This window comes from Salvelinus fontinalis, chromosome 10 (assembly GCF_029448725.1).
Source record: "Salvelinus fontinalis isolate EN_2023a chromosome 10, ASM2944872v1, whole genome shotgun sequence".
Lineage (NCBI taxonomy): Eukaryota > Metazoa > Chordata > Actinopteri > Salmoniformes > Salmonidae > Salvelinus > Salvelinus fontinalis.
In genome coordinates, this window is record NC_074674.1 from 19,868,438 (window position 1) to 19,929,385 (window position 60,948).

At 44.3% G+C, this 60,948-nt stretch overlaps 5 protein-coding genes and 1 pseudogene across 6 annotated transcripts in view; 3 read left to right on the plus strand and 3 right to left on the minus strand.

The window, feature by feature from the left end:
- xrcc4 (X-ray repair complementing defective repair in Chinese hamster cells 4) overlaps positions 1 to 9,160 on the minus strand; it is a 23,012-nt gene extending 13,852 nt beyond the window's left edge. Inside the window, exons 1-6 of one of the 2 annotated variants that reach the window (XM_055936027.1) lie at positions 9,072 to 9,160; positions 7,350 to 7,498; positions 7,041 to 7,228; positions 4,070 to 4,236; positions 3,266 to 3,397; positions 2,174 to 2,304 (exon numbers count right to left, since the gene is read on the minus strand). In XM_055936027.1, coding sequence (XP_055792002.1) covers positions 2,174 to 2,304; positions 3,266 to 3,397; positions 4,070 to 4,236; positions 7,041 to 7,228; positions 7,350 to 7,491 — 760 coding nt within the window. In that variant the 5' untranslated portion in view covers positions 7,492 to 7,498; positions 9,072 to 9,160. Of the gene's footprint in view, positions 1 to 2,173; positions 2,305 to 3,265; positions 3,398 to 4,069; positions 4,237 to 7,040; positions 7,229 to 7,349; positions 7,499 to 7,888; positions 7,979 to 9,071 lie in introns of those variants that run through there. The other variant, XM_055936026.1, reaches the window with a different exon arrangement.
- A 37-nt stretch (positions 9,161 to 9,197) lies between these two features.
- On the plus strand, positions 9,198 to 17,811 carry tmem167a (transmembrane protein 167A). Its single transcript, XM_055936028.1, has 4 exons — positions 9,198 to 9,301; positions 9,884 to 9,993; positions 16,988 to 17,022; positions 17,239 to 17,811. Exons 1-4 carry the CDS (start codon positions 9,299 to 9,301, stop codon positions 17,307 to 17,309), a joined length of 219 nt encoding a protein of 72 aa, XP_055792003.1. The 5' UTR covers positions 9,198 to 9,298; the 3' UTR covers positions 17,310 to 17,811.
- A 14,816-nt stretch (positions 17,812 to 32,627) lies between these two features.
- On the minus strand, positions 32,628 to 35,670 carry atg10 (ATG10 autophagy related 10 homolog (S. cerevisiae)). Its single transcript, XM_055936031.1, is given in 7 exon segments — positions 32,628 to 33,419; positions 33,422 to 33,516; positions 33,610 to 33,707; positions 33,862 to 33,959; positions 34,130 to 34,400; positions 35,092 to 35,198; positions 35,333 to 35,670. Coding segments are annotated over 6 exon segments (816 nt in total). The 5' UTR covers positions 35,197 to 35,198; positions 35,333 to 35,670; the 3' UTR covers positions 32,628 to 33,270.
- Positions 35,671 to 39,961: 4,291 nt separating this feature from the next.
- On the plus strand, positions 39,962 to 45,154 carry LOC129863775 (acetyl-coenzyme A thioesterase-like; annotated as a pseudogene).
- A 10-nt stretch (positions 45,155 to 45,164) lies between these two features.
- zcchc9 (zinc finger, CCHC domain containing 9) lies at positions 45,165 to 49,997 on the minus strand. Its single transcript, XM_055936030.1, has 6 exons — positions 49,897 to 49,997; positions 49,028 to 49,473; positions 48,728 to 48,878; positions 46,524 to 46,616; positions 46,366 to 46,434; positions 45,165 to 45,713 (listed from the first exon to the last, which is right to left on the minus strand). Exons 2-6 carry the CDS (start codon positions 49,460 to 49,462, stop codon positions 45,601 to 45,603), a joined length of 861 nt encoding a protein of 286 aa, XP_055792005.1. The 5' UTR covers positions 49,463 to 49,473; positions 49,897 to 49,997; the 3' UTR covers positions 45,165 to 45,600.
- Positions 49,998 to 54,760: 4,763 nt separating this feature from the next.
- On the plus strand, positions 54,761 to 56,015 carry LOC129863220 (astacin-like metalloendopeptidase). Its single transcript, XM_055935132.1, is given in 4 exon segments — positions 54,761 to 55,002; positions 55,187 to 55,206; positions 55,208 to 55,269; positions 55,592 to 56,015. Coding segments are annotated over 4 exon segments (303 nt in total). The 5' UTR covers positions 54,761 to 54,890; the 3' UTR covers positions 55,701 to 56,015.
- Positions 56,016 to 60,948: the final 4,933 nt, after the last annotated feature.

The following is a 60,948-nucleotide window of genomic DNA, read 5'->3' on the forward strand; positions in this document are numbered from 1 at the left end:
AATCGGACAGATTCCGTACACACACACACACACACACACACACACACACACACACACACACACACACACACACACACACACACACACACACACACACACACACACACACACACACACACACACACACACACACACACACACACACACACACACACACACAGCTACACCATGACTGCCCGTCGTGCCATGTGTAACGTACATCTACATGATTCTTGGAGTACCGCTGGTTTTTCCTTCTCAGCACACACTTCAAATCAAATTTTATTTGTCACATGCACCAAATACAACAGGTGTACTGTAGACCTTACCGTACAATGCTTACTTACAAGCCCTTAACCAACAATGGAGTTCAGAAAATATTCACTAAATAAACAAAAAAAATATAAGTTTAACAATAAAAATAACAAGGCTATATACAGGGGGTACTGGTACCAAGTCAATGTGCGGGGGTACAGGGTAGTCGAGGTAATTGAGGTAATATGTACATGTAGGCAGTGGTGTAAAGTACTATCTATACTTTACTATTTATATTTTTGGTAACTTTTACTTCACTATATTCCTAAAGAAAATAATGTACTTTCTACTACATACATTTTCCCTGACACTCAAAAGTACTCTTTTAGGTGTTGACAGGAAAATGGTCCAATTCCCACACTTATCAAGAGAACATCCCTGGTCATCCCCACTGACTCTGATCTGGCCGACTCACTAAACACACATGCTTCGTTTGTAAATTATGAGTGTCTGAGTGTGCCCCTGGCTATCAGTAAATAAAATAAAAAAATAAAATAAAATTGTGCCATCTGGTTAATACAAGGAAGTAGAAATGATTTATACTTTTACTTTTGATACTGAAGTATATTTTAGCAATTCCATTTACTTTTGATACTCAATAAATATATTTAAAACAAAATACTTTTAGACTTTTACTCAAGTAGTATTTTACTGGGTGACTTTCACTTAAGTCATTTTCTATTAAGGTATCTTCACTTTTACTCAAGTATGAAAATTGAGTACTTTTTCCACCACTGGGTATAGGTGGGGTAAATTGACTATGCATAGATAATAAACAGCTTAACCATAAGGTAATATAAGGTAAAATTTTAGACAGACAGAGTGTAGTGGGTTAATTTAGGGTATATGATGGGTATATGAGTCATACCAGTGCTATATGGTCTGATATACCACGGCTGTCAGACAATCAGCATTCAGGGCTCAAACCACCCAGTTTATAATTTAGGGTTAATGATGAGTCTGTACAGGATAAACACTTTCATACATTGGACTGGACACAAATAGGGGGGGGGGGGGGGGTCTTCTGAGCTCCATGATGGTACTTGAGGGGGCTATTATAATTGTTTGGGGGCTTCATCTCACATTTTGAATTTGGATAGACAAACTGCAGCGGGTTAAGTTCGCATGTATGGGTTAGGGTTAATGATGAGACTGTACATGATAAATGCACTGGACACAAAAAGGGGGGGGGGGGGGGCTGGGGGGGTCTTCTGAGCTCCATGATGGCAGTGTAGTGAGGTCTATTATCATTCCTAGTCAACCACCCCTTTCACCCTCCAACTCTTCCCTCAGGGCCACCTCCTCTGAGACAGTGCTTAGAGACTACAATCAGGGGGACCACACACAACTATCACACACACACACACACACACACACACACACACACACACACACACACACACACACACACACACACACACACACACACACACACACACACACACACACACACACACACACACCTCTAATGTAACTCAAAGTAAAATCTGACTGACTGACTGTAAATCTGCTCTAAACACTCTCTGCAGGATGGAGATCACACATGCTCTGATGTCATTACTACGAGACCACTAAGCAAACACACACTGCCAGTGACAAGTTTACTTTTAACAAGCTTTTACGACACTTGAACGTTTGTTTCTTCTTTACACAAGTTAATATTTGTAGAATTCCCTTTGGGTTAACTTGAGGGGGCACCTGAGGGGTCGACCCCAACTCATTCACACACACTCCATCTCCTTCAGATCTTTCTCAATGTTTTCCCTTCCATCCATTACCTACAGATAAAACCCACTCAGCTGCTCCATATAACTGCAAGTAAGTGTGTGTGTGTGTATGTGTGTGTGTGTGTGTGTGTGTGGAGGGGGTTATACCCTACCCTGGGTGGGTTCTATAGAGGCAGGCTGTAACTGCTCTTCATCAGTGCTCGCTTCATATTCATCCCCCTCTCTCGTCTGTCCTGTCGTCTTTTTCGTTCCCTTCCCTGGACTGCTGCTCTCTCCCTCTTCCCTGTTAGAGAGAGACGAGAGGTATACAGACGCACACGCACGTGTTAAAGATCACAACTTGGGAAGGTTGTGTATACTGTGAGTACAGGTAACTGGCAAAATAATGGAAACCCTTGGGTAAATGAGGGACACAGAGTATATTGAAAGCAGGTGCTTCCACACAGGTGTGGTTCCTGAGTTAATTAAGCAATTAAAACCCCATTATGCTAATGTTCATGTATGCATAAAAATGCTGGGCATGCCATTATTTTGGCCATTATTCTGGCTACCATGGTTATGCCCCCATCCACATGGCACGAGTGGTCACTGAATGGTTTGATGAGCATGAAAACGATGTAAAGCATATGCCATGGCCGTCTCAGTCACCAGATCTCAACCCAATTTAACACTTATGGAATATTCTAGAGCGGCGCCCGAGTTAGCGTTTCCCACCACCATCGACAAAACACCAAATTATAGAACTTCTCATTGGAAGAATGATGTCGCATCCCTCCAATAGAGTTCCAGACACTTGCAGAACCTATGCCAAGGTGCACTGAAGCTGTTGTGGTGGCCCAACGCCCTATTAAGACACTTTATGTCGGCAGCTACCTGTATATTTGCCTGGTAATCAGTTTATATTGAACAGTATGGGATTAAATGTGGTACCGATAGGTTGTATATTTTCTCATCACCTAAATAACACCTTTCATCACTTCCATACTGGCATGTTCCATCAGATGACCAAATCACCAACACCAAACCATAAGGACATATCAGAAGGGGTTATCACATAGATGATGAATGTATCAAAGGAAGCTACCTTGATAAATCAAACCCTCTTGGTCATACCCTTTATTACAGAGGAGGGTGGAAATATTATGAGTGATATCCTGTGAGCTTGAGGGGTTCCTCACGGTCAGACCCCCCGTGGGGTAACGTTTAGTTAGTTCATAGATGGGGGACGTGTGTGTTCTATGTACCTGGTCTCCTGCAGGTGTGTGAGATTCTTCTGTAGACTGCGTATCTTGGCCTTCTTCTCATTCAGCACCAGGGTGAAGCGAGAGTACAGCTCTGACTCGAGTGTCTCCTTCCCACTGACAAACCGCTGCAACCTACACACACGCACGCACACACAGGTCGTGTTAGAGCTTATAGAAAGCAGGGTTAGAGTGAGTTAGAAGGGGATGGAAGAAAATGCATTTACAGCAACAATCCCTGGCTTGGTATGGATAGAAATGTGACTGTGCCATTTATAGGACATTTATGTCGTAACATAACCTAAGGGGACATAATCGAATTCTCCAGCCCTGATGCAGCCAACAGCCACTCCTTCCCTCTGAATCAAGTCAGGGTTAAGGTTTGTTGCGTCTGGTGTTGGTTGCCAGGGAACCTCGACACATTTTTCCTCCCCCCCCTGCAACCCAATACCGCTATATTCCATTTCAGAATCAGAGAAACTACAGCAGTGAGATGATCAGAAACACATGGACTCAGTCTAGGTGATGGGAACTGCCCTCAACACTCACTTGCGAAGGTTTCCCTCATCCTTTGTGTGTGTGTTCGATCTTGACCTCTGTGTTGAGCTCTCAGGTCTGTGCGTCATTAAGGCCCACTTGCAGAGCTATTTTCCATCCTCAGCAGCCACTCACACACTCATAAAATCAGCTCCTAGACAATGTAACATACAGTGGCGGTCCTACCCTGTAGAGAGTTTTGAGGATTGGGTAATGACTCTTAGAGAGGAGGGAAGTGAGCTCTCTCTCTGTGTGTGTGTGTGGTCTTACTCTGCATTGATGTGTTGTAGCTCCTGTTTGAGTCGGTGGTTCTCCTCCTTTAGTAAGTGGTTGTGGTTCTGCAGTGCGGTTCCACGTTCTAGACCGTGAGTCAGTAACGCTCTAACCTCCTCCACTGGCTCTGGAATCTTACCCAGCAACACAGAGCCCAGGCAGAACTGGAAGGGGAGAGGGATGGGAGAGACAGGGGTGGGTTTGAGGAAGGGAGAGTTAATATATGCACCTGTAACATACACATATACTCGTGCCCACCTTAACGAGATGGACAGTTACTTGATTGGCCGGTAAAGACATGGGCAGTAAAACGATTGGTCAATAATGATTTGGCCCCAAACACTATTGGCCGGTATTATGATGGACCAAGTTGGCTCTGGAATGTTGACTCGAGCAGAGCTTCCATTAGATGTCGTAGAAAAACGACCGGTTCATAATCTCTCTGTATTGGCCTCTCTCTCAAACACAGACTCAGTGACTAACTACTAGAGAGAATAAGAACCTATTCGGGTAGAGACTGTCGCTACTACATCGCTGTGGTGTCTGGGTGGCTTCTAAAGTAACCACAACCGCGGCTGCTTCTGCTGTGAGGGATTCAGTGGTAGTGTATTGGTGGTGAGATCACTGGCCAGCAGATAATGGTGTTGTTGTGAACCTTGGTTTGTGCCCCAGGTTGTCATTACAGGGACTCTCTTTACACTGGTCCATCTACTGGTGATGAAAACAATTAACCTCCACACATTTAAACACACATAGACCAGCCACACACACACACACACATTCAAACACAGTCCTGGTGTAAATCAAATCAAATTTCATTTGTCACATGCGGCGAATACAACAGGTATAGACCTTACAGTGAAATGCTTACTTTCAAGCCCTTAACCAACAATGTCTTTAAATAAGTGTTTATTTAAATAGTTTAAATAGAAAATAAAAGTAACACATAATTAAACGGCAGCAGTAAAATAACAAGTGAGGCTATATACAGGGGGGTACCGGTACAGAGTCAATGTGCGGGCGCGCCGGTTAGTCGAAGTAATATGGACATGTAGGTAGAGTTAAAGTGACTATGCATAGATTATAAACAAGGAGTAGCAGCAGCGAAAAAGAGGGGTCTAGGTAGCTCTTTGATTAGCTGTTCAGGAGTCTTATGGCTTGGGGGTAGAAGCTGTTAAGAAGCCTTTTGGACCTTGACTTGGCTCTCCGGTACCGCTTGCCGTGCGGTAGCAGAGAGAACAATCTATGACTAGGGTGGCTGGAGAGGATGAGAAGTCAACAACATTCAGTTATTCACATTCTATAAAAATGCTTAAAATGTAAAGTTGCACAATATCATTGATCTGAGGAAACCCACTGACTAGTTGAAAATGGCTGCCCCGTGGGCCATAATATGACTGTTTATTGTCAAATACATGTTGCTGTTTGAGATTACACTGATCACTGCTGGTATGGTAATGGTGATAATACCCTCCAGCGATGTGGGAGCCTTCCTGGGGCTGTTGCTATGGGCCAGTGACGTGCAGTAAAAAGAGAAGGGTCACATTCCCATCTTTACATCTACCAAACAACAACCACCCCGATGTTCCTAATTCTCCTTATCCAGGACTGTTTTACAGGGTTCTATATGGTTCTACAGTATACGGTTCTACAAGGGTATTGTAAGGTTCTCCCTTTTCTTACAGCTGGTGTCAATAAACGCTCACTCTCTGCAGAAATTACATAACATGCACACACACACTGCTGTTGCAAGAACAGCCATTAGACTTGGATCATTTGATAATGAGTCATATCTCTATGATGAATGAATTCATATTTTTATAAACTGTTGAGCAACAGAAAACAGTTGAGACTTTTCCATCTGGGATGATGCATCACAGACACTTCTATAAACGTCCTGGTCCAACACTCTCGTTTCTGAAGCAGTCAATCCTATTCATTTCCCTTTTCTACTGAAACACATGCACTAGGATTTCCATTCCGTCATTACCCCATTACTATGGCAACAAAGCACAAAGTGTATATGTGTGTGTGTGTGTGTGTGTGTGTGTGTGTGTGTGTGTGTGTGTGTGTGTGTGTGTGTGTGTGTGTGTGGTTGACCTCTGAGCACACTGACTGTCACTAAGTTGGCTATGTGTGTGTTTTACCTCCATAGTGATAGTATTGTACAGTACAATTTTCCTGTCAAAGCAGGGAGTCGGAGGAAGACAATATCTTAGGATAACATCATCACTGGTCAACAACAACACACTCCTGAACGATCCAATACAACCCTGCTGTTGACTGCCTGACTGACTTGTGTGTTTTAATTGACTGTGAAGCTGATAGCAGAATATCCCACTGTTGGAATAATAATAACTACCTGTATTTCATCACACCACTGGCCTCCATTTTCTTTGTTTTTACAGTTATATGACACTAATCCTATAGGAGGGCTTAATACCACTAGCCTATAACAGCTACGGGAAGGGAAGACTACAGTTACTAATAATATAAACAACACTTCTACGGCATGGTAACTTCCTACAGCGGCGCTTCACTACATTAATGTCTTCCGGGGTTCATTAGCTCAATTAGTGGTAGTTAGAGGGTCCTGCGAGGAAATGGGGACATGAGATATGATACGAGATACGACATGAGGTTATGGGAGACACAGTTCACTCTCACTTCCATGAACAACTCTTAAGGATGAGATCATATACAAACATCATCAGTGTTAATTCTAGTGACGACATCACATGGACCTCAAAGTGCATGTGACACTGTACACAGATCAGATATCACATGATGGATGGCTAACTTGCTCAAATAAATTCTACAAGTTAAACATTTGATAGGGTTAAGGGCCATGGTACAGGTTAAGGTTCAGGATAGTCGTTAAACTTGTTGTAGTAGTTAAACTTGTTGTAGTCGTTAAACTTGTTGGGGCCAAAAAACACACCCTGTTATGATTCGTCACGCCACTCACCGAGATGTCCCTCTGCACCTTCTCGTAGGCCAGGGTCATGTTGGCCATTGGGCCGGGGTTATAGGTCAAGGTGAAGCTGTAGTCAGTAGAGGGTCCGGTCCCAGTCAAGGCCTGCTGGAGGTCCTGGATGTAACGATCTGTCTGCATCTCCAACTCCTCAGCCTCCTCCCTCACTGCATCCTCTGATACTACAGACAGGGAGGGAGTGAGGGATGGAGTGAGAGATAGGAAGGAAGATTCCGGTGAGAGTTTAGACAGGTGTGTGGTCATGTTTGTGCGTGCGTGTTCGTCAGGTGTGTGTGTGTTTACCCTCTCCTCTCCATGCGTTCTGTCCATCAGTGAGCAGTAACAGGAAGCCAGAGCCTAAGTCTCGCCCCCTCCACTCCACTCGCAGGAAGTAGGAAGTCTCTGACTCCGAGGAGATACGGACCTCACGCACCGTCACATGCATCTCACACCTGCAGAAAAACAGCACAGGCACGTGAGGTCATTCCGTCTGTAAGTATTGGAATTAAAACAAAGTTGGGATATTTGTGACAATTGTGATCATTGTTTACCTTTACATTTAGCAGACGCTCTTTTCCAGAGCGACATACAGGAGCAATTAGGGTCAAGTGCCTTGCTCAAGGGCACATCAACATATATTTTTTAATTCACCTAGTCGGCTTGGGATTTGAACCAGTGACCTTTCGGTTAATGGCCCAAAGCTCTTAACCGCTAGGCTACCTGCCGCTAGTGGGTGGATGTGAAAATGACAGTGCAGTCCTGCTAATTAGCTCATGGACATTATTTCATCATTCTCTTGGTTAGATGCCAGCCAAACAGTAAAACGCTCTGCCTCCCCTCACCTTGGACCAGTCACTATACTCATCCACAGTGACAGTCAGCAACACCAAGTTGCACACATTAGAGCTCAGTGACCGTGATGCGAGTTCAGATGTGCAGCACTGTAAATGAGGAGAACCATGTTTAACCCATCCATCTAACACCCTGCTCAACTGTCATTCATTAATCCCTAGTAACACCTGTACCTACACACCAGCCAGCCAGCAATGACACATATTTCTGTCACTCCCCTTTCCAGTTCACACCTGTGCTGAAACCTCGGTCTCAGAATTTCCTCAATTCCTATCTTCTTACTTCTGGATTCAGTCACTAAAACATCACCATTAAAGTAGAGATGGAGAATGTAGATGCACTGATCTTGGCTTTGGGAATTATCTTCCCTATTAGGTTCTATTTTGTTTTGACAGACAGGCAATTGGCACCAGCATGTAGCCTACAGTAAGTGTCTGGGGTGGGATAAGGGTAGACTACACTAGAGTGGGGTCTAAGAGTTGATTTGGGACTGGGCCATGTTACATGGTGCGAGCAGAATGCATGACAAAGCTCCACTAACATGAGATGATCATAGTAACCTACTTCATTGGCCATCATTACTGAATGCCATGGTTGTAATGATTAATTCTGCCGATTATGTTGCTAAACGAGTCTTAATGGAACGGGGGGGGGGGGGGGGGGGGGGGGGGGCTTACCTGCATCTGTTCAATAGAAACTCTCGTTTAAATTGCAAAACGTGGTTTAGACTAATGATTACACACAATTTTATACCCAAGCCACCTTCTGTACTCTGACGTTGAACTACTCCCCTCTGGGCGCAGGTATAGGGCACCCCTCAGCAAGAAAAACAGAACTAGACAATCATTTGTGCCAGGTGTGATATCCCTCCTAAATAGCTCGGGCTAATGTTCCTATCGACCCAGTAAAGCCAGCAGGCTAGTCTCTTTTTATTGGTATGTAACTGTTATGAAAGTTGTATTGTCAATTTGTTTTGTATTTAAACGCCACTTTAAACGTGTACATGACACTGCAACACAATTTCCCAAGGGGGACAATAAAGTCAGTAAAGTTGATTGTTAGAGTTTTGAGTTTACATGCATCAGACTTGTTTGTAAACAAAGCTCGAGCAATGTAGCACAGCACACGTGTGGCCATTTGCACATGTATCAAGTACGTCAGTGTCCCACCTACCTCGAACTGCACCAGCCTTCGTTAGATAGTTGGTTGTGTCTTTAAATATCCAATGGTCGACTTCTGATATTTAAACCTACAACCGGTGTTAAATCTAGTTTAAATCGCCAGACGCTGCGGTTTCAGTTCGTCTCTTCCTTGTTCCGTACAACGTCATCTGTCTACGACGCTACGGAAGTGTGAGGTGGCACCGTAGCAGCTAGTTAGCTAGCATACCTAGCTCCGACATGGTAAGTTGTTTAATTAAATTCTTAAATATAACATTTGATTAAATATATTGGTGGCGGTGATGTAACATGTATTGGATGTCAACCGCTATTAAACCTTATCGAAGAAGAAGTAGATTAACTAACTTCACCCTCCAAATATATGTAAATACATGTTTTGTGTCTAATATGGAAGTGGTAACGTTATCCCTGTTTTACAAGACGTCTCTATCGCAAGCTACTGTGGATAGCAGGTAGTAGCCAGCATAGCTAGCTAGCTTCATCCATCCAGAATAGTGCATTCTGTTGTATTTTACAGCTATAAGACGAGATTTCCCTCATTCAGTCAGGAACATATCCAACTGAAAGAGAGCCTAATGTTTAACATAATAAACCTGGAAACTTGTGTTGACAACCTAAAAAGCCTTCAACTAATAGTCCTGAAGTAGCCTTTTTGTATTTAGCTGTGATCGAAACATATTTGATGGCTTTGCAATAGGTATTCCATAGAGTATGATTTAGCTACCCAGGTTATGTGGAGTCATAGATTCATCCTAGAGTGACGATGGATGTTGAACCAGTAATAACCTCTCATTCCCTCTCCAGTCTGCCATATTTAACTTCCAGAGCCTGTTGACAGTGATCCTACTGCTCATCTGTACCTGTGCCTACCTCAGAGCCATGGCCCCTAGTCTCCTGGACAAGAACAAGACCGGGTAGGTACAGACAGTGTTATTGCACTGAACTAAAGCTCTAGGTCATACCTCAGAACCATAGCTGGCCCCTAGCCAGCCAGAGAAGAATAAGACCGTATTATCCCGCTGAGTTAATGTCCTAGTTGGTAGCTACCCTTCCACAGCCCAGAGGGGTATACTGCGAAGGAAGCTAGATCTACTCTGGGTGTTCTAACGCTTCACATTGCAGCCCAGGCTTCATCCGTACTACGGCAGTGCATATTGCTCATCCGCCTGCCGCTAACTCTAGCAGGCTTGTAACTGCCCGTGCATGTCGCACACGGCTAGTCCGAAGCTTTTTTCTTCATTCAGACAATGCTGAAACATCAATCCATGAGCGAGTCAGTGCCACATTTCCATGTGCCGAAATCAATGCACAAGCATCCCCCCCCCCCCCCCACTCCTATCCATAAAATAATTGTATTAAGCCATACAAACGTTTTAATGTCCATGAAGTTTCAAATGCATTGTCATTACTACATTTGTAATGTGACTGGTATTTAAAAATGACTATTTTTAACACACAAAAAAACGTTGCTTAATAAAATATTTAATCAGTCGTCTTCCTCAAATTAAGGGGACAATGAGCAATCTTTGCGAGAAGGAGGGAATCTGATTTCATTGGTCCTCAACTCGCAGCTCAGACACTTCATTCATGATAAATGGGAGTTAGCCCCAAGTTAGCCTGCCCCGGAGCAGGTTAGTTCTGAAGGATCCGTTGCCATAGAAATGTACCTGGCTAAAAGGTGAGCCACTTTCGCGGTTCCGGTTATCCCGAGTTGACCAAAGTTACCTTGGTTACTCATCAAACCTGATTTGCAGAAGAATACTGAGTACACTAGCTCTATCACCCATAAAACCCCCTACACAGACAGTGTTGTTCATCCACTGAGCCGATGCCTAGATTTGTTAGCTCTGAAAGACAACATTCAAGGAAAGCGATGTTACCCCAACCGACAACTTCAACCCCAGCAGCAATCCAACTCTGATACACTATCATTGCTCAACCCATCATGCCTGTCCAAGCACTCTATCTCTATTCTCTGAACCCATAACCAAATCTCACACTTGGTAGCCAGCTAACTACCTCAAAAGATTACTCTTCAGATCTGTAGCTCTCTACTCAGATCCTCTGGCTTTGTTGACTGTATTCCACTTCATCTATGTAATGCACTGGGAAGGAGAATGGAACTTTGTGTGTTTGTTTTCCATTGAAGATGACAGGAATTGTTTGTGGCTACCAGCTGTAATGAACACGACTATCACTGTCACCAACTAGATAAGTGACTGTTTCTAAATCCTCTCAGCAGTGAGTGAATAAGAGCTGTGTGGTGTTTGGGACCACAGCGTATACACATCACATCGGTTCAATGCTGTTCTTGTTGGGGGGAAGCTAAGGGCTGATAAAACAACAGTTCAGTTTTTCTTCCTCAATTTTCCCAACTCTGTGTGGGTAAGGGAGGCTAATGCAACAAGCTGTGTGCCACATGTTGGGTTAGGGGGAAATTAGGGAATTATTGTGAGCCAGTCATCTGAGGTCGACACACACACACACACACACACACACACACACACACACACACACACACACACACACACACACACACACACACACACACACACACATACTCTCCAAGACAAATTAGGCTGACACACTGCCTGGGCATTACACTGCTGGTGTTAACATGCCACACACTCACACACTCACTCACTGCCCAATGCCTAGGAAAATGTAGGCCTGTCTGTTGTTGTTGGGGTGTGTGTGTCGGGGGGGACCCAGAATGGGGCCTTGGGGGAAATTGGAGCCCTAACCCTCCAATCTCTGACTGATGACTGACTGCTTAGTGTTTATAAACCAATGGCAGATTGGCTCAGCTGGATGACAGATAGTCTGTGGCCTGTTAGACCACCATATATTTACGCTAGTACTTAGGAGTCCCATTTCCCATTGGTCTCATTTCTCATGTTGGGAAATTGGATGTTATACATTTGTGGTGGATGGAATGCCCCCACGGAATGTAAGTACTTTGAAACCTAGGGAAAAGCACCATGATATGCTATCTGTCATTATGTGAAAGACAAAAAGCCAATCTGTCCAGCTTTCTAAATGTGTTCTACTAACCCAAACATTGGATATGTATTTTATTATTTTTATGAATCTCTATTTCTACGGGGACTGGTATCAGCAGTGATCTGGTGCTGAGTGTGTGTTTAGACAAGCCACTGATACTCTGTTGGCGAAAGAGAAGGAAGGATCTGGGGGGGGGGGGGGTGTATGAGTGCTGGCTGAACCACTGTGACGCTCTGTCTGCAGTAGCTGTTCTGGGGGGGCTAAACCCTTTCGACAGGCTGATAGACAACGATGAGGAATAGAGAGCTGGATAGTGTGTTCTGTTGTGGGTTTAAGCCTCCCCAGGGGAGACCGACTCCATGAGGAGCGCTTACATGCCGTCTAGACTCTGACCTCTAACACAGGGTTTCCCAAACTCGGTCCTGGGAAGCCCCCGGGTGCACGTTTTGGTTTTTGCCCTAACACTGCACAGCTGATTCAAATGATCAAAGCTTGATGATTATTTGGTGATCTGAATCAGCTGTGTAGTGCTAGGCCCACCCCAAAAAATGTGCATGGGGGGATAGGTCCATATCCTTACAGTATATGGACCTATCCACTGTCCAGTGCCCTCAGAACAGCCTCAATTCGTCTGGACATGGACTCCACAAGGTGTCGAAAGTGTTCCACAGGGATGCTTGGCCATGTTGACTCCAATGCTTCCCACAGTTGTGTCAAGTTGGCTGGATGTCCTTTGGATGGTGAACCATTCTTGATACACACGGGAAACTGTTGAGTGTAAAAAAAAAAAAAAAAAAAACAAGCAGCGTTGCAGTTCTTGACACAAACCGGTGCACCTGGCACCTACTACCATACTCCGTTCAAAGACACTTAAATCTTTTGACTTGCCCATTCACTCTATGAATGGCACACAATCTATGTCTCCATTGTAAAAAGGCTTAAAAATCCTTCTTTAACCTGTCTCTTCATCTACACTGACTAAAGTGGATTTAAAGGAAAAATCCACCCAAAACCACTCATTCCTTTAATTTACAGTGTTAAATAACACTAATATGTGATAACAATATTTTTTGTGAGGGGGGGATTTTTTTTAAAAATTCAAATGTTTCAATTTGGTGTTATAATAAGGTTGGTAGCGTCATGGGAAATCCGCAGTGCTCTCTCTGGGCTGGCTGGCTAGCTAAGCTACACACTCTGTGATATGGCCTAAAAATATTTTTTCAAACTTGTGTGATTCACGATATCCAGTGCATTCGGAATTGGCCCAATTTGTATTTTGGCCCCTTGACTTTCCCACATTTTGTTACGTTACAGCCTTATTTTAAAATCGGTTAAATATTTCCCCCCCCTCATCAATCTACACACAATAACCCGTAATGATAAAGTGAAAACAGGTTTTTAGAAATTTTGGCCAATGTATTACAAAAAAAACAAACAGATACCTTATTTACATACAGTACCAGTCAAAAGTTTGGACTTTTCAACAGTTTTTCTTTATTTTTACTATTTTCTACATTGTAGAATAACATTCAGACCTTTTGCTATGAGACTTGAAATTGAGCTCAGGTGCATCCTGTTTCCATTGATCATCCTGGAATATCGCGCAACAACATGTATTCGAATGAATAAAATGAATTTGATATATCGCCTAGCCCTAATGGGAGTCTATTGGGCACTAGATCAAAAACCCAATATTAGCACGAATTTCGTCAACAAGAAGTACAACATTACAAATCTTTTCTGAATGTGAGAGAATTCACTTGCTATCTGTAGCATCGTATAGCTTTAGAATTTTGACATGACTTACTTTAGAAGAAAATAAGCTTGTTTCTCGACATACACTGACTTTGTCTGAATAAAGGCTAATAAATCCATGTAATATAGCCTACACCTTCACAATGAGTCCATTATTTATTTTAGACAGGTCTAAAGAAACATGATATGAAGAAGAAAATGTAGTCTATTTCAGAAGAACATAATAGAAAACTCTGACTTGTCCTTTATGTTAGGTACTGATCTGACTATGCCATATGGCTGTGGGCAACACTAGTTCATTTAGCAGACAAGATTTGCTTCGAATTCTGTGGCATTATTTTATAGTATGAAGAATACGATTTGAATAAAATATAAATTATGTTTTCTCCAAACGATGTGAGGGAGTGCGCAAATGCGGCTATTCCGTGTTGAGTGGTTAACAAAGAAACAGTTCCTCCTATATGCTTAATTTAGAGTTATTAATGTAACTGTAGTTGTGATACAAACTTCGGGCTATATGTTTAGATTTCGAATACATTCTAAGGCTGCATGACGTGACTTTAATGATTTGAAAAAAGTAGCATGAAAGGCGTGAGCTCTGCTTTGTTTTTGTACAGGCTGTACACACTTCATCAGTTTCTCTTTCACAATTTGACAAGCACTTGCAAATGCCTCATTTCCATGCGGCATCCCCTTTGTGTGGCCGTAATGCCCCCTAAAAAAATCAATTTTGCGGTGGCTGTTGTGCCTTTTGCGGTAGATGTTGTGCGGTTGCTGTTGTCCCCTTGGGCTGAAATATAATAATTATAATTCCCTTCTCTCTGCTTGCTCCGAAGCACCTCTCACTCACATGGCTTTCGGTCACGTGATTGGGTGTTTCTCATAGGCTACAAGTGAAGACCGAAACATCAGGGACGCAACTGCGAGTGTCCTTATCCAATTCCGAGGCGTATGTTGAAGATATTGGAAGAACTGTCCACATTTGCTTATCGGCAGCCAACAAGATGAGTATGCCTAATGAACAGCAAAAGCACTAGCCTTGGTCAATCTACTATCCCCCATAGTACAAAAGTTGACCTATTCTGTGCGAGAAATAAATACTGGGACAGTTGTGGGATGAGATGGATCCCAAATGAATACAACCACACGCAGCAGATCAGAATGTTTAGCTTAATGTTGATCAACTATTAGGCTATTTCTTTACATTTTGAGCACAGCAATGCGCACACGGCAGTAGGCTAAAAGCGTGAATGTTCCATTAGCGAGCGGGAAAACACCATTATCAAAAGTGACTTCAAATACGATTATGCATTTAATGCTTTTTATTATAAAGGTGCATTTTCTTCAAACTCATGTGCTGCGTATGTATGCCAGGTACACTCTACACCCGTTGTGTTAATGTGCTTAATTTTAACAAGTTATTTGGCCACTTTAGTTGTAATACAAACATTATTAAAACATACAGTGCCTTCAAAGTATTCAGACCCCTTGAATTATTTCACATTTTGTTATTATTATTCTAAAACTGATTAAATAGTTTTTCCTCATCAATTACACACAATACCCCATAATGACAAAGCAAAACGTTTTTTTTTGGAATTTTTACAAATGTATAAAAAAAAAAACATATTACATAGGTATTCAGACCCTTTTAAGTACGTTGACGCACCTTTGGCAGCGATTACATCCTCGAGTCTTATTGGGTAGGGCGCTACAAGCTTGGCACCTGTATTTGGGGAGTTTCTCCCATTCTTCTCTGCAGATCCTCTCAAGCTCTGTCAGGTTATATGGGGAGCATCGCTGCACAGCTATTGTCAGGTTTCTCCAGAGATATTAGATCGGGTTCAAGTCCGGGCTCTGGCTGGGCCACTCAAGGACATTCGGAGACTTGTCCCAAAGCCACTCCTGCGTTGTCTTGGCTGTGTGTTTAGGGTCGTTGTCCTGTTGTAAGGTGAACCTTCGCCCCCAGTCTGAGGTCCTGAGCGCTCTGGACCAGGTTTTTAATAAGGATCTCTGTACTTTGCGCCATTCATCTTTCCCTCGTTCCTGACTAGTCTCCCAGTCCCTGGTGCTGAAAAAAATCCCCACATCATGATGTTGCCACCATGCTTCAAAAAATATGAATATATATTTTTAATACATATTAGAATAAGGCTAATGTAACAAAATGTATATAAAGTCAATGAGTCTGAATACTTTTCGAATGCACTGTATATGCCTATGGGCTAGGCTACATGAGGTGTGCAGCTATGATTTTGAAAAAGTCGCAAAAAATAGGGTATGCATTGTTTCTTGCCTTTTGCTGGGCATCATTCACAAGTGATAATATATCATTCACAAGTGATAGGCTAATGTTGTCACCCATCAGACTATTCTTGATTTAATCTTGTCTTTACATATACTAAATAAATGTGTGTGTTTTGATTTAGAATGGACCATTATCATGCACCTGTCTCAACAGGCAGGGGGAAAAAAATACATGCCATCTATGCACTTAAATAGCGAATGGAGAACGTTTTTCCTGTGGTTCATTTTCATGCTAGCCAGGTAGGCTATACTCCGGTTGTAAAGAGAAGCAATGTGCTTAATATTAGGGAAATTGACAAATAAATAGTAGGCGAAGCCTATAGAAAGCTGATGAGATCCTCCTCTTTTTAATAGAGGCCATCATTCTGTTTTCTCACGCAATTGCATAGCCTATAGAAATGTTTTGCAACTTGAGTTCATGGGCTCTCAGGAAGTGTTTGATTAGATTTTCGTTACATTTGCATTGATGTCAGAGTGACTAGAGGGACAATAGAGTGCTGAGTACCAGGCAGTTAGCAAGTTTGGTAGACTACTAATGAGCATCCGCGCTTGAAGAAGCCTAAATACCGTGACTAAACGGTCACGTGGAATTTGGCTGCCTTCATGACCTGTGACCACCGGTGTGGCAGTAATATGGTCACCATAACAGCCTTAGTCCTTGCATCCATATATCTGTCTATGAATTTGAGTGGTTACATTTCTCCAGGCCCATTCCTCAGCTTTTTACCGAAACAAGCGGGTAGAATGCTTTATTGTTTTAAACTGCTGATTGCCGCTTTAAAACATTGGTGGTTATGTAAAAACAGTATGTTGCTTATTATCATATCTTTCCCCTCTTTTCAGGTTCTTGGGTATCTTTTGGAAATGTTCCAGAATAGGTATGCTGTTTGTTATATAATCAATAGTTTGATCATCTAGAACACAGCTCTAGAAGACTTGTGATGGCCATGTATACGTTGCTTGTACTTTTATTAGTCACTCTTGGTTTAGTGTTGTCGTAGGGGTAATTCACAACACCTTGAAAGTATTGAGTATTTCCATGTTAACTTCTGAAGTCTCCCATCATCCCCTCTGTATCCCCCCCCCCCCCCCAGGTGAGAGGAAGAGTCCGTACGTCGCGGTTTGTTGTGTCATCATGGCCCTCTCCATCCTCTTCTCCGATTAGCAGCTCGCCCTTCCCCGCACTGTGGGATTCCGAGTGGAAGACTGAAGAAGATGGCAGCAGTATGAGACAGCGATCACAGAGGAGGCCTGCATGGGACACAGCTGCCCCCCCCCCCTCCCCCAGTTTCTTTTGGGTGGGGTGTCATGTGGGGTGCGGATAACGGACTGTAGTAACACATAAGGACCCTCTCTGGAGAACAATACACTTCCATCCCTCCTTTCTTCTCTTCTCCTGGTGGCCATTTCACAATTCAGTTGTTAAAATGGCCTCCTGGATCTCTCTGTAAACAGACAGTTGTTGTTTATTGATTTTTGTTGTCCTCTGTGTTATTATCCCGTAGGGATCGTCCCATGTCTTTCCCTCCACTCAGATCTGTAATGAGGGCCATGTGGTAGATGGCCAGAGGTTGGAGAGCAGTGTTTGATAGTTGACAGTGTTTTTTTTACTGTTGTGTTTTTCAGTACATTAAAGACCCGGTGGATGAGACTACTAGACAACTGTTGACGGTCCAACTTGTGCCTTTTTATAACACGGGAGTCTTTTTTTTTTTTTTTTTTTTTTGCATTGATCACGGGGTGTTTGTATGTTACCAAGCAGGATCAATGGGTTTGCCTAGCCAGTTCACTTTCCAAAATATTCTTTACGTATTAACTCTGTATTCAACTTATGTTCTCTTTCAAAATCAGAAAATAAGTATTTGATTAGTGTTACCTAGTTAGCTGATCGATCCTGCTTGGTGAAACAACCCTGTGGTTGCTGTCTTTTATTGCAGTCGTGATCAATCATCAATCAAGTTTATTTTATATAGCCCTTCGTACATCAGCTAATATCTCGAAGTGCTGTACAGAAACCCAGCCTAAAACCCCAAACAGCAAGCAATGCAGGTGTAGAAGCACGGTGGCTAGGAAAAACTCCCTAGAAAGGCCAAAACCTAGGAAGAAACCTAGAGAGGAACCAGGCTATGAGGGGTGGCCAGTCCTCTTCTGGCTGTGCCGGGTGGAGATTATAACAGAACATGGCCAAGATGTTCAAAATGTTCATAAATGACAAGCATGGTCAAATAATAATCAGGAATAAATGTCAGTTGGCTTTTCATAGCCGATCATTAAGAGTTGAAAACAGCAGGTCTGGGACAGGTAGGGGTTCCATAACTGCAGGCAGAACAGTTGAAACTGGAACAGCAGCAAGGCCAGGTGGACTGGGGACAGCAAGGAGTCATCATGACCAGTAGTCCTGACGTATGGTCCTAGGGCTCAGGTCCTCCGAGAGAGAGAAAGAAAGAGAGAGCATACTTAAATTCACACAGGACACTGGATAAGACAGGAGAAGTACTCCAGATATAACCAACAGGCCCTAGCCCCCCGACACAAACTACTGCAGCATAAATACTGGAGGCTGAGACAGGAGGGGTCAGGAGACACTGTGGCCCCATCCGATGATACCCCCGGACAGGGCCAAACAGGAAGGATATAACCCCACCTACTTTGCCAAAGCACAGCCCCCGCACCACTAGAGGGATATCTTCAACCACCAACTTACAATCCTGAGACAAGGCCGAGTATAGCCCACAAAGATCTCCACCACAGCACAAACCAAGGGGGGGGGGGGGGCAATCCAGACAGGAAGATCACGTCAGTAACTCAACCCATTCAAGTGACGCACCCCTCCTAGGGATGGCATGAAAGAGCACAAGTAAGCCAGTAACTCAGCCCCTGTAATAGGGTTAGAGGTAGAGAATCCCAGTGGAGGGGAACCGGCCAGGCAGAGACAGCAAGGGCGGTTCGTTGCTCCAGAGCCTTTCCGTTCACCTTCACACTCCTGGGCCAGACTACACTCAATCATATGACCTACTGAAGAGATAAGTCTTCAGTAAAGACTTAAAGGTTGAGACCGAGTCTGCGTCTCTCACATGGGTAGGCAGACCATTCCATAAAAATGTAGATCTATAGGAGAAAGCCCTGCCTCCAGCTGTTTGCTTACAAATTCTAGGGACAAGACAGTGATCAAATCAAATGTTATTTGATTTGTGTTATTATGCGCCGAATACAACAGGTGTCGGCCTTACAGTGAAATGCTTACTTACAAGCCCTTAACCAACAATGCTGTTTTAAGAAAAGAAAGTTACAAATAATTAAAGAGCAGCAGTAAAATAACAAGTGTGAGGCTATATACAGGGGGGTACCGGTACAGAGTCAATGTGCAGGGGCACCGGTTAGTTGAGGTAATATGTACATGTAGGTAGAATTATTAAGTGACTATGCATAGATACTAACAGAGAGTAGCAGCAGTGTAAAGGGGGGGGGGGGGCAATGCAGATAGTCTGGGGTAGCCATTTGATGTTCAGGAGTATTATGGCTTGGGGTAGAAGCTGTTTAGAAGCCTCTTGGACCTAGACTTGCCGCTCCGGTACCGCTTACCGTGCGGTAGCAGAGAGCACAGTCTATGACTAGGGTGGCTGGAGTCTTTGACAATTTTTGGGCCTTCCTCTGACACCGCCTCGTATAGAAGTCCTGGATGGCAGGAAGCTTGGCCCCAGTGATGTACTGGGCCGTACGCACTAACCTCTGTAGGGCCTTGTGGTCGGAGGCCGAGCAGTTGCCATACCAGGCAGTGATGCAACCCGTCAGGATGCTCTCGGTGGTGCAGCTGTGATATAAGAGATCTGATAATCTGTGCAATCAGTACGACCTGGAACGTGCCCATTTATCTCTGTAATGACACCACTACAGCCAAAATGTCATTAAATCTGAAGTAAAGACAACTGTTCTCATCTCCTGAGGGATTCTCTTTTTGACTTGTTGGCTGTATGTACAGCAGTAAAGCAATCTCCTAACACACATTAGAAGTTTGAACAACAGGCCAAATCCCCATTTTACTACTTAATGGCCACACACACACACACTGGAGCCCCAACCTTATCCAAAGCCCAGTAGCCTAGAATTATGGTTGTATTTACTGGTGTACGAGGAATTGTTGTCAGGGGGACAGGCATGGAGGGATTGACACTAGACTATGTTGCGTTGGAGTAGGTCAACAAATGATCTCTCTCCAGCCAAGGTCTGGATCATTTATTTAAATTGGCAGGTTAGAGATTGGACTCCCATTGATGCCTGGTCCAACAGCAGAGAGGGCGGGAGAGACGGTGAGGTAAACGGAGAGGGGTAAAAAATCTTCAATGAGAACATTTCTCCTTGCCCTTCCTCTCTCCCCCATTTTAAGTTGGTCGTTTGACTTCTTGTCAGTGTCACTGCTAACACAACCTACTGCTGATTTTGTTGAGTTCATAAGTTCTGCAGATGTGGTGATTGCTTGTGCAGAGAATCGGTTGCAGTTAGTTGACACAAATGGAACCCTTTGAATCCTGGGTCGACTCTGTGTGTCAGTGTACTGTAGGGGTCCTGCTGTATCCTGTAATGTCAGTGTACTGTAGGGGTCCTGCTATATCCTGTAATGTCAGTGTGTCAGTGTACTGTAGGGGTCCTGCTGTATCCTGTAATGTTAGTGGGTCAGTGTACTGTAGGGGTCCTGCTGTATCCTGTCATGTTAGTGTGTCGGTGCTATGACCCACCTAACCAAAATCCTGTTGAATATTATAATGCTGACCAAGCACGTCAACTAAAGCAGTGTTTCCCAACTCCAGTCCTTGGGTCCCCAAAAGTACACAATTTTGTTGTAGCTCCGGAAAAACGCCTGATTCAACTCACCGAGGGTTTGACGATTAGTTGACAAGTTGAATCAGGTGTGTTTGTCCGGGACTTCAATAAAAAATGTGTACTGAACTAAAGCATGCTTACCACTGTCCTACAGCAACACCTGAAGGACAAGGATAGGCTCGTTAACAGATACACACACACACACACACACACTCGTTGTGTCTGATCTTTCACATCTCCTTGACTCTGAACTCCCCACTTTCATCTGTCCTCCTCCTCTCTTCTCTCCTCATCCACCCGTCCTCTCCTTGGTTGCAAACGAACACTTCACTTTCATGTCTCCTCTCCTTCCATCTCTTTACCATCGCTCCACTCACAGGCCCTAAACTCCCCTTCTGCACCGGATGGCTACACACACACACACACACACATCCTAAACTCCAACAGCCTCAGTAGTTTTAGATGCAGATACACCGCACTGTCACCCAGGACCTAAACCCTGACTGATCCTAATGGCTTCCAGGTCGAGCTGGAGGTAATGAGGACTCCCTGACGTCTGCCCCAGGCAACTGGTCCCTCCTGTAGTTTTCACTATGACCATCTGGAATGGACAGTCACTATCTAGCCATTCTAGAAAGGGTAAACATGGCCATACGGGCCATATCAGAGCTGATAAACAAGTGTGGTAAGAGCTATCTGTTCTCAATTGAATTGCATTTTTGGTAAGAAGCTGCAGCAGCGATAATTATGTTCAGTGCCGTATGGCCTCCCTTTGGTGCACTGCCGACCCTGTTATTAGAACTGACTGGTTCTGGTCCACCTGGTAGCACACTGGTCCTTTTACTCCTTGGACTCAGAGGAAACCTACACTTCCATGGCTATTTACATTGATGGTGATAAGGACTGACTGACTAATGTACTTTTCCACATTGTTAATTCCAGGGGCCAGGGCTAATGTTTCTTGTTTTGGCTATACTGGTTGAAGTGGAAGAGTTCCCTGTGGTGAAACGGGACCGTGGCGGAGCTGGAGAGTTAGAACAACAGCTACTCGTTACTGTGATCAGAACCAACAGGGCAGAACTAGTGGGCCAGAACACGGCACACCACCTTGGCCACCACCACGCTGTGATGATAGATTCTGCTGCCATTTAACGGCCTTGTTTGTCCAGTGTCATTAGCCCTACTGTGCTGTGTGAGGGGTAGAGTGATGGGCACAGACAGCACTAGAGTCAGCTCTCTCTCTGTCTGTGTGTGCGTGCTCCTACTGTTTAGGGTTAGAGTGATTGGTCTCTTACGGTGACAGAACTGGCCTCTCAGACACCGCAGAGAGGGATCTGTAAAAAAAGAGAGCGGGGTTCTGTCCCAAATGGCATCCTATTCCCTATGTAGTACACTACTTCTGACCAGGCCCATAGAACTCTAGTCAAAATTATACAACGGGTGGGTCTTGTCGTGAATGCTGATTGGTTAAAACCACATTCCAGCCGGTGTCTATTCCACAGGTTACCAGTGGCTAAATCTATGATGTTAAAATGCCTATTTACTCTGTTCCATCTGACTGCCCTTGGTGACACAGCCGTGGAGTGTGGAATCTTACGTAAGCTCTGTAACCCAGATATAAACTCTAGGGTCTGACAGTAACTCTTTCCAGGGTCTGTTGTGTGTTTGCCTGTGTTTATTAATATGTGACCTAAAAGGGAGGGTAATGCCGAGGGAGCCAGGCCAGGCAGGGTTTTTAGGCAGCTGGGAGGAATGAAGCTGACCTAGCACCTCTGGCTGTCCCCGCTCTTGCAGACTCTGCAACTAAAAGGTTTCACAGAGACTCTATGGGACTTCATAAAAACCTTACTTCAGGAGAAGCCAGTCACTGTGTTTTATCTGCCCAGTTCGTTTCTCTAAGCAGCTCTGTCCACGTCCTTATTAAACCTGCTTTAACACAGAGAGAGGCCTGGGGCGGAGCCCCAGATGCCTTCTCTATCCCAGTGGTCTCTGCTGGCTAACACGCGCGCAGTAGAGGATGGCAGCGCTGAGAAGGGTGCGTGTCTTGCCGGTTTCTGCTCGACTTTGCTTTTTTTATGGCTAATTTTGCGTTAATTGTTACTTTGTTTGCTAAGAATGTTGCCGCAATAATTTCCTACGTATGACAAATAAGTTGCTCTGGATAAGAGCGTCTGCTAAATGACAAATACACTTATCGATCATGAATCGGAAGCTACTGTATGTCTCAGCGTCCCAGATCTAGAATACTACATATACAACTTTGTTCCCCACACAGCAGGTTTACCTATTGCTGCTGACCTAGATAACCAAAGGTAAGGCCGGCTACGAAGAACATTAACAAAAGGGGGACTCCAAACTAGGCTGGAAAGACGGGCTACACAGCCTCCTCTTCCTAGTGTCCATGTCCAATCCCTGGAAAATACCCTTTGAACTCTGAGTAAGGCTTTTATCGCAGTGTGACCTAATGCTGTCTCTTTTTGTTTTGACAGAGACACGGTTTACGGACGTTACACTCAACTCTAGTGTTTAACCAGACTGCTTTTCCATTTTCCGTATGGATTATTGTCCACGTGATTATGTTCTAATTATAACCACTTTTCCACACAGACAAACCTTGTATAAAATATGTTGCATTTGTACCTTGAAAACAACATTAGACCTTCAACGTTACATCCACGATCATTAAAACAAATGGCTACTGGACAGTTTACAACTATTGATTTGGTGTCCCATCCATGGTTTTAACCAAGCCCAGCTATGCTTGGCTTTTATATTTGTCACTGACTACTACCAATGTGCTATCGTGAGAATGATTATTGAGAGAACTCTTAATAACCAAATATATTCACTGTTACAATCCAAGTCATTCCAAAGGATAGATCTACCACAGCAAATTAAATGTAACCATACTTAAGTAATTTCATCAATGATACTATTTAGGGCTATATAGCAGTTGCAAAGTAATCAATGGCTATTGTTCAAACCAGGGTTCAACTAAAAATAGACACTACATATTGGCATAGGGTTTCTAGCTTTGGTTGATTTAAAATTGTATCTTCACGTTAATCAATAATACTGTATGTTGGTTTCACGTCTAAATCTCAACCAAAATGTATTTGAAGTTTGATTAAATTGGATTTCGGCCTATTCTTTAACTTAGATTTTTGGTTGAGATGGAGACGTGAATGCAATATATAAATTATTAATTTGTAGACCAACTGAATTGTGTTTGGTTGTCAACGCAACCAAATATCAACATATTGAAGGAGAACTTCTGCTTGGATAGTTCTATATGTGCCACTGACTTAGTCTGGCTTCATTGTGTTGATGATGATGTACCCACAATAAAAATCCGGACATACCCCAAGCAAAAACCCTGGATGAACAGAGATATCCGTACCATGCTGAGAGCCCCTACTGCATCATTCAATGTCCGCAGAACGAACCCCGATGTCTCAGTGGCGTGTGACGCGTACAAGGCAAGCAGGTTCGACAACTCAGACACCCGACACGTGGCAAGGACTACAGACTAGCATGGACTACAAAGGAAAATCCAGCTGTGGTGCCCACCGAAGCCTCCCTCCCAGACGAGCCTAACACATTCTATGCTTTCTTCGAGGCAGACAATACCGAGTCATCCAGGAAGACTGTCTGTTCCGGACGACCAGGTGCTTTCGCTTTCCTAGGCTGACATGAGGAAAACTCTCGAGTGAATACTCACAAACCCACTGGCCTAGATGGCATCCCTGGCCGCGTCCTCCGAGTGTGTGCTGACCAGCTGATGGGCAACTTCTCTGACATCTTCAACATTTCCCTGTCACAGGCTGGAGTCCCCCCTGCTTTAAGAAGACCACCATCCTAACAGTGCCCAAGAAGAACAAGGTGACATGCCCAAATGACAATTGCCCAGGCACACTGGACCCACTCCAATTTGTCTACTGCTCCACAGATCGACAGAAGATGTCATTTCCATCGCTATTCACACGGCCGTAACACATCTGGACAAGGGGAACACCTATGTGAGAATGCTGTTCATTGGCTACAGTTCAGCATTCAGCACTATTGTTCTCTCCAAGCTCGACACCAAGATCAGAACCCTGGGTCTGGACACCTCCCTCTGCAACTGGATCCTGGACTTCCTGACGGGCAGACCACAGGCTGTGAGTATTGGCAACAACACCTTTAAATCAGGGACCCCCCAGGGGTGTGTACTCAGCCCTCTGCTGTACTCCCCTATTCACCCACGACTGCGCAGCTTTACATGACACCAAACCCTTCATCGCCAAGATTGCTGACGACACCACTGTTGTAGGCCTGATAACCAACAATAACGAGTCGGCCTATAGGGATAAGGTAGGTTAACTGGCATTGTGGCGACAGGACGACAACCTCTCCCTCAATGTCAGTTAAATAAAGGAATTGATTGGTGACTTCAGGAAGCAGAGGAGGGAACATGCCCTGATTCACATCAACAGGACTGCAGTAGAGAGTCAGCAGTTTGAAGTTCCTCGGCGTCCACATCACTGAGGACTCGACATGGACCAATAACACCACCACTCATGTCAAGAGGGCGCAACAGCATCTCTACTTCCTAAGGTGGCTGAAGAAATTTGGCATGCCACCCTGGGTCCTCTCCAAATATTACCGCTGCAACATCGAGAGCGTCCTGACCGGTTGCATCATGGCCTGGTACATGAATTGCTCTGTTCACAAACCCAAGGCCCTCCAGCGGGTGGTGAAGGCGGCCCAGTACATCACTGGGACCGTGCTCTCACCCAACCAGGACATCTACTAGAAACGGTGCCCGAGGAAGGCCCGTATCATCATCATCATCATCATCAAAGACCCCACACACCACAGCCACGATGCTCTTCACACCCGTACCGTCGGGCTCAGAGACACACACACATCACAACTGTGCCGTCCTACATTATAGTAATGCTAAAATGTTTATTCTATTCTATTGAGACATTTACTTTATGGTCGTATTCTCATCTTTTATTTCTTATTGTTGTTGCATTGTCGAGAAGGAACCTGCAAGTAAGCATTTCATTGGATGGTGTATACCACTCAAACTCAACTCTGGACCTCGAAGCCAGTTCCACTGCATTTTGTTATTGTTCCCCTCTAATAAGGGACTGATTTAGACCTGGGACACCAGGTGGGTATAATTAATTATCAGGTAGAAAAGAAAACCAGCAGGCTCCGGACCTCGTAGGTTAAGAGTTGAATACCCCTGTTGTATACCATACATACGACTAATACAACTTGAAACACACAAACACTTACACAATGCTAGCTAATGCTCCCCTAACGCTTCCCTAACGTTCGCTAATGTTATAGGAGTCTGGGTCAACAGTCGGCATGTTCTTCACAAAGAGGGCAACTGATGCTACTGAGCCAGATTTCTTTGTGTCAGGTGAGAAGCTTCAGGTGGTATCCCATTTTAAGTACCTTGGCATCATACTTAGTTCCAACCTCTCTTTTAAAAAGCGGGTGAAAAAGGTAACCAAAATAACCAAATTCAACCTAGCTAATTTCCGATTCATACGAAATTGTTTTGACTACGGAGGTAGCAAAACTGTACTTCAAATCTATGATACTCCCCCACTTAACATACTGCTTGACTAGTTGGGCCCAAGCTTGCTGTACAACATTAAAACCCATTCAGTTGGTCTACAAACAGGCTCTCAAAGTTCTTGATAGAAAGCCCAATAGCCACCATCACGGTTACATCCTCAGAAACATGAGCTCCAGAGTTGGGAAAATCTTGTGCAATACACTGCCGCATGTCTTGTATTCAAGATCCTAAATGGCCTGGCTCCCTCTCCACTTAGTACTTTGGTTAAACAGATAACCCAAACCATGACAGCAGATTCACAAGGTCTGCCATGAGAGGTGACTAAATAGTTCCCTTAAGGAAAAGCACCTTTAGTCCATCTGCTTTCTCTGTGAGTGCTTCCCATGTTTGGAACACACTTCCATCAGACACACATAACTGCACTATCTATCACACCTTCACAAAACACATGGCTAAAGGCCAATCAGACTTGTAAACATAATCTCTAGTTGTGTATGGCCCAGTACATCACTGGGGCCAAGCTTCCTGACAACCAGGACCTATATACTAGGCGGTGTCAGAGGACTCCAGTCACCCAAGTCCATAGACTGTTCTCTTTGCTAAAGCACGACAGGCGGTAACGGAGAACCAAGTCAGGACCAAAAGGCTCCTTAACAGCTTCTAACCCCAAGCCATAAGACTGCTGAACAACTAATCAAATGGCCACCCGGACCATTTACATTGACACTGCTGCTACTCACTGTTTATTATCTATGTATAGTCACTTTACAAATGATCTCGACTAACCTGTACCCCGCAAATTGACTTGGTAACGGTACCCCTTGTATATAGCCTCATTATTGTTATGTACATTTTCTCGTGTTTTTTTGTTGTTGATTGATTCGATAATTTTTTTAAACTTTAGTTTACTTAGTAAATATTTTCTAAATTCTATTTCTTGAACTGCATTGTTGGTTAAGGGCTTGTAAGTAAGCATTTCGCGGTAAGGTCTACAACTGTTGTATTCGGAGCATGTGACAAATACGATTTGATTTCTATTGCCGCTTTCCATGTCTGTGGCTTGTGAGGTGTGGAAACACTTGCTTTATATATTTTGTTTTGTTACTTTTTTGTGTTATGTTGCTCTGTCTGCGTGCTGCATGCTGCTTGCACTATGTTTCTCTGCATGTGCTCACTGCTCACTGTTTGTCTGTTTTGTTATTGGAATTGTTTTTAATAACCTGCCCAGGGACTGCGGTTGAAAATTAGCCGGCTTGCTAAAACAGCACTTTTACTGAAACGTTGATTAATGTGCACTGTCCCTGTAAAATCAACTCAAACTCAATGTGACTAAGCTGTGAAGTTCGGCCTTTGGCAGATGATCATCTCCATCATAACCTCGCCAGTCTTCTCTCGACCTCTCTGTCTCTTCCTCTCAGGGGGAAACTAGTTAAACCAGAGTCTATAAACTGAAGCGCTGGAGTTTAAGACCGGCCTCGTTTCTAGAAATAAAAAAGCATGTAGTACGTTTTCACCGTGATAAAGAGAAATCAGAGAGATGGATGGGGGGGGAAGAAAGTGAGATGGAGGGAACGAGAATGGCTTTGGGGAGACATCTGGGGGCACTGCAGCTTCTCTTAAATTGGAACCAGGAGACCTGACATGGCCTCTTCCTCAGTGAATGGACCCTCTGTGCTTTTGTTATGAGCCCCCCACCCCCCAAACTCCTCACCCCCTCTGGACCCTCCCCATCACCCCCTGGATAAAACATTTGGGTGAGTTGCGAAATCAACATCAGAGATTTGAGCTGGCAGGGACCTCTGGCTTGGCTCCAGGCCTAATGAAACTCAACAGTGTGGTACGTTTTGAGAGTGCACTCCAGGACTCCATCTTGACTCTGAACCAATAGTTTGTTTGATGATGGGGACAATGGCCGCCAGAGAGAGAGAGAGAGGGAGAGAGAGGGATGGCAATGGAAAAGAGCTTTAAACTGTCGCTTGTGTTCTAACAACAAATTAACACACAATTGAAACTGAGGGGTCTGAAGAATTCTCAGGTCACCTGGCCTTTGATTTCACCAATCGCTTTTCCCTACAAAGGGTGATTCTGCCAGCTGCTGGGGGAGGTAAGATGTGTCATTTGGCCAACACTGAACAGCTCACACCTCTACTGCTTATTGAAGTCACCTGAAGCCATTATAACAGTTGAGGGTCAATTCAGTTTTCAATTGTAATACCCACTAGGTCACTCACACACACTGACTGAATCCTACATTAGACCTTGTGAAATGTTGCCTGGAAGCAGAGCTGCATGAATGGCTACATCAGGTAAATCATTCTGCCTTGACATTCACATAAACATCTGTGATAACAGAACATCTGTCTCTCTCTGACATCCAGCCTGCTCACAGGGCAGAAACCAGTGCAGTCTGGCATGATATCTGTTTGTGTGTGTGTTGTGTTTGTAGTCAATCAGTCTTTTAGAACAAAGCCATTGGTGTTTCTGAGAGACTCCGGGAAAGAGAGAGACAAAGGGAGAGATGATATGGCCATGAGGAATGAAGTGAAGGAGCAAAATGAAGAAGTGCCACAAACTTGTGAAAGTACCATCCATGGATAAGGTGGTCAGTGCCAGCCAGCAATGTGTGTGTGTCAGTAACTTTCTCCAGATGGGTCTCTTCCGTGTGCTAGGATATAGATCAGAGGAAGGCATGTTAACATGACCAGCGTGACTCCCAACCTCCTGTAAACCACTGTGTGTATATGTTGTGACCAAGAGAGAAAGACAAAGAAATAGGGGGATCGAGAGAGAAATGGGGACCAAAAGAGAGGGAGAGAGAAAGAGAGGGAGTGTTCCACTGGCAGTGTCCTGTATAAAAGCTCTGACACAATCAGTTACGTGGGACTATTTTATGGCTCTGCAGGGGAGTAACGCACACTGATCTCACTGTGTAGTCTGCGTCTCGGTGTGCGAGCTGCAGAAGCAGTGTTATCATCCCCAGTAGTTTGTTTCCCACAGTACAGGTTGGAGTGGAACCAGGAAACGGAGGAGTATGATTCTCTGCTATTTCCTAAAGGTCCACTGGGGGGGATGGGGGGGGGAGACGAAGACCTCTCGCTACTTTCATACTCGTATGTGTGTGTCTTTGTGTGTGCCAGAAACAGCCATGTGTTTCCAATTGTTGTTTCTCCAGGGTTGGCATTGAGGAACTTCAGCTAACACAATGCTTTCTTTTAAAAAACAGGGATAACTGATTACACGTACACACTATAAGCTGACATTGTCAGAGCTCCCTTGGGACATTTATTTCAGCATTTCTGTTAGGGTTGCTCGTGCGAACAGATTGTGCGTATGGTCCCCAGAGTCAATGCCATAAGAGTGGCGGATGTATACAGTTTGTATTTAACAGATTTCTTTTATACTGCTCCTTCTTAAATCATACAACAGAATTGTGTTTCTCTCCTAACCATCTTTACATTAGGTATAATGGCCATACTGTATGTGTTCATTGGCATGTAGGTTCAATATACACTGCTCAAAAAAATAAAGGGAACACTTAAACAACACAATGTAACTCCAAGTCAATCACAATTCTGTGAAATCAAACTGTCCACTTAGGAAGCAACACTGATTGACAATAAATTTCACATGCTGTTGTGCAAATGGAATAGACAAAAGGTGGAAATTATAGGCAATTAGCAAGACACCCCCCAAAACAGGAGTGATTCTGCAGGTGGTGACCACAGACCACTTCTCAGTTCCTATGCTTCCTGGCAGATGTTTTGGTCACTTTTGAATGCTGGCGGTGTTCTCACTCTAGTGGTAGCATGAGACGGAGTCTACAACCCACACAAGTGGCTCAGGTAGTGCAGTTCATCCAGGATGGCACATCAATGCGAACTGTGGCAAAAAGGTTTGCTGTGTCTGTCAGCGTAGTGTCCAGAGCATGCAGGCGCCACCAGGAGACAGGCCAGTACATCAGGAGACGTGGAGGAGGCCGTAGGAGGGCAACAACCCAGCAGCAGGACCGCTACCTCAGCCTTTGTGCAAGGAGGTGCACTGCCAGCGCCCTGCAAAATGACCTCCAGCAGGCCACAAATGTGCATGTGTCAGCATATGGTCTCACAAGGGGTCTGAGGATCTCATCTCGGTTCCTAATGGCAGTCAGGCTACCTCTGGCGAGCACATGGAGGGCTGTGCGGCCCCACAAAGAAATGCCACCCCACACCATGACTGACCCATCGCCAAACCGGTCATGCTGGAGGATGTTGCAAGCAGCAGAACGTTCTCCACGGCGTCTCCAGACTCTGTCACATGTGCTCATTGTGAACCTGCTTTCATCTGTGAAGAGCACAGGGCGCCAGTGGCGAATTTGCCAATCTTGGTGTTCTCTGGCAAATGCCAAACGTCCTGCACAGTGTTGGGCTGTAAGCACAACCCCCACCTGTGGACGTCGGGCCCTCATACCACCCTCATGGAGTCTGTTTCTGACCGTTTGAGCAGACACATGTGTAACGGATGTGAAATGGCTAGCTAGTTAGCGGGTACGCGCTAGTAGCATTTCAATCAGTTACGTCACTTGCTCTGAGACTTTAAGTAGGGTTGCCCCTTGCTTTGCAAGGGCCGCGGCTTTTGTGGAGCGATGGGTAACGACGCTTCGTGGTTGACTGTTGTTGATGTGTGCAGAGGGTCCCTGGTTTGCGCCCGTGTCGGGGCGAGGGGACGGTTTAAAGTTATACTGTTACATTGATGCTGTTGACCCGGATCACTGGTTGCTGCGGAAAAGGAGGAGGTTGAAAGGGGGGTGAGTGTAACGGATGTGAAATGGCTAGCTAGTTAGCGGGTACGCGCTAGTAGCAATTCAATAAGTTACGTCACTTGCTCTGAGACTTTAAGTAGGGTTGCCCCTTGCTTTGCAAGGGCCGTGGCTTTTGTGGAGCGATGGGTAACGACGCTTCGTGGGCGACTGTTGTTGATGTGTGCAGAGGGTCCCTGGTTCGCGCCCGTGTCGGGGCGAGGGGACGGTTTAAAGTTATACTGTTACACATGCACATTTGTGGCCTGCTGGAGGTCATTTTGCAGGGCGCTGACAGTGCACCTCCTTGCACAAAGGCGGAGGTAGCGGTCCTGCTGCTGGGTTGTTGCCCTCCTACGGCCTCCTCCACGTCTCCTGATGCACTGGCCTGTCTCCTGGTAGCGCCTGCATGCTCTGGACACTACGCTGACAGACACAGCAAACCTTTTTGCCACAGTTCGCATTGATGTGCCATCCTGGATGAACTGCACTACCTGAGCCACTTGTGTGGGTTGTAGACTCCGTCTCATGCTCCCACTAGAGTGAGAACACCGCCAGCATTCAAAAGTGACCAAAACATCTGCCAGGAAGCATAGGAACTGAGAAGTGGTCTGTGGTCACCACCTGCAGAATCACTCCTGTTTTGGGGGGTGTCTTGCTAATTGCCTATAATTTCCACCTTTTGTCTATTCCATTTGCACAACAGCATGTGAAATTTATTGTCAATCAGTGTTGCTTCCTAAGTGGACAGTTTGATTTCACAGAAGTGTGATTGACTTGGAGTTACATTGTGTTGTTTAAGTGTTCCCTTTATTTTTTTTAGGTAGATACGATACAGTCATATACACGTGTTGTATCAGGACTGAGGTGGAAGAATTGCCATTATTAAAAGCCAACGTTGGTGTTACAACCTACGATACATTCAACATGTAACCGTTTCTAATTCAAAAGCAAATCGACATGTTAAATCCTATGAAGAGGAGGTATGAAACTCTCCCCACGCTCTCAGTCAACGGAGACAGGATGTTAGACAAATTAGGGTGAAAGTGAATCTATTCTACTGCAAGAATATACACACACACACACACTTTTCTCCCAGTTGACCTATAAATGAATTCCTGAGTCTTCTGCCAACAGACAAGGGTCTGGCCAAAGTACAAACTATCATGGATCACAATGCCACTCGCACAGTTAGATGACGCCCCTTCAGATGCGACCGGTCTGTCAGAGAAACAGGAATCTTACGAAAACCTGACACTGAAAAACATGTGAAGATGTTTTAAAACAGAAACTCCATAATGCAGGCCAAAAACGGTGTGTTTGTCATCGACTTTATTGCAAAGAAATCAAAAAGTTACAACATGATTGTTGGACATGTTAGGTGATGAGAGTTCTGAAAAGGTTTGAGGTCATTGGAAACATAAGTTACATCTGACTTCATCTTCAGTCCCCCATCCAGGGACAAAATAGACTTTCATTTGTCTTATTCCAAAACAATTTTGTCAAGGATAGAGTAGCTCCCATAGAAATGAATAGACATCTCTTTTGTTTCTCCATGGTTGTCTAGTCTCCTAAGACCAGGTCTGCTCTGACAAAAGGAGAAGTGTCTGTTTTACCTTTTCACAGATATCAGCAGTGACGCCCATAGTAGACCCTGTCCCAGATCTACACGTCACCCCGCTCCCACTTCTCAGATCCATCACCTGGACTTATTCAACTTGGCAGTTCTGACAGGCCTGTAGAGTTGGAGTAATGTTTCTCTCACCACTAGGTGTCAGCAGTGCTTCATGTAACGGTTCTCTCTACAGACTTATTGTGAAAAGCAGCTGCCTCTCCTCCATCTCATGCCCACTGGACAGACCTCATCAACATATCTGAAGCTGATGTCAAATCTGGCTCCAATGGAAATTTGCTTTGGCATTACGTGTTGTCCACGCTAGATGGGAGAACCATTCAGCCTGGCTTTGTCCCTAGGGCTGGGGGCTGTGGAGAGCTGGAGGGGGGCTGTGGGGAGCTGGAGGGGGGCTGTGGAGAGCTGGAGGGGGGCTGTGGAGAGCTGGAGGGGGGCTGTGGAGAGCTGGAGGGGGGCTGTGGAGAGGTGGAGGGGGTTCAGGTACCTGTGTACAGTAGCTCAGAGGAACGTCCAGTCCCACAACAGGACCCACCACACTGAGCCAGGTCACAATGTAGTTCACCTGTCTGCACGGCGGTCAGAGGGCAAAGGTCACACACACACACACACACAGGTGTAATACTTTCAGATAGAATACACATGTTGAGTCTCAAACTCACCGGTGTTCTTCCAGGGCAGCTTTGAGAACAGGCTTCATGAACTCTTCTGTCCTGCAGGGGTGGAGCACAAAGAACGACTGGCCTAGCAGCGGGTGTTCCTAGAGGAAGAAAGATGGACAGAAGACTGAGTGTGGTGTCGAGTGGAAGTGGGAGATTTATGGGGGAAAAAGAGATTAAGAGGGATACAATCTTATCGGGAAAAGAGAGGGAGAGAAAGTGACAGGGGACGAGAGAGAGGAGAGTGGTACCAACCTGTTGTGTGATGGTGTCCCAGGGTCTGTGCTGTAGTCTCTGTCTGTAGTTAGGATGAACACTGTCCCATACCTCCTCGAGACACAAACTCCTACCCTCTGACAGAGAGCGAAACAGAGAGCGAGCGAGACAGAGAGCAAGCGAGACAGAGAGAGAGCGAGAGACCAATAAGTGTATAATGAAGTGGACGGCTGAAGACAATGCCATTCCTGTATTTGCAATGTATTACTTCAAATAACCATTCAGCCAGTACTGTCTGGCTATATACCCAGGGTTGAGGCTCTGAAGTAGAGGACAGGAGTCTGGTAGCTGCAGGAGTAGAGGATATGGTATTCATACTGAACGACACTGCTACTACTGCTCTCCTCCTGTATACAACACACTGCGCCATCATCTTCATCATCACCATCATCATTATGGAAAGAGGGGGAGAAGGTCCTCTCCTGGTGCTGGTCTGAACTGGTTCCTTGCTGGTCCTGGTTATATTTGGTTCTGCCGGTCCCCAGTGCAGTCTTCCTCAGGTAGCCCTCCTCAGAACCCTTGAATGGAAACATTACCAATCAATCACATTTTATAAAGACCTTTTCACATTAGCAGTCACAAAGTGCTTTACAGTTACCTGGCCTCGACCCCAAAGAGCAAGCAAAGCAGAAGTGAAAGCACAGTGGCAAGGAAAAACACAGATGGAAGAAACCTAAGAAGAAACCTAGAGAGGAAGCCAGTTTAGTGGTGGCCACAATTTTTATTTTTTGCCCCCCCAAAGATTTTGGGATTTTTGTTTTTGGTGACTACAATTACCAGGAATTCAGCTAAAATCTGTTCCCAAGTATTCCCACAAATAATAAAAAATAATAGAAAATAAATAAGTGCTTGTATCAATATAATAAAAGGTATGAAATTATTGTTATGTTCAAATACAATCTCTTTTGGACTTTGTTGTGGTCAATTTACATCCATTCTGACAAAAATCATCCCGTGGCTTAATCTAGTTGCATACCCCTGCTCTACAGATTCACATACATCCGGTTCCATTCAGACAGCCAAACATTCCGCACTCAGCCTCTTCAGGTGACTGGGGTAGTCAAGCAGCCTAAAATACCCTTTATAACCTTTCCTTAACCCTAATTCTGTGTAACCCAAACTAGCCCAACTCTACTCTTCTCAATGCTGACTAACCTTTCCTTTAATAGGCCTACCCCAAGTTAAATTCTACCCTTCTCCACCCCATACCTTCACTTGTTCCCAGCTCCAGCCGTCACAGAGGGAGTGGGAGTGTTGGAGGAAAAGCTGACAGCACTGACAGAACGTCTCCTCATCCAGAAAACAGCTACTCATCTCTGGAGGAGGAGATATGAAGGAAATGGGGTACAGGCAGAGATGAGGAAGAGGACAAGAGAGCATCATATGTTAAGTCAGATTCATGGAATTAAGTCTGTCTAAATGCACACAGATCTACTGGCTGGTAGCTTACTGAAACTAGCTAACACACGTCTGCGTATTCAGGTCGCAATGTTGTAGTTATACAGTGTTGTAGATAGTTAGATAGCTGGTTTTAAACATTTAACATTCGAATGTTTGGTCAAAGTTGCTGGAAGTGAGAAGGCGATATTTGTACATGAAAGCTGTAACGTAATAGCCTTGTTTGACACGGTAACAACACGAGATCAAGTATTTAATGGGGTTGCAAGTTTGGTTTATCACGCAGATTTAGGTTGAAAGCATGACAAAAAATTAACACCGAAATCAGCTTTAGGGTGCGGTATGGCCAATGCTTGCAAGATGTGCGGGTGATTTTAGTGCCTATTGATGCATTACACGAGAGATCAGCGGCCGATAATCTGTTGGCCATCGATGAATGCAATACTGCCGGACTGTTCAAGGTTTTCAGTGTTTAATGTTCCCGAGGAAATGTATAACACGTTTTTAAAGCGCACTCTGAAAACAAAACACGTTTCTTACCGGGGCAATTTCCGGGATCTCGTGATGGAGAATGAGGAAAGAGCCAATCAGATTTGGCTTCTGCTAAATTGACTGAATTCCACGATCCCTTAACATTGAGTTACTGTATGTTTCGCACAGGGGAATTCATTGAATTCTTCATTGTATTTATTTGTCTAGATAATTTCATGTATATTAATATTGATGATTATTATGTCACAAGTAGTTTCCAGTGAAGCTGTTTTGTTGTTGTTGTTCTTCTTCTCCTCCATCTCTTTCGGGTATTATGGCGGTTCACAAACAAATGTTATAGGTGCATGTCGCCACCTACTGTATGGGCTGTGTTTCAGCCTACTATTCTTATTCTGTAGTGTGAACTCATATCACTTTGTGAAAAAAATGTCCCTACCAACTAACCCTGCTCCCAAAACCTCCCCACTTTCCCACTACTTTGGTCCTATCATTGATATCTTGTAACTCTTCTGCAGTAAAATCTCAAACACCCAAGTACATCTCTTCAGCTGCCACCACAGCATCTATCCTCTGTGATTTACGTTCTATTCCTGTGGTACAATTGACAACCATGGCCATGAACGCCAAAAAAAAGAAGAAGTACTTTACCGAAGCACACGCTATTCCTATCACTCTCTATTGGCTCTCACTCACAGGGATCCTCTTAGGATCCTTCACCCTGGACCCATCTTCCTCTACTGCTTTTTTCACTGCCTCAGCATACGACACCTTCTGCTCTACTCTGATCCTGGCAACCTCAACCTGCCTTTCTATCACCGGACACCTCTGATCTCCAGCACCATGGTACCGCTACAGCAGTGGAGGCTACTGGGGGGAGGACGACTCATATAATGGCTGGAACGAAGCAAATGGAATGGCATCACACCATGTGTTTGATGTATTTGACACCATTCCACTTATTCTGCTCCGGCCATTACCACAAACATGTCCTCCCCAATTGAGGTGCCACCAACCTCATGTGCCCTACAGTTTACATACACAACTTTTTCCACCGGAACTACACATTCCTTTGTCTAATGTCCTCCTGCACACTTTTCACGTCTAGGAGTCTCCCACCTACACACTGCTGCCACATGACCATAAGCTTGGCATCTGAAACACTGAAATGAATTCGGGACAAAATCTCTCACGGCATAACTGACACATCCTAATTTGACTTTGTCTGGTAAAGACGCCGCATCAAAACTCAGTAGTACAGACAGTGTCTTCTCTGTCTGTACAGAGAAGACTCCCTCACGACGCCAGGACAGCGGAGTCAATCACCACCTTCCGGAGACACCTGAAACCCCACCTCTTCAAGGAATACCTAGGATAGGATAAAGCAATCCTTCTGCCCCCCCCCCCCCCCCCCCCCCCTTAAAAGATTTAGATGCACTATTGTAAAGTGGCTGTTCCACTGGATGTCATAAGGTGAATGCACCAATTTGTAAGTCGCTCTGGATAAGAGCGTCTGCTAAATGACTTAAATGTAAATGTAAATGTAAATGTTTCACCACGCTCTCCACCGGGTCTGCGTCCAAATGGCAAACGGCGGGCGTCAAAGACACCGGGAATCTTCAACTTTAGTTGATCCTCTTCAACACTTAATGCCCACTCCAGTTATCACTCCTTTCGACAGCACCCTGCTCTGGTGAGGAAAGCAAGTCACAGTTCTTATCCCCAGTCCCGTTGTGCGGAGAGCACGCTCCCTCCCTCTGGACGGCAGAAATGAAAAAAATCGACACGATTCCACTTTGTGTCATTTTCACCAACCCAATATTCCCCAACCTCCTCTCCACCCAACCCGACACCCCATATCGATCAGCCAGAAGGCAAGGATCTATTCTCTCCAATAATCTCTCCCACTGAGCCAAAATCATCTTTATCACCGTCGGGATGTGGCTCAAACTTGGCTGTCTTCACCGCAGTAAATTTACCCTCATTCTTGGCATGTTCAATTTCCTTCTGCAACAATCCCTATTCACTTTCAATATGTTCCACTTTCTTCATTTTTTCCTGCCCGCCTTCTTACCAACCTCTGTGGGTTCTTCTGACTCCATCTCCAAATCCGACAACCATTCGGGCGTAGGCCTACCCGCCATCTTCTCCACAACCCTGACTCTCGGTAGCTGTTCTTTCGGCTTCATCGGTCTGGAAGCACGCTTCTGACTGCAGCTACAGTATTGCTTCGGTACTGCAGTTGAACTGATTCATGGCTGAGAAAGACAATTCTTTTTGATGGCCCCCACATACACAAGTCAAATTTGAACATTCCTAATAAAACACTTTAGTCATCACCTTTGTCCACAAAACATCCATTGAATTATTCAAATTATTGTCGCAGAGCCCGTTTTGTGTTTTTTTCATCACTCACAGCCGAAGATATACAATTTTTATATTCACGCTCTGAGGTCATGACCCCAGCTAGCTAGGGGAAGTGCCGGTTGGCTTGTTAAGCTGTCCACGTGCTCTGACAGAGTTCCCGGAGCATGTTCGCATGATATGGCTGTGTCCAGTGCGCACTGAGTGCTAGTGTGCATCCAGAGTATGCAGACATGAGTAGATTAAGTTAAAAACAAAGATCGGCCATCTTGGAGCCAGTCTCTAGTTAAGCAATAAGGCTCGAGGGAGTGTAGTATATGGCAAATATACCACGGCTAAAGGCTGTTCATATTTTTTTATTTCACCTTTATTTAACCAGGTTAGCCAGTTGAGAACAAGTTCTCATTTACAACTGCGACCTGGCCAAGATAAAGCAAAGCAGTGCGACACAAACAGCAACACAGAGTTACACATGGACTAATCAAACGTACAGTCAATAATACAGTAGAAAAAATCTATATCCAGTGTGTGCAAATGAGGTAAGATTAGGGAAGCAAGGCAATAAGTTATTACAATTTAGCAATTAACACTGGAGTGATATACCATGGCTTTCAGCCAATCAGCATCCAGGAGGCAAACTACCCGGTTTATAATTAAGCACCGAGGAGGTGAGGTATATAGTATAAGGGCTGTTCTTAGGCACGACGCAAAGACACATTCAGGGCTCAAACCATTGTTATTACACTTGAGTGGTTATACTGATGGTTTGTCGACACTGATGGTTTGACCAGTTGTGGCTATCGGTACATGTCCATCTAGTTGTCGCATTGGGGATAACAGTTGACAACTGTAGGATTTTAGCTAAGCATAACCCTAACCCTGGATCCTAACCTTAACCGTCTTGCAGTGTTCTGGTCGAATTGGACCGATTTACAAGTTTTCTCTCTGAAAAATGTAGTTCATTTAATGTGATTGTCATAAGGTTCCATGACGTTGTCCACACAGGGCATCTGAACACACAAAATACATTTTGATGATTTTCACTACATTTTGGGTGTTTTATTTAACTTTTGTACACATGTGGTGTGACCGGTCATTACAAATGAATGGGTGAGACTACAATTATTGTATAAAATTGAGTTCAGGCACATGCCCATTCATCAGATGGACACACTTCCTCTCCCAGACCCCCACATGCATGTGTGTTTGAGCACACACACACACCTCACTCCCCTTCTTGGCTTCTATGGCAACCCCCACGGAAACCTTTCCCCAATAGAATCTTTCCCCCACAGGAACCATACCATAACTTACTTAAAGGGTATGTTATTGTCACTGGCCTTTCACTCACTTACATTTAACATTACATTTAAGTCATTTAGCAGACGCTCTTATCCAGAGCGACTTACAAATTGGTGCATTCACCTAATGACATCCAGTGGAACAACCACTTTACAATAGTGCATCTAAATCTTTTAAGGGGGGGGGGGGGGGCAGAAGGATTGCTTTATCCTATCCTAGGTATTCCTTGAAGAGGTGGGGTTTCAGGTGTCTCCGGAAGGTGGTGATTGACTCCGCTGTCCTGGCGTCGTGAGGGAGTTTGTTCCACCATTGGGGTGCCAGAGCAGCGAACAGTTTTGACTGGGCTGAGCGGGAACTGTACTTCCTCAGTGGTAGGGAGGCGAGCAGGCCAGAGGTGGATGAACGCAGTGCCCTTGTTTGGGTGTAGGGCCTGATCAGAGCCTGAAGGTACTGAGGTGCCGTTCTTGCTCACACTTAGGGACTGAATGAGGCTCGTACACTCGCTGCACACAGAAGCAATAGGGTAATGATGACCCAGAGCCTCCAGAATGGCTTCAGTCTGGAGAACCGTTACCAGGATCTGAAGGGGCCTCTGTCTGTCCCTGCGCCTGCTCAGGGTGCTCAGATCCTGGGTGTACGCTGGGGGTCAGGCCCTGTGGAGCCCCATAAGGACCAAGAGATTCAGAGGCATCGGTCTGGCACCGTAACCGGTCAGGGTGCTTCTCTTCTGGGCTCAGGTCTTGGGCAGACCCCAGCTCCTATAGATGTCCAGATGTGCCAGTCTATCCAGCCATGCAGATCACCAAGGAGACCTGAGTGCTGGGCAGCTACTCAAATGCCTCACTGGTCTGTCTGTGTTTTTTTTGGTGCCTTGCAAAAAAATATAGCCGAGTAGACCTAAAGTGCATGGAGACAGTCTGAAGTTTCATACAGTTTTTGGTCTGCTATTCCCCTTTTTAGGTAAATACACGTACTGTATCAAGTGGAGAGTTTTTTCTCTGGTTTAAATGCTGATTAAATGTGAGTGCGTAAGAAGATAGAGCCTGCGAACAGTGTTAGAGTACAAACATACAGGAAAGGAAACGGAAAATATGTCAGAGGTAGTGCCTGCCACATCACACACACACCGACTCCATTACACAAAGGTGTGTGTGACAGAGCTGACCTTCAGTGGCCATCACTGGACAGACAGGGTAACAGCAGTGCACTGACCCCTCACCTAATAGAATTCTTCTACACGTGTGTGCACAGTAACACATAATAATAGCTTTGTGTTATCCCCCATGCGGATGTTAATGATTGTAATGTCGCTGTAATCGTAGTACTGCCCCAGTTGGAGAGATTAAATATGTAGATAAACAGTGTGTGTATGCGTTTGTCCCTTAGCTGAACGTCATGCTGGGATGGCGTGTGTGACCCTCTCCATGAACAACATCCAGTTTGAGGAGACTGACAGGTACGCATCAATCAAATGCGTAATATAACATTTTCAATATTTCGAACGTTGTTTGCAGGGTTGGTCAGGTGATCACCATCAAGTCAATAGAACGTTCACCACAAGCATGGAGGTAAGACTACGCACACATACAAACACACACGCATGCCTGTACACAATGTTTATTTAACATTTTTAATATAACAATATGTGTATGTAGGTGGGAATCCCTGTGTTGGTGCAGGATGTGAGAGAACGTGTGGAGAGGTTGGTATGTTTGGCTTACTCCACCATTGTTGGAAAGCCAGCGGGACCAAAACAGATGGTGTTGCAGCCGGTGGAAAACCTGGGTTCTGCAGAAGAGTAGCTGCAGCATTCTCTGGCCTCAGAGACGAAGACTCAGCCTCTACAACGAACAGACCTTCAGTACCCTGCTACAAGACTACCGCCCACTAGCCAACGGTCAGTCTGTCTCATTGGCACAGCATTCTCTCTCAACTTTCGTGTGTGTGTGTCAGCCTGGGATTACGTGTCCTAATCTGTAGCTTTACTTGATTTATCTTGCCCTGAATGAAACGTTGTCATATTGACACTCATGTTCAAGGGGCAATTCTAAACAAATAAATACCTTTTGCAGCTGAGATGGAGAAGTGATCGAGAGAGTGTGTTTGGTACAGTTCTCTGGCGTGTAATGCTCTTTGTCAGATGCACACGGTGAGGCTATCTGCGTCTCTGTCTGAGGGCTATGGCTGAGTTGGTGATTAGACGTACTAGATGTGTAACTGCCTCTCTTTTTAATAACCCATGTCTGTACCTGTTCCCCTCCAGGTGGGTGTAGCAGGAGAGACCCGCTGTCTGCCGTGTCCACAGAGTTCACGCATGTGGAGAGCGTCGAGCTGGTCCTGCCTCCGCACGCTAATCACCACGGCAACACCTTCGGAGGACAAATCATGGCTTGGATAGAGAACGCAGCCACAGTGGCAGCCAAGTACCCTCTATCTAAAAGGGTTCTATGGCTGTCCCCATAGGATAGCCCTTTTTGGTTCCATGTAGAACCCATAAAAGGGTTCTCCTATGGGAGGGGAAGGCAACCTTGTTCCTGGAGTGCTGCTCTCTCTCTCTCTCTCTCCAGTCGTCTGTGTGGCCGCTTCCCCTCTCTGCGGTCTGTAGACATGTTCCGCTTCAGAGGTCCTTCCTCTGTAGGAGACAGACTGGTCTCTAAGGCTGTGGTCAACAACACATTTAACAGGTAACATGTCTAGTCATATGAATTCCCGTTCAGATAATGGGATCCTATGGAAATGTAATTGGCACAGTATTTAAAATATGTTTGTGTGCCCGTGTGTGTAGTATTGAGGTAGGTGTCCGAGTGGAGGCCTATAACTGTGAGTGGACCGCGAACAAAGCGCGTCACATCAACATCGCCTTCCTCATCTACCAGCTGGCTAACACACCTGGAGACATACCTACCTTTCCCCCAAGTCACATACACCACCCAGGACGGGGAGAGGCGATACCTGTCTGCCACCGTAAGGAAGATAATTATTGATGGCTAGAAAGCACATCCTGTCCTGTAAGGAGGCTCTTATCTCTGTCCCCTGGGATAAAAGGAACCAGGTACTACAACCATGTAATGAACATGACCCTACCAGCACCCATCATTCTAACTAAGCTAGCCTTGTTTGTTTTTGCATTCAACCACATCGCTGCCTTGCCAGATGACAAGTCGACTAAAGCCGAGATACGCTTTTAGTTCAGCCTCATTATTTCCCCGCTGACTGTCTGTTAGTGATGCACGGGGTCAGCTATTTGTTCACCCGTAGCCACTCAATAACCCATCTGCAACCACCGACTTGTGTTAAAGTGAACGTCTGAGGCCCGCACCCGACCCTAACCAGCAAATACAGAAAATGCGCTGTACAGTTCCCTTTTTATGACGTGCAGGTGTTGCTGTCCCCGTCTCCCGACTTGACGAATTTGTATAGCGCCTCACAGTCATCACACAGCTATCATCCTCTTTTACCAGTTCGCCACATCTTTCTGAAACGTTGCTTTTCTGGCCTTTGTTTATCTTTATTTTCAACTCTCCATTTTGCAGCTCTTCTCTTTTTGAATTAAACTCTGTCCTTGTCGCCTCAGTGAATCGATGTTAACGTTCTCCGGCCAAGTTCCCAAAAGCATTTGGCGATTGGTGTGTAGGCCTATTTGGCACGCAGCAACGTAGGCCCTAAAGCTTAGACTTATGCGCCAATGTCAGATGAAAAAAGAATGAAAAAAACACAATGTAGCCTTAAAGATATGAATTACACAAGAACTATGGATTCATGACCCTAAACCCATCCACCCCATGGATATATCCACCGGGACTGAAGGTTATGAGTCAACCCGCACATCACTACCGTCTGTCTCCTATCGCCCCCTGCAGGTGTATCTGGGCTATAACAATGTAGCAGCTCTGACTACTGGCTGGGAAACAAGACTGGGAAGCCAGCAGCATCAATGACAGGGTGAAAAACACACACCAATGCATGAATGGAGACACTATATGGCAATTTTGTAAAGGGGATTCTTTGTCCTTTTAGTTTCCTTACCATGTTGAGTGTACGTTCCCAGATCGGTGTGTATGTCCATGAGGAGGAGCTGCTTTGTGTCCAAGTTCAGATGGTCATGACCTCTGCCCTCCATGCCTTCACCCTATTGGCTGACCTCACACTGCGACCTCTTTGGGACACACACTATCTGTAAGCCACCTGTAAATTCTTTACCATTCCATTCAAGCCATTACTGAGCCCGTCCTCCCCAGTTAAGGTGCCACCAGCCACATTTTGCTGTTAGTATGAGCGACACAGAGCTTCATGTTCATTAAACTAACTTGACCTTTAACCTCTCACACTCCCTTCTCCCTGTAGGAGCTGGGAGGAGGTAGAGGGGGACAATGAGGAGATGGTGTACCACATTAAATGCCCCCCCTATCAACGGAGGCAAGAGCCGAGACTTCGTGTTCCTGTTGTCAGAGACAGCCCTGCAACGACGGGTGAAGGTTTCCTTTAGAACACGTGTCAAACTCATTCTCCGGAGGGCAAAGTGTCTGCGGGTTTTCGCTCCACCCTTGTACTTGATGAATTAAGGTCACTAGTTAGTAAGGAACTCCCCTCACCTCTGGTTTTCTAGGTCTTAACTGAAAGGAAAAACAAAAAGACCCGCAGAGATTCGGCCCTCCGTGGAATACGTTTGGCGCCCCTGCTTTAGAAGAATGTGTGTTTTGTCTTCTACAGGGACCCCTATGTGGTAGCCCTGAGGTCTGTAACCGTGAAAACAGTTCCCCCTGTGGACGGTTGCGAGGCCATGTGTGCCGGGTTCCTCACCCACAGCCTGGGACTCAACAGCTGCAGGGCGATGCTTACACACAAAATACTGCAGAAGCCATTAATACGCACAGTAGAACCTGTTAGCTTTCATTGTCTTCATTAAATCACATTTTCTTGGTCACACACACGTGTGTTCAGCACACATCTAAAGTATTAAGAATATATGGAATTAATATAGAAATACTTTGACGAGAAATGTCAGAGTGGCATAGACTAAGATACTGTATTCTATCCTATTCTACTGTATATACTTATGAGATGAGTAATGCAAAATATGTAAACGTTATTAAAGTGACTAGTTCTATTAAGGCCAGTGATTAAGTCTATGTACATAGGGCTGCAGCCTCTGTGCTAGTGATGGCTATTTAACAGCGATGGCCTTGAGATTGAAGGCGTTTTTTCCCCAGTCTCCCGGCCCCAGCTTTGACGCACCGTACTGACCTCGCCTTCTGGATGATAGCGGGGTGAACAGGCAGTGGCTCGGGTGGTTGTTGTGCTTGACGATCGGTAGCCCTCACAAATCAGAAACAATGTGTTAAAACCACGTGTTCCAGGTGTGTTACCACAACCAGGTGACGTCAGGCGTGTTGCCGCATGTAACCTGGTCTAAGTCTGCGGAGGAGACGGCTAGTGCATGTACCACCTTCCTGGAGAGAGACGCACCACACACACTAAACCTGCGTCTGATGGTTGAGTTGGTAACGTCTGGAGAATCGTGATTTTAACGAGACCAAAACACGTCTCTAGTCGAGCGGCTGCTAATACAGGTGTCCCATTTACAACGGCACTTCCCGAATAACCCAAAATGTCTTGGTCACAGCAAATGTATGTAATATAGGTCTTATTTATTGAATTTTGCAATGAATATTTCAGATGTTGATGCGAGTGAACGTGCAGTAATAATGATACTCAGTGACAAAACGAAATTCTGTGAATAGCAAATAAAACCTAGATTTTGTTTACCTTTTTATTTCACAGACACCTGGGGATGGATGAGAGAACACACCACCAAACATGAGACACAGATGGATACCGAGATATAAAAACACATCTTTAGATACAGGAGCAACCCGCTAGCTAGTATACACAGGCTACAGGCTCCAGCCTAGTCCCATCCATACAAATCATTTCCAGTCCTATACACAGAGTCCAGGGTGTGAGACCACAGAGGGCGCTTTCCAAAATGGCAGTCAAGAGAAGCTCTCCATTTTCCCTCACTATGGGTGTTGTTTTTCAAAGCTCCGAGAGAGAGAACGGTGACAGAATGAACGCCCTTCGTGGATTCAAGTCTTGGGATGTGTAGTTCGCTCTTTCGCTGTCAGTCCTGTCCAATCTGGTGAGTCCTCTGCGTGGATTGGCAGGTCAGAAGACCACTACCTTGGCCCGTTTGGGCGGGGCTTTCTTCACAGGCACGTGCACTTCCTCGTGGTCGGCACTCATGTTATTGGACAGCCAGCCCAAGGTCACTTGGTTAGCTACAAGGGGATTGGACAAACACACGTCAGTCACATAATATCTTGGGAGCGTGTAAAAGGACAAACTGTACAGAGCGTTCAGATAGATGAAATAGAACATGTACAAAAACGGACGTTCAGATAGATATATTGAATAGAAATGACAAAGGGAATGTTCGTAGAGAAATGTAGTGTATAGACCCATTTTTGGTATACAAACAGGCGTCACGTTTGAGTGATGCTGGCCAAAAAGCTCCCTAGCAGGTTAGCTGACGCTAAAGTCAGGACCATGACAAACTTAACAGTGAGTGAGTGACGACAATGGGAACAGGAAAAACTGATGGCTACAGCTAATGATACGTTTAGAATTCTTCTGGCTTTATCTAGCTCCATTTGGGATATTTTAGCAGGCCTCGCTGGCTTGCTAACGTTAGTTAGTCAAACCCCTGATGACATTGCGATGTTGTAAACGATAACCGTCTTGATGACTTATTTGTCAACTTGCATGAGCTGCATTTGAAGTTGCATGCGATCTAATCCACTGTCGGGTAAAAGCTTTATTCTGAATCTGTATTGCGAGCGCAACATTTCGTGACGCGGCAGGGGAAAATGGGTCTGTCGAATAGATGTAGAGTCCTGATGTAGAGTAGAGAGATGGAGCCTGGTTACTCACATGCAGCCTGGTGCTCGGGACAATCCTTCTGGAAGTGCTCTACTGAACCACACACACGGCAACAACCTCCTACAGACAGAAAGGGAGGAGACAATGTTATGGATTCACAGTTTGATATATTAGCCAAGTTTAGTACTGTGAGAGTGCATGTGTTGTACCTGCGGCGTACAGTCCTTTGGGGTTGTCTGGGCAGGACCTGGACAGGTGACCAGTCTTACTACAGATGAAACACTTGGCATACGGGTATTCCCCTGAGAGAGAGAGCGAGAAAAACAAACACACATTAAATCAAATCCCTTGATCATCCTTGAGATGTTTCTACAACTTGATTGGTGTCCAGCTATGCTAAATTCAATTGATTGGACATGGGTTTGAAAGGCACACAACTGTCTATGTAAGGTCCCACAGTTGACAGGGCATGTCAGAGCAAAAACCAGGCCGTAGACCTCCAAGACAGGATAGTGTCAAGGCACAGATATGGGGAAGGGTACCAAAAAATGTCTGCAGCATTGAAGGTCTCCAAGAACACAGTGGTGTCCATCATTCTTTAATGGAAGAAGTTTGGAACCACCAAGAGTGTTCCTAGAGCTGGCCTCCCAGCCAAACGGAGCAATCAGGGGAGAAGGGCCTTGGTCAGGGAGGTGACCAAGAACCCGATGGTCACTCTGACAGAGCTCCAGAGTTCCTCTGTGGAGATGGGAGAACCTTCCAGAAGGACAACCATGTCTGCAGCACTCCACCAATCAGGCCTTTATGGTAGGGTGACCAGACGGAAGCCACTCGACTGTAAAAGGCAGCCCGCTTGCAGTTTGCCAAAAGGCACCTAAAGAATCTGACCATGAGAAACAAGATTCTCTGGTCTGATGAAACCAAGCTTGAACTCTTTGGCCTGAATGCCAAGCGTCATGTCAGGAGGAAACATGGCACCATCCCTACGGTGAAGCATGGTGGTGGCAGCATCATGCTGTGGGGATGTTTTTCAGTGGCAGGGACGGGGAGACTAGTCAGGATCGAGGGAAAGATGAACGGAACAAAGTACAGCGAGATGGAAATCTGCTCCAGAGTGCTCAGGACCTCAGACTGGGGCGAAGTTTCACCTTCCAACGGGACAACAACCCTAAGCACACAGCCAAGACAAGGCAGGACTGGCTTCGGGACAAGTCTCTGAATGTCCTTGAGTGGCCCAGCCAGAGCCCGGACTTGAACCCGATCGAACATCTCCGGAGAGACCTGACAATAGCTGTGCAGCGATGCTCCCCATCCAACCTGACAGAGCTTGTGAGGATCTGCAGAGAAAAATGGGAGGAACTCCCCAAATACAGGTGGGCCAAGCTTGTAGCATCATACCCAAGAAGACCCGAGGCTGTAATCGCTGCCAAAGGTGCTAGAACAAAGTACTGAGTAAAGGGTCTGAATACTTATATAAATGTGATATTTCTTTTTGTAATATATAAGAAAAAATGTCTAAAAACCTGTTTTTGCTTTGTCATTATGGGGTAGTGTGTAGATTGATTAGGGGGAAAAAACAATTTCATCCATTTTAGAATTAGGCTGTAACGTAACAAAATGTGGAAAAAGTGAAGGGGTCTAAATAATTTCCAAATGTACTCTCATTCATATATATATATATATATATATATATATATATATATATATATATATATATATATATATATATATATATATATATATATATATATATATATATATATATATATATATATATATATATATATATATATATATATATATATATATATATATATATATATATATACTGAACAAAAATATAAAACGCAACATGTAAAGTGTTGGTCCCATGTTTCATGAGCTGAAATAAAAGATCCCAGAAATGTTCCATACGCACAAAAATAGGTGAAGGGGAAGAAGGACCTCCACATCCGGCTTCTTCCCCTGCATGATTGTCTGAGACCAGCCACCCGATGAAACGGAGGAGTATTTCTGTCTGTAGTAAAGCCCTTCTGTGAGGAAAAACTAATTCTGACTGCTGGGCCTGGCTCCCGAGAGGGTGGGCCTGGCTCCCAAGTAGGTGGGTGTATGCCCTCCAAGGCTCACCCATGGCTGCAGCCCTGCCGAGTCATGTGAAATCCATAAATTAGAGCCTCATGAATTAATTTCAATTGACTGGTTTGCTTATATGAACTGTAACTCAGTAAAATCCCTGAAGTTGTTCCATGTTGCGTTTATATTTTTGTTCAGCATAGAAAGAATAACAATCGGAACAAATCTAAATCGAATTATAGAACACAACCAGGAGTCAGGACAACACACACACACACACACACACACACACACACACACACACACACACACACACACACACACACACACACACACACACCTAGAGCAGGATCTATTTTAGCGCGGCAGCGTTGGATCTCGTGTTCTGTGGATCCACAGCGGTAGCAGATGTCCCTTCCCATCTCCTCGTCTCGGTCCGCCTCCGGACAGTCAGCCAACCCGTGGCCAGGCTTCCTACAGTTAAAACACACCTGGAGAGGGGGAGACAGGGAGAGAGAAAGAGGTAAGAAAGGAGGAAGAGATAAGAGAGTAAGACAACATCACAAGGTTGAGTGTCACTATTATTAGCAACATTGGAAACTTAGTCACTCTACTCTTGATCTCTGCCCATCTTACTCACCATGTTGCTCTTCTTGTCATCCTGTCTCTTTATCCTCCTGTCCTCTCTCCTCCTGTCTTTCTTCAGGGCTGTCTCTACCTCTTCCCTGAGTCCCTCCATCCCTGCCCCTCCGCCTCCCCTGGACGCCCCAGCCCCGCCACTCTGAAGGTATTCCATGAAGCCGTTCACATCCTCATTGTCGTAGTCTTTCTTCTTCCGACAGGGCTTCTTAATCCCAGCATCGCCGAGCTGCGTTCGCCTCAGAGGGTCTCCCCCTCCTCCCCTACCTCTTCCCCAACCCCCAGGACCATGGCTAGAGCTAGCACCTCCTGAACCTCCAAAAGGGCCTGGACGACCCCTCCCTGCTCCTCCCCCTCTGGTTCTAAGCTGGCTCCAGGGCGTTGCATCAGCAGGTTTGTGTTTGTGGACGTTGTTGGCTCTGGCCCATCGCGTCATTGCTGGAACACCTGGGGTACACATATAGAGAGATATGAGGGAGACAGATGAGATATGGAAAAAAACATTAGGGACTCGGGAGTATGGTGAATTTTCCCCTAGACCGATCTAGCAAAAGCAGTGGTCATTCATCTCAAAATACAAAGTGGTATATAAATATGTATCTAATAACTAACTTCAGCTTCATGTACATACACATTAACTGCTCAGATATAAAAACAAAGGTTAGGATTGAGGCTGCAAATAAACTTGCTAGCTAGATAACGTGAATAGTTGCTACCATGGCTAGTTTACAGTGGCTAGCATTACTCTAAGAGTCCTTTTCAGCGGAGTTATGAACAAAATCTGGAGCGAAATATATTCGCAGAAATTCAGAAACTGATGAATTCAGTTAAATAATGTGATCAGAATATATTTATCTGTTATAAACTCACCTAAAGTGTAAAACTATCGCTGCCACATGTGTTTACTGTTTAGCCGGAAGCCATATTCTTCTTCTTCCTTTGGTGGAAATAACAGGAAAATGACTCGATAGACCATTACCGCCATCTGTTGATGAGGTTGAGAATGTATAATAACAAGTGATCACACATGCACTTTTCTTTCGTGAGTGCTGCACGAATGTGTTTGTGCAGTTGCTTTGGCTCTTTTCTCCCAAATCCTGGTGTGCAATCATCGTTGCACCATGCGTTGGCGTCTGATCTGGATTGTCCAAAATAGGACCAGATTAATTTGTTACATCCTCTCTTTTGACTGTTTTCGAATTGATGTAAACCAGCCATAGGGTTGCCAACTGTCCCGACCAGCCGGGATGACCCTTATATTGGGCTAAATTGTTTTTTTTCTCCATATGGGACCTCCCTTGTCCCGTATATTCATCCAATCGCAGTATAGTGTAAACGCGCCAATTCCTGCAAAGTAATTTTTGTTCGGTCGGTTTGGCATATCAAGGAAATATGGAGAAACATGCAAAAAAGACTGTGCACCTACAACAAACAATGTGAAGCAAAAAAAGACGTGGGTTAAAGCCGTCAGTGGTGACTCGACGAAAGCTTTCAGTACTTTATGCGTCTGGAATTCTCAATTGGCCATGAAGGGGAGAATGACCTAACTCAGCATGTATCCACAGAAATGCACAAGAAGGCCACGCTAGCGAAAGGTGCTAGCAATATCGGTGCATTCTTCGTGACGTCTACTGTGGAAACTGACATAATTGGAAAACACCTCTCCGTTTACCAGTTATTGTGCAGTGCCAACAATCGCATTCTGACAGCTAATTGCCCAGCTCACATAGCTCATAATGCCTGCAAGCACACCTGCGATCAGCTGTCAGTGGATATTGAGACAATTGTTTTACAGATCTACAGCCATCCGTATCTGCTTCCCGAAGAGAGGAACTGCGTGTATTTTTTTGCCTTTGTTGACATTGAGTGGATTGAAATCCTGCGACATGTTTGCACACGATGGCTCTCGCCATCCAGCTGTCGATCGTCTCCAGCAAAGCTGGCCAGCTCTTACATCATACTTCAGGTCCCTTGGGGAGACCTGTCCTGTGGCACTGAAGAATATTTTTGAGTATGAAGAAAAAACCAAAGCTGCTGAGATTTGTGCTTTTTCCACAAAGTGGGTGTGTTTTTGACCAACTCGTAAAAAAGCTGGAGGAAACAACGCTCTGCGTCACAGATGTTTGCGAGGAAGTCCAAAATGTAAGATGCTTCAGCTGAAACAGGACTGTTTTTTTTCCCTGATACCAGACCAAGCAGCTGATGGACAAACTATTGTCAGCACAAAGGTCCAAGCAGCAACAGGACTGTGAAGTTCTATGACACCGTCATTACATACATTGATAAGTGGTTTGATTTCTCACCAGAAAATGTATTGGTGAAACTGAAACCAATCGTCCTTTATGAGGAGCTCTCCTTCACTGACCTGAAGCAGGTGGTGGTTGCCCTCAAAATGACAGAGACAGTCAGTATGGACCAACTCTATAAAGAGTTTTGTGCTAGCAGGGAGGACATACAGAGCCAGACAGGATACCACAAAATCCACCAGTGAGAAGTGGGTGGCAGTTTTCCAAAACCTAGGGAAAGCCAACTTGATCAGCATGTTCAGGATTGTCTCATTTGTCCTCAGTGTGCCAGACCCAAATGCCTTTGTAGAGAGGATTTTCTGTCTGATGACCGTTAAATGGTCAGACTCAAGAAACCGATGTAGCACAGAGCTGATCAAAAATGAACGTCAAATATCTGGGAACTGTGACTTGTCATGTAATGACTTCTCTCCTGCTATTTCCTCTTTTTCATATGAAAAGTTTTTTTGTTGTTGCTGTAAAAGTCCAAATGATGATTTCTTTGATCATTTATTTTGAGGTTTATTCACATAAGTTTACATAATGATACAGTTTTAGTAAAGATATAGACTAAATGGAATATAAAAATGTTTTGCCTTTCCAATTGAATAAGAATATGAATATACACTGTATATTCATTCACACAACACCATACTCCCGTGGCACTGTGCACTCTCACGCCACCTTTTGTCCCTTATTTGGTAGTGAGAAAGTTGGCAACCCTAGCCAGCCCTGCAAACGCCCACTGGTTCACCATGTTATTGTGCAGTCCCTTTTTATGTAACGTTTCCCTTTAGTATTTCAGTGGGCGGTGTTCCCATCTACAATTCCACCAATGCTTTCCCTGTAGGTCTGCTAAGGGGACCAGTCATTCCGTTATGTAATAGCTAGGCCTATTATCAGTTTTCCATTTTCCAATTTATGTAGCAAACCCCACTGTAAAACCATGTTATTGTACTGTACATTTCTTTATTTCAGTGGACAGTTCTACAAACACTACTCTATGCCACAGGTAGGCCTGTAATTAGCTATATAAAATATTGCCTAGTCAGACATTACTCTGTTCCAGCTGGCTGATGGGTGTCATTAGATAAGTAATATTACTGTTGGACATACTACAGAGGATTTTTGACCAACCTGAATTTGTCAATACTTCCTCAATTCCTGACTTGGAAGACAACCAATGTCTTCTAAACTTCAATGTCTAGTTGAAGGGGGTTTGTTTGAATTTATAAAATGCGCGGTTATTAAATGTGTTTTGCTCCATAAAGTTTTCCAACAATGTGTATGCTGCCGTCTTGTCTATTTCAAACCTCTCATTGATGAGAGAGGTGGGTGTCCACCCCAAAGTGGCTCGTCATGATAACACATACACTCACCTGTCTGTGGCGTCACCTGAGTCCCGACATCCATTGGCGGGGTGTGAGTTTCATGTTCGGGGAAGCACTTTTTTTTAACCCTCAATTTCACATTTACAATAAAGGATTGCATGTATAGGTTTAGCTGAACTGACGCCACTGAATATAAGTGATATGCAGACTTTATTTTTTAATCAAGGTACCTTTATTAATGTAATGTATGCAAATCTGTTTTTCTGACCGTATAGAGAAGTATTACCACAATTTGTCCATTAGATGGCAGGGTAGAGGCCTGTTCAATACACTGAAACTGGATTTTGTGATCTTGATATTGTGGTATCTGGATCAGAAGGATCCTACCTGATTATTTACTGAAAAAAACTGCTCCAAAACAGCAAGATTGAACTGATCCTGGATTACAGAATCTGTCTCGTTCGGATCCAGATAAGTTTTGAAAAACCTGGCGGTCTTATTCACTAAACAAAATGTAACAACTTGCCCAGTAGATGGCAATATAGCGACCTACCCAAAGCACAAAATCTGGATTCTGTGATCTTGACATTGTGTGTCTAGATCAGAATGATCCGATCTGATTTATTTTCTGAAAAGCCATCTCAATCAGCCAGATCGATCTGATCCTGGATAGCAAAAGAGGATTACAGAATCTGGATCATTCTGATCCCCAAAAGTTTATAAAAAACAGCCCCTGCACATTGTAGTGTCAGTGGTTATAGACCAACTCTTCCTGTTAGAGGACTTTTGACCATGCTGTCCAGAAAGTTACCTAATAAATCAGACTGATACCAATTATTGGTATACAGTCTCAAACAAAGCACTGCAAAATCGTAGACATTTTTCTTACAAGCCAGAATGTTGAATAAAATTACACTTGAACTTACTCTACCGGTTGTCTGTGTAGTTTATCCTTCTGCTGCTTGAAATTTGAGAAAAAACATCCACAGGAAAGTATTGTAGACCCAACTTTTTAGAGCCTGAATTGAAGTTAAAATGTATCACCTGGCACATGCACAAAACCATGTTAAACGCCTGTTAGTATGCATGCATTGCATGCATGTACTACCATCTTGTGCATGCATGTTCTTTCGGTCATGAACAAACATCATGATTGCCACGCACACCGACCCGCGTTTTAAAGTCTGTTTAATACTTTCCTGTGGATATTTTCTCAAATTTCAATCAGCTGAAAGACTAACAGCACAGACAATCGGCAGAGTAAGTTCAAATATCATTTTATTCAACATTCGTGACAGACGAGGGACGTTTATTTATTTTTCTATGTGATTGAAGGTATCGCCATGTTTTTGAGACTATCCGGGAGGGAGACGTTCTGATTTTGGCGAGTCTATTATCCCTGCTGTCTGGGTCCTGTGCTTCTGCTTCGTTGTTTTTAAAAACCATAGAATTTGTTGCCTCGGCTCTCTGCTGCCTAGCTATTTGGCCAAGTTAAATGTATAAATCGCCATTCATTTAAGTGGTCTCTCATGCTATATCTTGCCCTACTGCATATTTTGATCTCACCTCTGGCTGTACGATGAGCATAGCTGAGAATGACTATCATGGAATGAAATTGGAAGAGTAGAACAATTTCATTTGTGTGAGGCCTATACTATAGCGACAGCTGGATTTAAGACGAGATGTTGATTCGTCCTACAGGAAGAGAGATTAGCTGTGCAGTCGTACTGGCCGAAGATGGATGGCGTCACCTCTGTCCCATACGAGATCTGCAACAGTCTGGGTGAGTGTCTACTACAGTAGGAGAGATGAACAACATATTTTATAACACAGTGGGGAAAGATATGCACCGTTTAATGGTAGATTGTCGGTGAGCCACACGGTAGGCAGGAAGAAAAATATCCTAGCGGCATTCAGGAGGATCTCAGACCGGACCTGTATCCGCTTCTATAAATACATCAACGAGATGAACTACATATAGATCCTCTCTGGGAGAGGGTGAGTCCAGAAGACTGATACAAAGTGGGATCATTAACAAAATCTCTACATTCCAGCAGTTTACAATTAACTCACAACTTCCCCCTATCTTTCCTCCTATGTTCAATCCTTTCCTTTTTCACTCTTCCTGTCCTTCTATCCCCTCTCCTTTCCTCTTCTCACTTCCTCTTTCTTCACTTACCCCTCTAGCTATGCATCGTATGTAGGTTTTCAGGGCGGGGCCCAGCCTGTGTTCTTCGGTAGTACCTGTATGGCGAGGAAGCTGTGCCATGAGCTGCTGCACACCCTGGGCCTGCACCACAAACACACACGGTTGGACCGTGACCGCTACGTCACCATACAGTGGGAGAGCGTGGTCCCAGGTGAGACACACATCAATCCGGGGCAATCAGGGGCTGATCAATTTAGCCCATGGAGCTTTGCAGTGTGTGGCTTTTGTTCCAGCCCGAATCAAACACACCCGATTCAGCTTTTTGCGGTCCAGATTGAAGACTGTGTAGGAGACTATTGAGATCTGCCTCCTGTAACTCTTGCTTTGTCTTCCAGGAAAAGAGAAGAACTTCCAAGGTGAAGAAAGGAGACCCTCAGAACTTGCCCTATGACTACAATTCCATCATGCAATATGGACCGTCAGTCACACTCCAGTCACACTCCACATTCCTCTCCTTCTTCTTCCCACTAAAGTCCTCATTTTACTCACCTTATTGTAATAAACGGCTAGCAATAAGTAAAGATTACTGTTCCTGGGCCTATGTACAGTATGCAGTTCCAGTAACATTCCCAGATGTGTCCTAAATGGCTCCCTATTTAGTGCACTTACTTTGACCAGGGCAAATGGGGCTCTGGTCAAACTTGGTGAGCTATATTGGGAATAGGGTGCCATTTGGGACGCAGGCTGTGTGTTAAAGGAGCAAGTCCTCTAACCCTCCCTTGTTGGGTTTCTCCTGGCAGGAATTTCTTCTCAGCAGACTGGAACCCCACCATTGTCCCCAAGAAGAGTGGAGTCCATATGGGACAGAGAACTGACCTGCGGTCCCTGAACATAACACGCCTAAATTAACTCTACCACTGTGGTTAATACACACACACAGGCAAAATATCAGAATTGGGCTGCCTGTGTAAACGCAGCCATTATATCACACTGTATTCTCACCATGTTCCTGTCCTGTCTTTCCCAGAAGAAACAACGCACTGATGACGATTCCAGGTCGAACAACACCGATGTCAACTGAAGTTTCCCACCCAAATAGCATCGGCATCTCACTTCTCTTCCCAATGAATGAGTTGGACAACAAGTGCCTCAAATCTTTCAGATGATTATTATGTACTCTGTCGTCTGTCTGTCTGGCTGCAGGCAGTAGCAGTTGCTGTCTTCCATTAGGCCTATAGCACTGCACTTGTCTCGGCGAGAAATACAGTTACCTGGACTGAAATGAATCTGTTCACTGTGATGTCGATTCAAACAAAGATCTGAACAATAAAGTTCACCAATAAATACCTTGTTTGTATTTGACCATGTTTTCTACCTTATCTGAATGACTAAGTCGGGTGGGAGGAATGGAAAAATGTGTATGTTTTGGTATTTTCCAGACTATTGAAGTAACAGTGGCTGTGGATCCAACTTTTTTGGACACCTGTTCCCGACATCCGAAGATCCCACAGCTTCTGCCGGATTTTCTACTTTAAGCACAGACTCTGCTCTGCTAGAGAACAGGCTACTCTAGTGAATGGTCCTTGATTAATAAAGTTAGATAAAAGCTGAATCATTGTCTGCAAGATCACATTAGCAATATTTCCATGAACTTGTCCAGTGAATTTTCGACATTTAGAAAGTTCATAGAAAATGGATGCAACAATTGCCAGCTACAGTGCCTTTCAATAGAAGTATCTTGTCGATAAAAAACTGTTTCACAAAAACCTAGTGTTGAATAAAAATTAAGCGGTTGAAGTGTTTCCATTACCCAGGGAAATTGCACATGAACTAATTGGCGACAGCCTGTATTCCCTCCCACCCATCTGTCTCCAGTAGCCCGCGAAAGCCAGCATGGATAGAATGCAATTAAATTGAATAATTTGACATATTCTGTGGGGGGTCTGTGCATATTTGTAATCAACAGCTGGTGCACGAAATCTAAGGAAGTCTCTAGATTTTGCTCGCCTGAAGTAGAGTATCTTATGATAAACTGTAGATTACACTATTTGCCAAGAGAGTTTTCATCTACACTTTTCGTGGCTGTTTATTTACCACTACAGACAGATGCTGGCACTAAGACCGCACTCAGTCAACTGTATAAGGAAATAAGCAAACAGGAAACCGCTCATCCAGAGGCGGCGCTCCTAGTGGCCGGAGACTTTAATGCAGGGAAACTTAAATCAGTTTGGGCTAATTTCTATCAACATGTTAAATGCGCAACCAGAGGGAAAAATATTATAGATCACCTGTACGCCACACGCAGAGACGCGTACAAAGCTCTCCCTCGCCCTCCATTTGGTCAATCTGACCACAATTCTATCCTCCTGATTCCAAGCTAAAATTAAAGCAGGAAGCACAAGTAACTCTGTATATAAAAAAGTGGTCAGATGAAGCAGATGCTAAACTACAGGACTGTTTTGCTATCACAGACTGGAACATGTTCTGGGATTCTTCCGATGGCATTGAGGAGTACACCACATCAGTCACTGGCTTTATCAATAAGTGCATCGAGGACGTCGTCCCCACAGTGACTGTACGTACATACCCCAACCAGAAGCCATGGATTACAGGCAACATTTGCACTGAGCTAAAGGGTAGAGCTGCCACTTTCAAGGTGCGGGACTCTAACCCGGAAGCTTATAAGAAATCCTAATATGCCCTCCGACGAACCATCAAACAGGCAAAGCATCAATACAGGACTAAGATCGAATCACATAAGACAGCTCCGACGCTCGTCTTATGTGGCAGGGCTTGCAAACTATTACAGACTACAAAGGGAAGCACAGCCGCGAAGCACAGCCGAGACGAGCTAAATCACTTCTATGTTTGCTTCGAGGCAAGCAACACTGAGGCATGCATAAGACCAACAGCTGTTCTGGACGACTATGTGATCACGCTCTCCGTAGCCGACGTGAGTAAGACCTTTAAACAGGTCAACATTCACAAGGCTACCAACATGTTTCAAGCAGACCATCATAGTCCCTGTGCCCAAGAACACAAAGGCAACCTGCCTAAATGACTACAGACCCGTAGCACTCACGTCCTTAGCCATGAAGTGCTTTGAAAGGCTGGTAATGGCTCACATTAAAAATCCTTCTTTAACCTGTCTCCTCCCCTTCATCTACACTGATTGAAGTGTATTTAACAAGTGACATAAATAACGGATTATAGCTTTCTCCTCGATTCACCTGGTCAGTCTGTCATGGAAAGAGCAGTTGTTCCTAATGTTTTGTACACTCAGTGCATGTCCATTGCGCTGCACACATCTCAAATGTAGTCTTGAATGAAAGATGCAAAAATATGCCAGAGAATGGGTTGAGTAGGTTACTTTCTAAATGTAATTGGTTAGTTACTAGTTACCTGTCAAATTGTAATCAGTAACGTAACTTTTGGATTACCCAAACTCGGTAATGTAATCTGATTACTTTCAGTTACTTTTAGATTACTTCCCCCTTAAGAGGCTTTAGAAGACACAAATGTATGTTACCAATTGAACGACATCTTTTAATTTTTTTATTTATAGGGGACAATGCACAGTAATCAACATCAATATTACAATAATGCAACATCCATGTAAATGTGCCGGGGTTAGCCAAAAGCTCATTTGCACCCGCAGCTAAGGACAGTTACACAACCACAATACAACTACTCACTAAAACAATACAAAATACAAATACATTACATCCAAAAATATCATTCTAACAACAACACTATCATCAACTGTCATTTTAGGGGCAAGACCATGCAGGATCTTAAAGACAAGGCTTGCATCTACATACTGCTTAAAGCTATCCAGACTAAATGCATTATGTTTGTATATGATATGACAATGGTGGTAACTGTTTGGTTTGTTATCAAAAATCTTAAGTGTTTGTTTGTAGTGTGATTCAATTGGTTTCAGAATAGTAGCTCCTGCTTGTGACCAGCATGTGAGGCAATATTTCAGATGTGAGAAGATCATAGCATATATAGTTTGGAGACTTCAGTGCAATTTTCAAGGAAAAATCCCATTCTCTCATCTGCCTCCAGAGGTCCTCGTTGAGCCATGGTAGAGAGGTTTTCCGTCTTGGTTTACGTTGAAATTTCCTAGTAAAATATAAGTATCCACTTTGTCAATAGCTGTCAAATGTTCTGTATCCAGACTCTGGGTCTTCATTGCTTAACAGATCAGACCAGTCAATTTGACTTATAGCTGCATCGTAGTTACTCTGCTCACTTTTCTGAATTTTCTTATCGTACTGTTGCACATTAATATGGTTCTTAAGTCTCTTTTTAGTGAGCTTTCTAACCACCACTGTAACATTGTGGTCAGATATGCCAGTTAGTAAGTTAATGGACTTAATTATTCGATCAGGTCTGTTAGTAAACAACAGATCAATTTGAGTCTGGGATGACTGTGTTAATCTGGTTGGATCTTGTATTATTTGAGTCAGGTTGAAATAATCTGTGATCTGAGTTTTTTCCTGTATATTTTGTTTTCCCAGATTATATTGAAATCGGCCATGAAGATGATCTCCTTCTTATGATCACATTCTTTAAGCATGGCATTTAGATGGTCATAAAACAATATATCAGATGTTGGTGGTCGATATAATCCAATAATAGTGAGAGACATATGAGGGGAGAGGAAGACATTCAGCCCCATACATTCAATGTCATTGGCATGTTTCCATATTATACGATTGCATTTAAAGTTATCTTTCATGTACATAAGCAATCCACCCTCTCTGCCCTCTCCCCTGTCCCTATTGAATATGGAATATCCAGGGACATTAAAGGCAGAAATAGGAGAAGGTTTTTTCAGCCATGTCTCAGAGAACAGAAAAGATGTAGATTAGAGTCGTTCAATAAATGTTCTACCTGTTCACTCTTAGAAATAATGCTATGAATATTCAGATGACCTCCCAATATTCCTCTAGGCTTGGAACGAGAGTCCCAAAGCATTTTAGCCTGATTAACTGTTTGAAAAAGTTTCATGGTACAATGTTTTCTAATACCTGAGTTAAGGGAACTGAGTTAATGACTCAAAGGCGGGTTTTGTTTGGGACATGTATCAAGAGTTGGCATTAAAATGTCATTTTCAGCAGATTGCTCATTCTCTTGAAAAGCCATGTTAGCAACAGAAGTTATGCTCACATCCACAGATTGTCCTTCTCTGAACCAGATAATATAGGTTACTTAAATATCGATTTTTCTTCAGTCCTTCATCAATGATTTTGGTCTTTCGATCTATTGCAGGATAAATCAATGTTCAAGTTTACATAGCTGGCCATATATGGATGTTACATTTTACTTTAAGTGTTGGTTATGTAGGCTTCTTCTAACCCATCGCTTTCTCCTTCATATAATAAGAATAATAATAATACATTTTTAAATTATATCTTTATATTACAAACCAAAGTCTATCAGAATTCCAGTCATTCCAATAAATGTTATACCCCTTGATCTTCAAGAATAGGACTTGGAAATGTGGAAGTATAGATTAGCCAAATTGTTTGACCTGAGCATAACCCCAAAACGAAGTACTTATTAGCCAGCCCTACTCTGTTGTTTATGATTTTGTTGTCATGGAGGACTGATTGGGATCATTGATTTGAGTTGAAAATAAATGCTGCGCTCATGGAATGACATGCTTTGAGCACTACTGAAAAGTACTATTTAAAATGTGAAAAATGAATGCCATATGCTGCATTTGCTATAGGCCTATTGTTTACCTTTTTGTTGGTGACACTTTGATATCTTGATAATATGCAGCTGTGTAAAAGGCAAATCCACAGATGAAACAAAAACATAATGGTGGGCACTCCTCTGTTTTGGTTAAAAACTGAGGGATGGACCTGGAGAAATGTAACCACTCAGATTAATAGACAGACCTATGGATGCAAGGACCGACCATCCATGATATCAAAAGTATTGTTTTAACCATGTTATGAGGCAACACAGTGTTTGTTTACATTTACAATGTTTACAAACATTGGAGAAAAACAAGCTTATATTTGTTGTTCTGACAGGATGAGACAGTTGAACTAAGCTCATGAGGCATTTATAAGTTATATTCTTCCAGAATCAATGGATATAGACAGTACCAGTCAAAAGTATGGACACACCTAGTCAT

Coding starts and splice junctions, on each gene's coding strand:
- zcchc9 (XM_055936030.1), bottom strand. CDS start 49,462: ATGACGCGATGGGCCAGAGCCAACAACGTCCACAAACACAAACCTGCT. Junction 48,879..49,027: donor ATGACAAGAAGAGCAACATG/GTGAGTAAGATG, acceptor CCCCCTCTCCAG/GTGTGTTTTAACTGTAGGAA. Junction 46,435..46,523: donor CAAAGGACTGTACGCCGCAG/GTACAACACATG, acceptor TTCTGTCTGTAG/GAGGTTGTTGCCGTGTGTGT.
- tmem167a (XM_055936028.1), top strand. Junction 9,994..16,987: donor CTGGACAAGAACAAGACCGG/GTAGGTACAGAC, acceptor CCCTCTTTTCAG/GTTCTTGGGTATCTTTTGGA. Junction 17,023..17,238: donor TTGGAAATGTTCCAGAATAG/GTATGCTGTTTG, acceptor CCCCCCCCCCAG/GTGAGAGGAAGAGTCCGTAC.